The 71002-nt window shown below is 41.4% G+C and overlaps 5 protein-coding genes and 2 long non-coding RNA genes across 8 annotated transcripts; 1 reads left to right on the top strand and 6 right to left on the bottom strand.

Annotated features, from left to right (window-relative positions):
* Window positions 1-345: 345 nt before the first annotated feature.
* On the bottom strand, window positions 346-1684 carry ATGSTF13 (Glutathione S-transferase family protein). Its single transcript, XM_088980175.1, has 3 exons — window positions 1416-1684; window positions 1268-1316; window positions 346-1169 (listed from the first exon to the last, which is right to left on the bottom strand). The coding sequence occupies exons 1-3, from the start codon at window positions 1560-1562 to the stop codon at window positions 721-723; spliced, it is 645 nt and encodes a 214-aa protein (XP_088836301.1). The 5' UTR covers window positions 1563-1684; the 3' UTR covers window positions 346-720.
* Window positions 1685-11499: 9815 nt separating this feature from the next.
* Window positions 11500-23307, bottom strand: ATATG18A (Transducin/WD40 repeat-like superfamily protein). Of its 2 annotated transcripts, none has more exons than XR_016110247.1 (4): window positions 22124-23286; window positions 13726-13933; window positions 13277-13570; window positions 11500-11864 (listed from the first exon to the last, which is right to left on the bottom strand). XR_016110247.1 is itself a non-coding variant. In XM_088979427.1 (4 exons), exons 1-4 carry the CDS (start codon window positions 23075-23077, stop codon window positions 11774-11776), a joined length of 1380 nt encoding a protein of 459 aa, XP_088835553.1. In that variant the 5' UTR covers window positions 23078-23307; the 3' UTR covers window positions 11500-11773. The 2 variants fall into 2 exon arrangements, 1 of the variants encoding a protein (XP_088835553.1); XM_088979427.1 differs by having other exon boundaries at window positions 13277-13403; window positions 22124-23307.
* A 17382-nt stretch (window positions 23308-40689) lies between these two features.
* LOC148867466 (protein SRC2-like) lies at window positions 40690-41358 on the bottom strand. The gene has a single exon (XM_088976480.1). It carries the CDS (start codon window positions 41356-41358, stop codon window positions 40690-40692), a length of 669 nt encoding a protein of 222 aa, XP_088832606.1.
* A 5194-nt stretch (window positions 41359-46552) lies between these two features.
* LOC148867465 (uncharacterized) lies at window positions 46553-47693 on the bottom strand. Its single transcript, XR_016108961.1, has 2 exons — window positions 47558-47693; window positions 46553-47432 (listed from the first exon to the last, which is right to left on the bottom strand). It is a non-coding gene; the product is annotated as an uncharacterized LOC148867465 (long non-coding RNA).
* Window positions 47231-47911, top strand: LOC148867464 (uncharacterized). Its single transcript, XR_016108960.1, has 2 exons — window positions 47231-47367; window positions 47522-47911. It is a non-coding gene; the product is annotated as an uncharacterized LOC148867464 (long non-coding RNA).
* A 5829-nt stretch (window positions 47912-53740) lies between these two features.
* LOC148867463 (uncharacterized) lies at window positions 53741-56948 on the bottom strand. Its single transcript, XM_088976479.1, has 2 exons — window positions 56548-56948; window positions 53741-53801 (listed from the first exon to the last, which is right to left on the bottom strand). The coding sequence occupies exons 1-2, from the start codon at window positions 56946-56948 to the stop codon at window positions 53741-53743; spliced, it is 462 nt and encodes a 153-aa protein (XP_088832605.1).
* Window positions 56949-62517: 5569 nt separating this feature from the next.
* LOC148867462 (Tudor/PWWP/MBT superfamily protein) lies at window positions 62518-70635 on the bottom strand. Its single transcript, XM_088981559.1, has 2 exons — window positions 68988-70635; window positions 62518-65339 (listed from the first exon to the last, which is right to left on the bottom strand). Exons 1-2 carry the CDS (start codon window positions 70282-70284, stop codon window positions 62809-62811), a joined length of 3828 nt encoding a protein of 1275 aa, XP_088837685.1. The 5' UTR covers window positions 70285-70635; the 3' UTR covers window positions 62518-62808.
* Between the last annotated feature and the right edge of the window lie 367 nt (window positions 70636-71002).

Here is a 71002-nt window from a genome sequence, read left to right as displayed (position 1 = left end):
CAATTGAAAATCAAATCAGTATTTATTAGACCCAATCGAGTTTAAATATATCCTGATTCAAATCAGATCCGATCCGTTTGCATTCTTATACATTGCATCATGATTTTCAAAATCGGATTGGATCAGATGGTCAGACCAAAAAGATGAGAACTGGTCAGGTGACCGATTCGGTTCTACCCCAGAACCTTTATTTTGCCAAAAAACGTTAATTTGGTCAAGAGACCACTGACCCAAGTGGTTGAACCGTCCAACAGTTTTGGTAATTTTTTTTTTGTTAGAATGGGCCGTATCTTCAATTCAAACGGTCGGACCGTTCAACCCGTAAACCGGACCCTGACCGGTTCGGTTTTAAAAACATTGCATTGCATTCGTTTGATGCAGAAGTTCAATAGATTACATTTTTTTCTTTCTTTAAATGGACTCTTTGTAAATGCTTGGTATTGAAGTGCAAACCAATTCCTTCTTTTGCACAAGTTGTAAAAATGAAGAATGCAACAGAAAATCAAACAGATGTAAGTGTCACAGACACCTTAAAAATTATATAGAACAACTTCCCAAAACAGAACTCATTAAAAAAAAATCCCAAGAAAAAGATGGTAGAAGGATTACCATCTTTGGCAAAGTCCGCAATGCATTTAATCCTACCATGAGAGTGATAAGAAATGCAAGGAAAAGATGATGAAGAACTAAAACTGTAATCGGTGCGGCAGATTTATAGTTCTAAGCGGTCATTCCCTCTGCAGCCTTTTTAAAGGCAGGACGAGACGAAATATCCTCCCACCAAGCTTTGACATGGGGACGAGAGTTGATGAGGTTGGCCTCGGGATTCTTCATGAGGTAATACGTGTAGGAGAGGTGGTGAAGGTCCGCCAGGCTGTAGAAATCTCCGGCGAGGTATTTGCTCTTGGAAAGTCTCTCTTCATACACGTCCAGTACCTTCCCCAGCTTCTCGGCGTTGACCTCGATCACTTTCTCATCCGGTGTTCCTCCAAAGAGAGGGCTAAACATTCTCTGGTAAACCAGTGCTGAGATTGGAGGGTTGAATTGTTGCGCTTCCACCTCTAACCAGACGTTAACCAACGCTGCTTCTTTCAGATTGTCCAGCCTCAGAAGATCAGTGCCCTTGTCCTTGTGTTTTGTCGCCAAGTATTTGGTGATTGCACGAGACTCTGTCGTCCGATCGATATGAAAAAAAAAAAATAATAAAGAAATTAACAAAAACAAATGTCACATTAATCGTGACCACCATTAGATCGAGCATGCTCACCAAAGACTGTGAGATCACCGTCCTCAAGAGCCGGGATTTGACCGAATGGCTGCAAAAAAAAAAAAAGAAAAAGAAAAAGAAAAATGAATGATATGCGCAGGGGAAAAAACCCTAAAGTTTCATGCATAACAATAAGCAATTAATTTACGTTTTTGGAGATGAAAGAAGGCTGTTTGTGTTCGCCGGCGGATAGGTTGATGGGGACGATTTCGAAGTCGACTCCCTTCTCGTGAAGACAGGTCATTACGCGTGTGGTGCAGGTGGACATGGCGATTCCATAAAGCTTCACCGCCATTTCTTTACTCACACAGAAGTAGATGGAGATACAGGAAGAAGAAGATGAGTAGGGGGTTGAGAAGTTGAGATCCTTTCTGTCTTCTATTCTAAGATGTAGTTCTGTTTGTTAGATTTCGAGGTGCAGAGTGTGATTATATATAAAGATTAAAGTGAGAGAGACTCCACTCACTCTATCAGACCATCACCACCTGGCAAGTGGCAACCAACCCGGCGGGGACAAGTAACGGAGAATTCCAGAGTTCTTGACTGGTCAAATCTTGCAAATTTTTTGGTCGCAGCATTCGTTTTCCATCCACCAATGAAACGACGACACGCAACTGATGACGTTGGTTGGTTAGGAATTAAAAAATCCGAAAAGATAGACATGGGCGTGAATGAGTGAACCCCAAAATGGGCTCAACAGCAATTATAGGCTATTGACTTCCAACAGGCAACAGAAAAAGTTAACCGTTAGCAAGGGTCTGCGTTCAGAAAGCGGAGATAATAATGTCATATGGTTGATTTGGTTGAGGTGATACATTATTACTACTGTGTTCATCAAAAAAAAAAAAAATTTGAGCCAAACTGATAAAATTTAATAGAAAATGTTGATTAATCGAATTTTAAAAAGTGGAAGGTATTAGTTTGATTTTGATTAGTCAATATGAAAATTTTGGCTGTTAATTGAATCAATCGGTGTGTCTATATATAATATTATTTATAATATATATATAAAGAATGGTAGATAACAATTATCAAAAGACCCTGATTTTCTATTTATTGCCCCTCTTTAGTCATTGTACCCTAATTTTTATGTTCAAAAATCTATTGACCAAGAATCACATGTTTATTTTTCAGATTTATGTGGGGATTGGGAAAAGTTTATTTTTCTAGGTATTTACCCGGATAAGTAACTTACCGAAATGCGAACGAGGCCTTAGCTTTCCATTAGTTCTGTCTAATATTAGGTTCGAGAAGAATGAGCGAACAATACAAGAGGTGAAATTGAAACCTTTTTTGGACATTTGTAGCATGTGGTATGCCAAGTGTTTGTCTCCTTCAATTTCTTATAATGATAATTAGAGGATAGGGGATTTTCATTTACAACCCCATTTGCTTTTTGGTAAGTTATTTACTCAGGTAAATGCAATTATTTGGGTAAGTTTTTCCTGGAAAACACTTATCCAGGTAAGTGTATTTATCCATGTTCTTTTATTTCCCAAGTAAAAAAAAAAAGGAAATGACCACTTTAACTATAAGAATTCATTATTAAAAGGGGCAGTACTGACCCATTCAAGTGTTGGAAGCTTTCCCCCAAGTGAGAAAGTTATTTATCCACCTTGGTGATGGGTATCATTTACCCAGGAAAATAAACTTTCCTTGATCCCCACATTAATCTGTAAAAAGAACATGATATTCTTGATCAATGGGAACCAAAATCCCATTAACCAACTTTTCCTTCTCTCAAAATCCAAAAAAAAAACACCCCCTACCACTTATGCCTCGAGATTTCAACTTGTTTTATAGAATTTGGCCTCATGATATATTGCATTGTGATAAGTTAATGCTAAGTCACAATAATTATTGTATTGATAGGTTGTACTTTGTAGGAAATCGTTTTATCCATTTATCTCCATCATAATTAACATTGATCATATATTGCACCAAAGTTGCAAGTTATGTAATGATCTAATTATGTGATTATCTCAACAATATGGAATATGTAATTATTCTGTAAATCTTAATTTTAAATTTATAATACTACAAGGGACAAAGATGGATATGACACACCTATTGCTGGTTCTTCTCTTGATAATACTACAAGAGACAGAGAGGCACCTTTGGTTGGTTCAATTGCTGAGGCCAACAATTCACTTGGAGGGGGTGGTATGGGAAATTTGATAAAATGTTTAATATTTTTTAACTATAAATTACTAACAGGGGCTCTTCAGAAAAGTTATGGTAAGTTTAATATCTATGTTCATTAGTTAAAGTTGCTTTTGTGTCAGGTAAGGGTGTCAATGGACGGGTTTTGGATTGGAAGTCTAAAATCAGTTTGAACGAATTGGATGAACCAACAAGGCATTCCAATTCGGTCCAAAATATTTATTAAATTGGATTGGACCTGGTTTATCCATAACAAATTTATACTGGATTGGATTGGATTAAGCCAATATCTGGTCCATTGATATAAGATAATAATATATGTGTCAATGGACCGGGTTTGGGTTGAAACCGATCTAAATCAAAATGAATTTGAACAGATTGGACTGTCTAGATATTGAATTGGACCGGTCCAAATTGGTCCAAAACATTCATTGGATTGAATTGTACCTGGTTCATTTATAAAGGAATCACATTGGACTGGATCGGATTGGACCAAATTCAGTCCAATTGACACCCCTAGTTTCAGGGTCGGTTCCGCTTCTTGTTTGTTCCAAACTGGTTCAGACCTAAAACCTATTATTTTACTAAATGTATAATATTTTCTTAATGATTTTATAAATTCATCATATTTTATGCTTGAAACGATAAATTTGTTAGATAATAAATAATATAATAATAGTTAAAAATATTTAATTTATTAAGATATAAATAATTTAGTATTTTTTTTATCATTTACATTAAGGATATATCATCAAACTTTAAATTTTAAGTTATTGCTTAAATAGTTTTGAGTACTATTAACCATGATGATTCCGGGTCTATAATTTTGTTTCAATTAATAATCGATTTGGGACTTATAAGGGTGCAACTTGAACGGGTTCAACCCAAGCCTCGATTGATTTAATCCACTTTTACATGGGTTAAGTTTGAAATTTCTGTCCTCGAGGTGGGCTTTAGCTTAAAAGTGGGCTTTTTATTTTTCAAGCCAGACCTAAATTCAGTGATTAGGTAGCCCAAGCTCGATCCGATTATATCATAAAATGTATGAACCATGTGACATGCTTTCTGGACATTTTTTTATGATGGATGTTGGTTGGTTGTTCATACCTTAGAGTCGTCCTTCTCTGAAGAGAAAGGAATTAAATTAATTTATTTATTTTTGGCAAATGACGCTCCCCGTTTTCAAGTTTTCCCAGTCTGTTTTGTTGGGCAAAAATGTCAAATTGAGCTGTTATATATATAAACTACTTTAGAAAGTATGAGTGGCCTTAAGAATATTTTTGGAATTTTCTAAGGATCTTTACCCCTCTATATTTAAATTTATTGATAAAAAATTGAGGGCAAATAGGGTAACCAATTCTTGATATTAAATGAGTTGAAAAGAGGTAATTTAAAGATATTCAATGCATTTAATTCTCTCTTATTAAATCCAACATTTAAGTTATTAACTTGCATTCATGTTCATTGAATCATATATTTAAGTTATTTTTGTTTTTTCTCATCATTAAGTTCTATTAATTAAATCCATACTTAATAAATTAATAATTACAATAGCATAAAAGATTATACTTTTAAAGTCTACCTAGCAAAAATAGTGTTTTCATCTAGGTGGTGATAAGAAATTAAACCATTTTGGGTCAAATGGGTTAATCCATGTTGCCATGGTTAAATAATAAAATTAAAAATTGATAAAATAAAAAAAATTGGGAACATTTTTAACATACGTATTAAACAAAAATAAGTATATAAATGAGAAATATTTTTATTAATGATGGAAATGGAATATAAAATTTAAAACAATTGGAAATAAAAATATTCTCCTATTCTCTCTCATTAAATCCTATATTTAAGATATATTTTTCTCATCATTAAATTCTTGTAATTAAATCCACAATATTAATTTTAATAGTATAAAAATAAATATTTTGAAAAAAAAAATTGAAAACAAAACCATTTCCTTCCTTCCCAATGGTCGGTAAGCATTTCGACCATTTGGGGTCAATGGATTAATAAATAATGCCATAATTGAACAATAAAAAATTAAAATAATTAACTATGAAATGTAAAAAGTATTTTTATTGATGATGAAAATGAAATGCCAAATTCAAAATCTACTTATAAATGAAATGATGTCATAGTCAAATAATAAAATTTTTAATAATAGAAAAGACAGAATCACAAAAATAAAAGAAAATAGATAAAGAAAAATTTGGGCACGTATCTATGTTATATATTTATAAAAAATAAAATATTGGGTACATCTCTAATATTGTGCATTCATTATATTGAACAAAAATAAGTTTTATACATAAGAAATAGCTTTATCAATGATGGAAATGTAATACAAAATTTAATGTCAATTTAGAAATCCAACAATTTTTATTTTTAAAAGGTGGATTAGTGGTTTGACTCAAATTATACCATAGACAAACAAAAATTAAGTGTGATATGTAAAAACTATTTTATATAATGTAAATGAAATATATAATTTAAAGGGAAAATTATAGTCAAAGTCAGTTGTACATTTAAAATTAGGTTGTGTGTTGGTCCAGAAACCAACAAAACTCTGATAATCGGCTCTAAGTTTCAAATTATAAAAACCCCATCAGGTCATTGGAGGCTTATGTGGTTGTTGTCAACATAGAACTCTTAGTCCATGTTGAACTAATTGAATGATAAATATTTAAGTTTATTTTTAATTATATTATTACTTTTGTTAATTTTCAATTTTTATCTTAACTATGACATACCTAATATTCAAATAATTAATATGAGAATGCAATACCACACCACCTTATACCATTAAAATGAATTACATCCAAATAATAATAAAAAAATAGTTTATCTTTTTTAAAGCCAAACAAAGAGATTTGAAAACTCTTTCACCCCACGCATAAACTTGTGTCAACATAAATTCTTATATACCAAAGTCATAAATTCTTAGTTTTGGGCAAGGTTCAAAACTTTGTCACGTATTGGTCCATATATGAATCACTAGCACACAAATATATGAGTGTTTCGGGCTTTTGACCTATTTCAATTTTCAGGGGGTAGTGAGGGCTAAAACTTACTCCCTCCATTATTTAAAAAAAAAATAGGTAGATGGTTCAGAGTTCGACTTCAGTCAGGGAAAATCTCATTCGGGCAGCTTTTACTGCCTTGCATTGTGAATATCTTCGTACTTATATGCTTTATTTCATGGGATGATATTCCCAATGCAAGGTTACAAAAGGTTGTTAGAATGGTGTGGCATGGGCACATATTTGCCCTGATAGAAGCCGATCTCCATAGTTCAAAGTACCGATCCACCCCTTGCATCATATCGGGATATATTGACATTTTAAACCTTAGTTTTGATTTTTGACCCAAAGTAATTTATATATTTCAGGTGGCAAACCAAATATTGCGATTTCTGACCGATTTTATATAACTACCACTCCTTTAGACAAATAGAATACAAAATAAAAAAATAAGATGTTACTATATCAGCTAAAGTTTATCGTAAATGTTGGAATCTTTATTATAATTAAATGATGAACATATTTGTTATGCTTGTAGTTCAACTAGATGTATTAAGTACAACGTCAAACTTATTATTCATTATATTGGAGGGTTTTTATACTCTATTCTTTTATGGGCAAGGCAGGGATTAGACCTATTCACGGGCTGGGTTTTGGGTCTAATTTTTCATTATGTCAGGCTCGAGTTTTAGATTATTCTCATTTAAATTTTGACAAAAGCCAAGTCTGAACCTGACCTATGAACGTCTAGCAAGTACGTACTTTTCTTTCAAAAAAGGCAGGCACATAATTACTGTTATGATTATTTAACAGTAATGAATTACTTTGACTCTGATGTCTTTGATGATACGCTGGTAGGGGTGTATCGGACAATATCGATAGTGTTTTTTTTTTCAAAACTGGTTCAGGGGGCTGGTTTAAGGTTCCTCCACCCCTCGAAACAGTCAGAACCCCGATACACCCTTTGTAGGGATGTATAGGAGAGCTCCAGAAACTATACGTATCAGCCGATACATATCGATATTTTGAACTTTGCTTGCTAGTACATATATAGACATATATTTGCTTGTTGATCATGCGATTCATGCCCTTTCACGAAACTTTTCATGTCTAAAAGTGAACGATAGCAAGAAAACTTCCATCCTTTAGCACCGAGTCAAACTTGGTTTACTCCATTATTAGTCTCATTTTCAACTCTTGGGCTTGGATTGGATTGGACCAATAAACTTAATGGTTCAAAGTATTTATTGGATTGGATTAGACCTGGTCCGACCATAATGAATTTATATTGGGTTGGGTTGAGCCAATTTCTGATCCATTGATATAAGATAAAAATATAGGTGTTAATTGATCGGGTTTGAGTTGAAACCAATATAAATTAAAATAAATTTGAACAGATTAGATGGTTCAGATATTGAATTGGACCAGTCCAAAGTGATCCAACATTTATTGGATTCGATTGGACCTCATCCATTTATAATGGATTCATATTGAGCTGGATCGGATTGGATCCAGTCCAATTGACACCCCTGCCACTCTGCCAGCAAACACGCCAACCGAGCCACCACTCTGACTCAATTCAGTTGTCAAACTTTAGTTTGGGCTGGGCCAAGATCCAATTCAACCTTATGACTTAAGTCCAATTCTCAGGTTGAGCTTGTGTTGATGACCTTTAACCCGGGGGCCCTTGTCAGAAAGAGATGTATATAACCATTTCCAAGCAAGATCCTATATAGGGGCCTGTGATTGGGACGGATTATTGGACCCGACCTGACAAGATCCGATATAATAAAACCCATTTATTTATTAAATTGACACATTGGTACATCACAATATAATATTTTATGAGAATAGATATGTTAAATTAGACCATGGACAGGATATCTTACCTATGTTGCTATTGCAAACAGAGGTAGATATGAAAGAGATTCGACCTGGAAACGTGGAAGTATTTTATTTTGTTTGTATGCGATTAATGTTTTAAAAAACAATCCAGAAATAGAATCTTTCTCGTTATCGGTTTTTGGGTTGATGGTCCGATTGTCCGGTTCAAATGGGTGGCTTGTTCTGACAAATAAATTAAAAAATAAAAAACAGTCAAAACCCTTAAATGGTTCAACGGTTTGACCACTTAGGTCAATGGATTATTAACTTTTTTAATGGTTTTTAGTCAAATATCGGGTTTGGAGTAAAACAGAACTGATTACCTAAACAGTTTCTGGGCCAAACAGTCTGACCGTCTGAATCAATGGCGGTTCAAAACACCAGTGATTGAAATCATTAGTGTAACACTCCATCTATACGCATTCCTATTTTAGTTTTGATACATGTCTATATTTATTGTTTGCTAAGAGGATATGAGGTTACTGGATGACATTGACAGAGGTAGGCGGGTTGGAGGGGCCATTATTGCCTTATTTGGTATCTTCATGACTGTGATCATGTTGGGATACTACACATTATTTGCCAATCGGAGAACACGAGAGGCATAAGTTTATAGAGAGGAGTGTATCTTAAAAGCATATTTCGGAACGAGAAGTTGTGTATTTCACAAATTAGGATGAGAAGGGTATGCTTCGACACCCTATGTGATTTGCTCATGACACATGGCGAACTTGGACCAACTACCCATATGTCTGTAGAGGAGCAAGTGGCAATTTTCTTGTACACTATTGGACATAATATCCGAAATAGTGTTATCCATGTGCACTTTGGAGTTTGGACATTCTCAAGAGACCATAAGTCATTATTTTCATAGAGTTTTGCGTGCTGTCCTTGAGACCAAATCAGCCCCCACAACGTCCCACAGCACATCCCTACCGTGTATTGAAAACATCTCTCGATGATGTTTCTAGGCTTATCATCGGGAGATGTTCCCAATATAAAGCGGGGATGTGCTGTAGGACGTTGTGGGGGGCAATTTTGTGAGGGGCTGATTTGAACTTGCTGTCCTGAGGTTATATAGTCCTTTAGCTATCTAGGGAGCATATACCCCCTTAAATTAGTAATGACCCTCATTTCATGCCATACTTCAAAGTATATGCTCCAATTCTCCAATCAAATCTCATTACATTTAGAGTAACCAAATTTAGTAAAACTGTAGGATTGTGTAGGTGTTGTTGATGGGACTCATATCCCATGCAAGGTACCAATTGAAGAGCGAGAAAGGTTTCAGGGGAAGAAGGGGGAAATGACTCAAAGTATGATGGCCGCAGTCGCATTTGATTTAAAATTTACATATGTACTGGCTGGGTGGAAGGGGCTAGCTATTGATGCGATGATCCTATATGATTCCTTGCAGAGGGATTCTAAACTTCATGTACCTCAAGGTAAATTGCATAGTTATGTGTTCTTCCTTTCCATTTGCAACAATGAATGACCTATTGGAACTAGTGTCTTGTTAATTATATTCTATTACGTCGTAGATGCTGGATATAGAAACATGCCTGGTTTTTTTGCACAAGTACGAGATATTTAATGAAAGACATTCCTCACTAAGAAATGGCAGAACATGCTTTTGGTATTCTAAAGAAGCATTGGGCCATTCTTAGTGCAGCCCAATACTTTGGTTTCCCTACACAAGTTAAGATTGTCGTGGCGTGCTGTGTACTTCATAATCATATAATGGGAGTTGATCCATCCGACCAACTTACTCAACAAGGGATTCATGAGGCAAATCAACTCATTACAATAGATGAAATTGACGTCGTAGATGAAGACCTCATCCCAGAAACCCCAACAGAATGACTCTGAAGGAATGAGATGGCAAGGTGGTCTTCATATAGAGACCAAATCAGTTGGGAGATGTTTCAGGACTGGACTGGAGGAGATTGCGGCAAGGTTCATGAGTCCATTTTATGGCTGTCCTGCAATTGCATTATATTGGTGTTTGTTGTGTTCACCAGTAGACAATTATGTCCGTTACTTTTAGCTTCTTGACTTTGTTGCTGGTTATTATGCTGATACCTGTTGTAATTTTGGAAAATGGATGATACAGCAGCTTGCACAACAGGTAGAGTACATCATTTTGCTCTAATTAAGCTATGTTGCCATGCATGGTTTCCCTATGAAAGAGCCCACCTAGTCATGCATTTCACAGGTAATTTGCAATGACAGGTTTAAGCTCATGCACATGACTATGTTGTAATGTCAGATTTAAGTTCATGACCATGGCTATAGAATAGATCACCTAGTCATGCATTTTACTAAGGTAATTTAAAAACATTAAGCTATGTTAATGTTGTCATTGCATTTCACGCAGGTATTTTGTAATGATAAACTTCTCTATGAAAAGCAACCTACGTAGTCAGGTATTTTAGAAGCATTACAGGTTAAAGGTATAATGACAAGTTTAAGCTCATGACTGGCAATGTTGACAGGAAATGCTATGGTGACCATGTCAAGGTTGTTAGGCAGTGGCAGATATTTTTTTTCATGGTTTTAGAAGGTCTTATCCACTAATTAAAGGTCCTAGATTCGCCACTGTTGTTAGGTCTCTTTAGTTTGAATTTATATTTCAGATTGATGGGCTCAGGTTGATTCTTTGTAGGTGTCATGTTTCGTGCGAGGATGTGCTGTAGGACGTTGTGGGGGCTGATTTGAACTCAGGTCGCCAGCTTCCATTAACAAATCCTCACTGATGACTCTTCTATGAACGAACAAAATAATGAAATATAACGTTAGGTGCGGTTGCACATAGAAGCTATAGGTTTCTCCCTTCAAAATTTAAACCAAACACAGCCTTTGCACCTAGAAGCTAGAATACAAGATCAACCTAATTGCCAATATAACTTTTCCAAAAAAGAAAAAATGAAAAAGAGATTCGGGCACAGCCTGCTCACCAAGTATGCCACTTCAGTTGGACGTAGGCTATTCGAATCTTACACGAGATCTTACTCTGCTTGTAGAACAATCAAGCTAGACAAAATATCATAGCTGATCAACCCATTGCACCATTGTAATAAAACTCTTCAAAGCAATACTAAGGCCAAAAGGTAAGCAGTTGAGTTCAACTTGCTGGAGGCAAAGCTATTTATGCAAGGAATCAACTGATGGCACAACATTTGACACAGCTTTATAAATTCCTCCGAGCTAATATCGGTTAAAAACAAGGTCCAGATATACAAGCATCTCTATTATTATTTGCATATATATGCACAAGTGGTACCAACACAGCCCAGGTGTAGTTTTGCAGGCTCTAAACCCATCTCTAGAAACATGTACAACTTATTTAGTACCCCCGCCCACCCCAAAAGAAAATATCAGTATATGATCAGAACAATAGTAAAGCCAAAAAAATAGAGAAGAACCCGTCATCTTCAACTTAGAACGTTTCTTCTAGCTTCAGGAAGTTGTAGAATTCTAATTGAGTCATCTCTCCTCCTGTCACCGGATCAAATTGGCATCGATAGAAGCTGCATATGTCCATTAAAATTTCATAAGTCAGCTATATACTTCAAGTTTACTGGTTACTTGCGGTAACTTTAAAGAGAAAATTACAACCGTTGACACCAAAGTAATGCGACCCCTCGTATCACAAACAAGTTATAAACATGGGCCAAAACATAGTCTCCATACTAATTCCTTGCTTTGCTAAAACATCAGCCAAACCATTGTCTGACCTCCTAAGTCCATTTAAACTGTGCTCCAAGCTCCCTTGTTTAGGTTATCCCAATTGAGCCAGAGAAAAGGGCCAAGGACTTTGTTTTTTTAATAATTAAGGGCCAAAAACTTCCTTCCACATATCTAAAAAAAGTATATGCTACATTTTCCTAATCATCTAAAGGGTATACTCCCAACGATAAACTCAGTATTGTAGGGATGCAAATTGGCTCAGTTGGGCTGAAGCCTGAGTTAGCAGCCAAAAACCACTCGGGGGCAGGTTTGGCCTATCACGCTCCTAATATTCTTGCTCTATTAAGAGCATAATAGATCAAAAATAAAAGCATAAATGTCATTGATAAATGCATATCAACATATTTCATATATACATGCACATAGACAATTAGAAGATACTTTTGTATAGATAACATGCGTGACATGTATGTATTTGTACATGTTTGTGCATAGGTGTGATTTTAGATACTTGCCTTGATTCCTGAGCAGACCAGAAAAACTTTTACATGTGCGCTTACACTGCCTTTTCAATCGGATAACACAAACCTGGGAGGGGGATGCTCCACTACAACAAGCCAAAAGGCCCAACCAACTGACCCACCACCAGTTGGTTAGGTTAATCATATTCAGATGATTCTGACTAGCTGAACCGATGGCTGTGTAGCATGCAATGGAACCAATGAAAATGCCCCAAGCCAGTCATAAAATATATGGGGCCCACAGTGAGAGTTTAAATGGTTGTGGACCCATGTATTTTATGACTGGTGTGGAGCATTATCATTGGTTCCACAACCCGCTAAAAAGCTCTTGCATTCAGCTAATCCTATCTCTAAGTGAGATGGTCACTCAGATCACTCAGCTTCTTTGTGGTATGGCCAGTGGGCCTCATGAACACCCTAACCCTACTCTATTCCCCATCCCAAGACCCCTCTTATGTGTAGTATGTAATACCATTACATAAAGACATATTTACGGTGTATATGATGGTATTAATATGAAATATACATGTATATTATGCTATGTCAGCCAGGTTCAGATTGGCTTGGGTTGGAGTCGCATTGGGCCAAGCTGGACTCAAGCTACCAAAAGCCACAACCCAAGCCAAACCCAATTTTAGGTCAGGCCCAAGTTTTGTCCAAGGCCCAGCCCAAAGCTTGAAGCCCCCCAAGTTAGAGCCCTACTTTAATAGCATTGAGATGTGATCAACTACCTTCCATCCATGCCAAGAATCACAATAGTGTTCTTTTGATGGCCAAAAGCAACAATGTACTGAGAACCTTCATGCAAGCGAAATTGGGCCACTGACCACTCTGAGCTGAAATACTTCGGCAGCACCCCTACATAACCACAAACCCAGTTTAGAGGGCAAAAAGTCAAGATTCAAGAATGGTTCAAAACTGATAACAAGCTTGGGGAACTCGATACTCCCAGTCAATCCATTCCGCTCAATAATGGGAATATATTTGGTATATAATTTGTTTTCTCCAATCACATAGTAAAGCATCTGTTGATAAACAAGAACAATATCCATAAAATAACATTACAAGACACAACATCTTTTCTATTGTAGTTGCTCTTAAGGATCTGCTAGTCAAATTACCAAACAAGGTTAGTCATTATCATACCATACTATAGTTATATAAGAGCAAAGGTAAGAACCTTTAATGAAGGAGAGAGATGAACTTGCCGATGGAACAGCAAGATTGGGGTCAGAAGGAGTACGTGCGGTGTCGTCCCCTGGGGATCCTGAATTAAGCTTGAGGCTGAAAACGTGAACCGTGCCCTTATCACTTGAAACAGCCAGCCACTGCATCGTAGAGGAAAAAGCCAGGCTGTAAATCTCTGCTCTATCTGCACCCCTTCGTACCTACATTGAACATCCATTTGATTTCACCATATTCCTGAAGAAAAATCTATAAATAGAAATAAACTGTGAATGAAATAAGTTACCAATCCCAGGACTAACAACTGTATTTCTGGATTTAAGATCATAGCATATACAAGGTCGTCCATTTTAAAGGTCAGATTACCCAACTTAGACTCTAGGTAGAATAATTATCAGACCAATGGGTTAAAGGTCAGATTACCCAACTTGGCTTACACAAAACAAATGCGACTAACTCCACAGCCAGTCAACTGATAATCACACCACTACTGCTTTACTATACATTGCTTCCAATTTTAACCCCTTCCCTGGCAATGCATTCACCATTGAATTAGCAGATCTTGGAAACCAAAAGAAGATCAATTCAATTTTGACTATAAAATGTTGGCCTCTCCAATTTGACATAGAAGATTCCAAGGTCCAACTCATCCCACTCTCATCTATCTGATTACCACTTGGAAATATCCCTCCACTTCCAAAGATGAGCACTTCAAGGAGAGAGCAACCGACTCTAAAAATCCAATTACAAATAACTTTTTGAAGAAACCTTCATTATATAATTAGATATTCTATCAACTAAATAGAGCCCTACACCAACATATTCTTAGATAATACAATGTATATATCCATGGCTATGCGTGATATACTATTAGATATTAGAAGGTACATTGTGTGTATACATGTATTTATTACCAGATAATAGAATGCATATAAAAATCTTAATCTTTACTATTTATTAAGTAGAAAACCAGAGTTAATAAATTTCATTTTTAAGAGCAGCTAGCCTAAGTTTAACATTTTCATGTGGTTTATTTGGGTTAAACAGGCCAGCGATCCTGAAATAAGTCTTTGGTTCTCCATGCTTCTTTCTTCAAGTGGGCAGTACAAAATCCGTCAACAATGCAAAAGAAAAAGTCATCTTTCCTGTCCTCCAAAAAAAAAAGTTCAGTGTAACTCTTAAGCGGTAAATAGAGATATTTGTAGCTTATTCAGATCATCACCTACCAGTTAGAGAGAGGATCTCTCACAACAATGTTCCATGCAACAGAAAAGCATACTTTGCAGGTTTCAGAAGAAGAATATATAACTTGCATTTTCAAACATGGCGTGCAAAAATAAACCCCACAAGGCCCAAATGGCTAAATTTGATAATTGTTTGTATTTGAGACCAGATCTGCACCTCACACCGACCTCACACGCACATCCTACCATGCATTGGAAACACCTCCTGTACTTATAAGTTATTATTCACGGGAGATGTTCCCAATGCACGGTGGATGTGCCTGTGAGGCACGCAGATCCCGTTCCGTTGCATTTCACTTTTTCCTTGGTAGGAAGCTTGAACTGAACCCCACAGATCCACAAATTCATGGTATGAAAGATGCACGGGGTTATCTATCAAAAAAAGAAAAATACACGGACCCAAATTCCAAAACCCTAATAAATGGTTATAACATCAACAGACTCTTCACACTCACTAGCTGGTAGGGTCTGCCTACCTCAGGAGCTTCTTTGAGAGAGCTCTGGCCTCCTATAGAGAAAAGAAGAAGAAGAGAAAGGTTTGGTGCTCAAGAAAGGTGACCCTCTTTACTGATATTCTGTTATTTATAGGCCTTACGTCACATGGGCATACTCTCAGTTGTAACTAACTTGCTGGTGTGGTCCCCCCACACAGGTCTTTGGATAAGGCTGCATGGGTATCATGCTGGTGGGCCGATAGGTGGTGCTGGGCCTAGCTGTTTGCCTATCAACTCCCCCACAGATCCACAAATTCATGGTATGAAAGATGCACGGGGTTATCTATCAAAAAGAGAAAAATATACGGGCCCAAATTCCAAAACCCTAATAAATGGTTATAACATCAACAGACCCTCTCTTTCTAGGATCTTGAAGGGACCATAGTACTTGGGTGCCAACTTCTGCCAAGCACGTTTAGCCACCGAAGTCGGTTGATAGGGGTGCAGCTTCAAGTAAACCATGTCACCTAACTGGAATTCCAACGGCCGGTGTTTGCGATCATAGGTAGCCTTCATAACCTGTTGAGCTCTCTGTAAGTTGCTTTTAAGCTCTTGTAAGATTAAATCTCTACTGGAGAGGTATTCATCCACTGCGGCCACTGATGTAGAACCTAATTCATAGGGGAGACCGGCGGGAAGGTCCCTCCTGTACAAAGCCCTGAACGGCATCATCCCCGCGGTCACATGGTAAGTGGAGTTGTACCATAACTCAGCCCACGGTAACCATTTCAGCCATAGTTTTGGTCTCTGTCCAGCAAAGCATCTTAGGTAAGTTTCAATGCATCTATTAACGACTTGTGTTTGCCCATTGGACTAGGGGTGATAGCTGGTGGAATGTGCCCAGTGGGTTCCCTGAATTTTAAAATATTCCTGCCAAAACTTTCCCATGAATAGGGGATCCCAATCAGAGACAATAGACTTTGGCGTCACATGCAACTTGGTAATATTTCTAACAAATAAGTATGCTACTTGTGCCACTGTGAATGGGTGAGACAGAGCAACGAAATGGGCATATTTGCGTAGCCTGTCCACCACCACCATTATTACGACCTTGCCTTGTGAGGGTGGCAGTCCCGTGAATCAGTGATGAAGTTCATGGTGAGATCCTCCCCAACTTGATAGGGTATCTTGAGAGGTTGAAGAAGTCCGACAGGTTGCTGAGTGTCGTATTTCTGCTGCCGACAAGTTGGGCAGCTGGCCACAAAGTGTTGGACCTGCTTCCTAATCCCCTTCCAATAGTATTGAGTTGCACCGGTAAGTTCTCAATACTCTTGAGTTGATGGCTTCCAGGTATGAGTGAAAAAGCTGCAGTAGATCCTTCAGATGTGGGGATTCTGGTGGTAGGACAAACCTCCCCTTATAGTACAACGAGTCCTTCACCAAGTAACCGAGCATTTGGGTAGGATCCTCAACCAATTTCTTCTTGATGTTCTCCAGTTCTGGATCAACCAAAGCCTCTTGTTTAAGGACCTCCAATAATGGATAAACCGGTCTGGTTTCAATCATCACCTGTAACTAATCTTGCCTTGACAGGGCGTCTGCTACCCAGTTGGAAGCCCGAGTTTTGTATTCTATTATGTAATCAAACCCCAATAATTTTGATACCCTTTTTTGTTGTTCTTCTTTGAGGATGCACTGTTCCAACAAGTATTTAAGGGTTCACTGATCTGTTTGAATGGAGAAGCGCCGACTGAGGAGATAGTGTTGTCATTTAAGAACTGCTAAGACCACAGCCATCAGTTCCTTAACATAGGTGGACTGGTTCCTGGCTCGAGGGGAGAGAGCCTTGCTGAAATAAGCCAATTACTTGCCCCCTTGCATTAGGACAGCACTGACGCTGATGCCCAAGGTGTCGCACTCAACAACAAAGGGTTGGTCAAAATCGGGCAAAGTCAATGTGGGGGGTGATTATACTGTTTGCTTAAGAGAGTCAAATGTCTGTTGGGCTTCTGTAGTCCAATGGAAGGCATCCTCTCGCAATAGTTGGGTCAATGGGACTACCATCAGCCCATAATTTCTGAAGAATATCATCTGTAGTAACCCGTTAGGCCCAAGAAGGCTTGTAGTTGCTTGACTGTTGTGGGCCGGGCCTAGTGCACTGCTGGCTACCTTAGTAGGACCGGCCTTCATCCACCCCCTCTCTAGACCACGTGACCCAAGTATTGTATCCATCCCTGTCCAAACACACACTTGGAGAGCTTGGCGGAGTGTTGATTTTGCCTCAGCACATCCAAGGTTAGTTGCAAATGTAGGAGGTGTTGTCCCCAATTAGGACTGTAAATTAAAATATCATAAAAAAAAAAACCCAAAATGAGCTTACGGAGGTAGGGTCTGAAGATGTCGTTGATGAGCGGTTGAAAGGTCGATGATGCATTAAATAAGCCAAACAACATAACCAGGAACTCATAATGACCATCATGAGTCCTGAAAGCCGTTTTGTGTGCATCTTCACTATGAACTCAAATCTAATGGTAACCCGATTTGAGGTCCAACTTTGGAAAAAACTCAGGCTTCCTGTTGCTCGTCCAACAACTCATCAATCAAAGGGATGGGAAACCGGTCTTTGACCGTGATAGTGTTGAATGCCTGATAATGCACACAAAACCTCCAAGTATTATCCTTTTTTTAACCAATAGAACCGAGGAGGAATATGGACTGTTGTTGGGTTGAATGAAGCCCTTATGTAGAAGGTATTGCTCTAAGCTTTCAATTTCTTGGCATTGATAATGTGGTACCGGTAAGATCGGGCGTCCGCCAGTGCTGTACTAGGCAAGATGGGGATTCGATGATTGTGCGTTCTTTCTGGTTGGAGCCCCTGCGACTCCTTGGAAACTTCTTGAAACTCAGCCAGAATTTCTTGGAAATGGGGGTCTTGGTAGCCCAGGTTAGCTTCAATGGGTGTGGACTCCAGGTGTGGGCTAGGGAAGCAATGGTCCAAGAGCATTAGGGTGGGCCTATTATGGCCCCAACTAGACTTGAGTAAGGAGCTAAGGGTAGCCAACTGTAGGGTTAGCGTCCAAGACCCACTTAGGGTAATCGTTCGGTTCCCTCTCTGGAATTCCATGGTCAACTTGGACCAATCGCAAGCTACTCGACCTAAGTCACCCAATTGGCAAAACCACTACACCCCATGCACGATGCCGGCCCCACTAAAGGCCAAAGTATACAAGTATACTTAGAAAATCTCCCCTTGGATGATCAAATCAAGCCCTCTACAAATACCTTCACATGGCAACTGGTTGTCGTTGGCCACCTGGACATTAAATTTTAAGGTGGGTTTGATGGCTAACCCCAACTGAGATCATCAAAAATAAAGTTCATAGTGCTCCCGTTATCCACCAAGAGGCATACCTCTCGACCCTTTAGTCGGCCCATAATGCGCATGGTTTGAAGTGAAGTGAGCCCAATGAGGGATTGCAATGATATTTCAGGTGGGCCAAGCCCAAAAATCATGTCAAGGTTAGCTGGGTTGTCTTCATTGAGTACCCCTTCTGAATTTTCTCTCTCCTCTGGCCCATCAGTTTGCAAAAGAAAGGCTTGTTGGGCCTTACATCTATGACCTAGGTCAAACCGTTCATCACAATTGTAACACAGGTCTCTTTCCCTTCAAGCCTGCATTTCGAGCCATGCCATTCTTTTGTAGGGGACATTGGACCTGAAACCCTGGGTATCAAGTCTAGGGGAAGCAGGTGCAATTGGGTTTGGGCCAGTTTTATCATTAGTGGCTCGGCTTGTAGGGGGTGTTTTCAGTAGGGGTCCCCGGGATCAAACTAGTGGTCTTTTAAGTCGACCAAACTTTCTTTATTCAGCCTAGTCAGGCCCACAACAGCCATGACAATAGGGGGTTGCATGAATTTCACTTCCACACGGATGTCTTCTCTTAATCCCCCAATAAAGCTTCCTAACAGAGTGTTCTCCAGCCACCCTTGCACCCTAGAGGAGAGACGCTCGAACTCCACCTGATAGTCTCTTACAGATCTGGTCAGGTGCAACTTGGCCAGCTACTCATCATAATTCTCAAACCCAGTGGGTCCAAATGGCATGCATAGGGCTTTAGTGAAATCCGCCCAAGTCACTTGGGGATGTGACGATCGAAACCCTCTGATTCCCTAGTGTTTCATGGTACTCAAAGTACCTTTCAGCTTTGTAAATCCATGGAATAGGGTCCTCACTTGAGAAGTTCAAAAATGTGATCTTGGTATGGTTCATCGCCCCTATTCCCCCACTTCAATTGCTGGTTCAACTACTCCCCTCTCCTTCGGATTCATTGTTCTCACCGATGGGTGCCTTTTCTAGCTTGGTCAAGACTACTGTGAGAGTTGCCTTGATTTTAGTGATATCCCCTTCAAGCTTCTCAATATGGTCATCATTGGCAGAGGATCGAGTTCCCATTGCTCAAGACTGAGCTCTGATACCACTTGGTAGGGTCTACCTACCTCATGAGTTTCATCGAGGGAGCTCCAGCCTCCTAAGAAGAGAAAGGTTTAGTGCTCAAGAAAGGTGATCCTCTTTATGGATATTCTATTATTTATAGGCCTTTCATCACATGGGTAGGCTCTAAATTGTAACTAACTTTTTGGTGTGGTCCCCTCATATAGGTCTTCGGATGAGGTTGCATGGGTATCATGCTGGTGGGCCAATGGGTGGTATTGGGCCTAGTCGTTTGCCTATCACTAGCAAACTAGGATTAAAGCTAAAGCCTCAAGTTGCAGTCTAGAACTACAATAATATTATAATATTATATTATTCATTTAATAGAGATAAGTAATAAGTAATAGGAGTAATTATTATTTTAATAAATACAAGAACATCTCAAATGAAGTTTAAAACCTCATATTGAATGGGGAAGGGAAATAAGACCTTATATGTGATAAATAAAGATTTGGATATGCTCACTAACAATACCTAGGTGACAAGGTACCTTAGAGGGTCGTCTCGCCCAAATGCCTAAATATTTTCTAGGCTTATAATATTTTATTATTCTTATACTAATCTCTTTTATTATTTCTTATTTGTTTGGGTTCAATTGACCCAGAAGTCGGTGACATAGTCTAGAACCCTTCAAGAATTCAAAAGGGTTTAGTATAAGTAAGGAAGAACCTGAAGATTTCGCATAAATGTTGACTTTCTATGTTTTCATATGACCTTTATGCTTAATTCATAATGATCATGGTAACCATCAGTTAAAGATTACTACTAATTACTATGAGACCTAGGAAACTACCCTAGGGTTAATGCTTTTATTGTAAAAAACTTAATGCCTACAAGGTGCCCCCATCACCTAGCTTCACCTTAGTGCATTAAAAACCATACTTGCTAAATTGGGTCTTTCTTGTATGCTAAAATCATTTTGTCTTTCTTTCTTTCTTTTTTTTCCTTTTTGGAAGGGGGGGGGGGGGGGGGGGCACAAGATATTGGAGGGATATCTATCTTTCCTTTTGCATATCAGTGAACACTCTACTTAATTGTGCTTTTAAGCTAATTAATACAAACTATATTGTTAAAAGAAAAAAAAAATCCCAATGGAGTGTCTGTTATCAAACTGACATGACATAAATAAATGTCCTTCTCTTAATTAATTAGATTCAAGGATCATGATTTGCCAATTTCAATACAAAAGCTGGTTATTTTCTGAATGTTGCATTAAACATCCAAAATCTGGTGCATCTAAAGGAACATAAGAAAATCAGAAGAAAAGAAAGCAAATGCAAAAAACAGAAACAGAAACAGAAAAGTATCAAGGCCAAAACTTTCTGGACTTTGTTTTCCACACTAGTTTTGTCATATAACCCTTTCTTGAGCTACTATGACTCTATGAGATGGGTTAGTGGGATTCATCAAAAAAAAAGAATGAGATGTGTCAGTGGGGTGGAAGCCATCTGAAGATTGTCCACTAGTACTTGGATAGTTGCTTTGAAGCATCACAAATGTAACTATCATCAGTCAACCAAGACGGAGAAATGATGAGAAAAAGACATAACTATGAAAACTCTAGAGGCATATGCACAGGAAAATAAAGAGGTGAGGATGAAAGGCAACAGCTAGTGCACAAGTCTAAATCTTTTGAAGAACACTCAACCATAACAAGTAGGGGCTGTTCTTGGTTTAAAGAGCTTGAAGGTTGCAATCCAAAGATTAACGCACAACCACATCTGATGGCCAACCGACAGAAGAAATGCGTTGCTGAATGAAAGCAGAATAACCAAACGAGGTTGAGGCATAGAGATTCTCCTAATAATTTCTACATGGTACATATCCCAATCTACTGACCCTTGCCTTATCTACAGGAGAGCTAACCCCTTATCAAAAAACACTGTAATAGTAATATAGTATAACTCTTAATTGTCTTGAGTTTAATGCTTGTCTACTGCACCGCTACCCATGTTATGCAACATAAGTCCAAACTCCAAACTCTAGAATAAACCAAGTGTTCCTACGGCACTACTCAGCTAATAAATGAAACATAACTCTAAAGCAAAAACAAATACCAGAACAAAACAACACATTACTCGCAGAAAGCACTGAATGCGGGAGGCACTAGCTAGAACAATAAAGCATCTGAAGTTTCACGGTCACAATACAAGCGAGCAACTATACCGAACTTTTGATGAAAAGGAAAGGATGAAACAAAGAGACGATTGCAACAGTCACATACCTCTTGCAGCAACGTTCCATCGAACGTATTGAATATCCTAACAAGAGTTCCCTTAGTACTGGCCGTAGCAAGAAACCTTCCATCCTGTGTGAGTGCAAAACACGCAATCCTTGAATCATGAGCCATGATGAACTTCGTACGCTTCGAACCGTAATGCTCAACCCTAACTTGCCCCTTCTGTAGCCCGGGGCAAACCAGCACGAGCGACCCCGACATCTGTGAGACCGCACACAACCCCTTCGGATTGGCAATTGTCTCAATTTGATGCAACACCTTCAGGTCCGCGAAATTGTACACGAATATCTTCTGCTCCAGAACAACAATTATACGGTCTCGACGCAACCTTACCGCGCGGACCTCGGATCTGAAAGAGAGCTCACCAATGCACCGACTCTGGTGATCATCCCAAATCATGACCTTATTGATAGGGTACTGTGGATCAGGTCCGCCCCCGACAAGCGCAAGAATATTGCACCGGAACAGCATCTCAACAACGCCTATACCACCTCCGTTATCGAAATCTCGCCTGAAGATCTCGCGGAAAGGATCGCAGTTATAGATCCGGAATCCATGATCGGTGCCGGCAGCAAAGCATCCGTGGTCCTGATTGAAGGAGATGTGAAGGAGATTCGGGACTGTAGACGGCGCAGGATCCAGATTATCGTGGAGAATAGGATTTGAGTTGGGGTTTTGAACAAAAGGAGAGGCCGAAGATGGCGGATTAGAATTGGAGGCGGCTTCCTGACCTTCGTCTCCATCTTCATCATGTTCCTCAGTCTCCGCCCTTCGTTGTTCCAGAGGTGAAGAAGACTCTTCCGAAACCTGAGCTTGATCTGAGATTGTTGCGTGCTGGTACTGAGGAGTGGAGAGAATGTCCGAATTAGGCTTGGGGTTATCAGGGTTTGAGTCTGGAAGCGGCCATGAGGCAGAGGAGCAGGCGGATAGAGATGCCATGGAAGGATAGGAGTGGAATTAAGAAGAATTCAGGAGCAGTATGGAGTCATTAGAGCTTTCGCATGGATCGAAAGAGAGAGGGAAACAAATATCAAGCGATGAGGTGAGAAGGCAGAGAGAGAGAGAGAGAGAGAGAGAAGCGCTGGCTGGCTTTCAGACGTCGGGGGTGGTGATGGTTTTGTTTGAGTTGGGGGAGTGGAGTAGATAATAGATCAGCCAAATTCCTTTCCAAAAAAAGGATTACATTAGAAAATTTATTTACCAATGAGTCCTTCTCCCAGATGGCTTACGTGTCTTCTTCGTTCTCCTGTACATATCTGTGAGCGTGGCTGGCTGCCAGTGCTTGGTGGATATATTTGACATTATATACAAACAATAGGATGATATTGTCCTTCTAAGATTACATTCCCCTTGTACATTCTTGATTCTTGGATCTCACGGAAATATATTCCGGCACCTAGGTTTTTCCTAACGGAGGAAGCATCGCCGTTAGTTTTCCTAATGGACATTATTAGTCTGCTTACACGCAAAGGAAAGGAAAGGAAATCAATATTCGATCTATACTTTCACAAGTGCTGTGTCAGACTCGGATCAGAACGGACGGTTGAACCGGGTTGAATCGGTGACCCAGTGCAGTGAGTCTTCTGCTGGTTAACCATAAAACGAGCTTTCCCTTATTTTTTTTGTTATTTCTCTGAATATACACAAGGAAAACTTGGTTTCATGTCATTTACATTGAACTATTTTTTTGTGGTAAAACGAATGAGAAACAATGATTGAAAATTGAACTATTTCAAATTTTCAATTTGAATACTCATCAAAAGTTATTTTCTATTTTAAATGCTTTCGCTTTCCGTATTTCTGAAACTAGTAAATATGCACAAGTGACAAGATGATGATAGTAGTAGTAGTAATAAATTTATAATAACAATTTTAACCCGAATGATGAAGAGAGGTCATAGAAGCATATTCATATTGGTGGGTTTGTTGCCTTCTGACCCAAAGATCTAGCTTAAAATTAATCTTACTTGTAATTTAAATCAATGTTTTCAATTTACAATTGAATAAAACAGTCTTGTTATTAGGGGTGGCAACGAGTCGAGCTTTTCACGAGTTGTTTGAGCTTGGCTCGTGAAAAGCTCGGCTCCACTCGGATTCAGTCAAGTTCAAGCTCAAGCTCGAGCCTAATTCAGTGGCTCGATTAATAAATCAGCCGAGCTTGAACTTACTAGAGCTCGACTCGTGAGGCTCGCGAGCTGGCTTGAATATATAATATACATAATAATAAATATATATAATAAAATTATAGAAAATAATATATATAATGAAAATATTATAATTATTAATGGTTATAATTCTTAATTTTAAATATAAAATAAATTTTTTATATATAATTTTTTTGTTTATAAAATATTTATAAAATATATAATAAATATTTTTAGAAAATATAAAATGAGCCGAGCTCGAGCTCAAGGTTCTAGCTCGAACCGAGCTCGAGCCTGATACTATTCGGCTCGACTCGGTTCGAATCCACCCCTACTTGTCATACAAGGCCAAAAAAAAAGCGTTGACTTGGTCAACAATCAATTGACTTTATTGGTTAAAACCTTTGACTTAGTAGACAAAGTCAAGGAATTGTGGGAAAGATATTAATTCTTTTTTTCTTTTTTTTTTCAATTTTATCTATTTCCATGTATAGTAATAATAAAATTTCATTTTATGTATTTTTGTTTAATATAATATTAAAAACATGCATAATTTTTTTATTTTTTTTATTTTTCATTATTTTACTTGTGATTTCATAGGTTTACTTTTTTATTGGGAGGGAAATGTGGTTCCAATTGATTTTTAGAAGAGTGGATTTTTATCAATGTTTTTTCATCTTATGGTCAAATTGATCAATTGGTTAAGCCATCACTAACTTGGATATTTAGGGATGCAAATTGACTTGTACTAAGCTAACATTTTACATTGCTTGAGGCCTAGGGTTTTCAAGCCAAGCCAATTTAAATTTTGACAAAAACCCAACCCAAGCACTCCCAAGTTTCATCCCCAAGGGTATTAATTTGGTCCATTTACCACCAAATTGCGTGCTTGTAAAGGAAAAAAAAATGATGGCATGAAATGGTTGCCTAGTTAATTGAATCATTAAACCATTTAACTCAACCAATGGGATAATAGGTTAGATATTAATTCTATTTTTTCATTTATGTTCCATTTCCATTATTAATTAAAGTAATTTTTATTTATCACACTTATTTTTTAACATGATGAATATATAATATGATATATTTGCCCAAATATATTTTATAACTTTTTTTTGTATTCCAATCTATTTTTAATTTTTATTTAATTATGGCATTGCAGTTTGATGCATTCGACCTAAACAATTGAATAATTGACCTAATACATGGACATAAAAACTGTTGTGCTTTTGAGCCAATTTTAAATCTTGTATTCCATTTTTGACATTAACAAAAAAAAAAAAAGAATCTGTACTTTTTTGGCCAAATGGAAATGGGATAACCATTGAACTAACCACTTAGATAAGAATACAGTTTTGTTTTTGGATCAATTTCAAATTTTGTATTTCATTTATATCATTAATAAAATAATTCATATTTAAGATTAATGTATAATATTAGAGTTTGCCCACTTTTTGTATTTTTGTAATTCTTTTTATTTTATTTTAAAATTTTATTATTCAGCCATGAAAACATGGGGTGACCTATTTAACTAGAATGGTTAAACCATTGGCCCTGTACTCAAATGAGAAAACAATTTCATTTCTAAGTTGGTTTTAAATTTTGTATTTTGTCTCCTTCATTAATAAAAATATTTCTTATTTATCATAATTAATTTGTTTAATATGAAAAATATTTAATATTAGACATGAGCTAAAATTTTTTCACAAAACTTTTCTATTTTCTATAAATTTTGTATTGTTATATACTTATAAAGCTTTATTATTTAATTATGGTGTCATGGGTTAACCCATTTGACCCAAATGTGGTTGATTTGCTTATTTGTCACCTAGATAGAAATAAATGGTTTGTTTTTAGGTCAATTTTAAGAAATACATATTATTACACTATTAAAATTAATTATTATGTATGGATTTAATTGATGAAATTTATAAAGTAAAACTAACTTAGCTTAAATATAGGACTCAACAAGGAATAATGGGAATTAATGCCTTAAATATTGGACATAATGAGAGGGAATGTAATAAACCTAAAAAGTGATATGTACCTTTTATGCCTTGCAACGAAAAGGGGATAAATTCAAAATTCGGGGGTTTTAAACAAGAAAAGTCTAGAAATCTAACCCTCTTACATACAAGCAAGGTTCAAAATATCACAACGTATCGGCCATCGTTAATCCATATTTAATATTGAATCTCTCATTAATGTTGTTTATTTAAGTCTAATTTCTCTTTCATTAATTAGCCAATTACTCCAAGGCAAATTTAAATTAAAATTTTGAATTTTAGCACTTAATTCAAATTCTCTCATTGATTCCTTTAATTAATGATCCCCTATCATTAATTTCGTTTTGTTAGTGTAAAAAACTTCAAATTTTAGCTATAGCAAGATTCAAACCTTGGTCACTTAATTTCAAGGTGGTTCGAAATCTCCTCCTTTCTTCTTGATTAAGAATCCTCATTTTTAGGAGTTATCCCAATCCAAATCAGTATTTGGATAGGGGATAATCTTAATCCTTTCTGCAGATAGAGTTAACTTACTCCTGATCTTATCAGGAGGTTACCAGATTCAAATCTAATTTGAATTTGGTCTCTAAGAGTGGATAAGGCTAAAGGCCCAATCCTTTTACTAACTTTAATCTCAAATTCGCCCCATGGATGGGTGATCATATCAGCCCACCTCGAAATGGGCTTTTGACCCATTAAGTGTTCAGTGTCTAATTACATTCCAATCTGCTGCCTAGTTGGGCTTCTTTGTATGGCGTGGGACCCAAGCATTGATCTACACACCAGCCACATGGGTTCGGCCCAGCCTTTAATACAAGGCCCAGCCGAATTCACTGAAAAACTCAATGAACCCCTTGAGTCCATCATATGGACCCTATGGGCCCAACACTTACATTAAGTGGTCCTTGGGCCAAGCCATCTTATAAAAACCTAGGGACTGTGGGCAGGTGCAAGATTAGCCCATCAGGCATTATCCTCAATGGTCTTACACTTAACCTCTCAGCCCTTAATGATCAAACACTGCCCGACAAGAGAGAACCTCTCCCTCAGCTACAAGGAACAGTGCCGCACTCTCCTCTCACATGGATCCCGGGAATTAAAACCATTTGTAAACAATTCGAAACCGTACATATATATATATATAAATATTAATTTTGCAAAACAAAATTCCAACGATTGAAATCAACTGCCGGCAGTTTGGTTTCCATCAGAGAGAGTGCATTCCCGATCATTACCCTTTGTCCGACAAAGTGGCTGATTCTGTCACTATGATCACCCACTCAGATGAATTCTCAAACTGCCCCAACATACCCAGGTTTTGATCCTCGCTAAGGATCTCACTGATTGGCATATCAAAGGCAGCCTGATCCAACACCTAGTGAAATGTCATAATCGAGTCTAGGGGTCAGGTGTAACTTTCCAGTTTTGCCCATCTATCTCCAAGGTCCAGGGCAATACTGGAAATCTGGTCCGGTTCAAGGATTCAAGTAATCCCATACTGCATGTGCCTCGGGTCTTACCCTGATGGCTGAGACAGGCCATCCCAACACTTGGTGGCACACCAGTATCAGCCTTGGCAGGATAAATCTCCCCAGACTTATCCAACGGCTGTGAACATTTAAAACTAACATGAGTCTCTATAAATGTCCAGTTTTAGGGTTTTACACAGAATTAAACCAAACAACATGAATCAAACATGCACTTTATTTATTTCCACTAAATAACAAAAGCACATCAAATCAGATTGAAGCTAAGGGCATACAAAAAAACTGTCTAACAGCTCCCACTTGCACTTAGGTCCAATCTGGTACAAGCCGGAGTTCCATACTTTCCATGTGTTTCTCAAACACCTTTTGTGTCAGTGGCTTAGTCAATGGGTCTGCCACATTATCCGCTGATGCTACCTTCTGAATCAGGACGTCCCCTCTACCAACGATCTCCCGCAGTACATGGTACTTTCTCTCGATGTGTTTCGACTTCGAGTGAGCCCGAGGCTCTTTAGCCTGGGCGATCGCTTCATTGTTGTCACACAACAACGGGATAGGAGATGTGCTGGATGGAATCGCTCCCAATTCGTGTATGAACTTCTTCATCCACACGGCTTCCTTGGCAGCTTCACTTGCGGCAATGTACTCGGCCTCGGTTGTGGAGTCTGCAGTGGACCCCTGTTTGCTGCTTTTCCAGCAAACAGCACACGATCCTATCGTGAAAACATACCCAGATGTAGACTTTCTATCATCTGGATCCGACTGGAAATCGGCATCGGTATACCCTAGCACTTGCAGTGAACTACCATCGAATACCAAACAAAAATCTTTTGTCCTTCGAAGGTATTTGAGTATGTTCTTCACAGCAGTCTAATTCTCCTGCCCTGGGTTTGCCTGGAATCTACTTACCACACTCACCGCCTGAGCAATGTCAGGGCGAGTGCACAGCATGGCATACATGATGCTCCCTACGGCTGAGGCATAGGGAACGTCTCTCATGCTCTCAATCTCCTCAGAAGTCTTGGGAGACATCTTCTTGGAGAGAGTGACATCGTGCCTGAAAGGAACGTTTCCTTTCTTGGAGTTCTCCATGCTGTACCTCTTGACAATTTTGTCAATATAAGCAGCCTGGAATAATCCAATTATCCGCTTCGATCTATCTCTATAGAGTCGAAGACCCAGTATGTATGAAGCTTCTCCAAGATCTTTCATGGAGAACTGCTGTGATAGCCATACCTTGACCGAAGTCAACATTCCTACATCATTCCCAATGAGTAGGATATCGTCCACGTACAACACCAAAAAGGTGATCTTATCCCCACTGGACTTCCTGTAAACACAGGGCTCATCCGGATTCCGCTCAAAGTCAAACGTTTAGACTGCAGAATCAAAACGGATGTTCCAACTCCTAGAAGCCTGCTTAAGTCCATATATGGATCTATTAAGTTTACATACCATGTGTTCCTGACCAGCAGCAATGAAGCCTTGCGGCTGCTGCATGTAGATATCTTCACTAAGATCTCCATTCAGGAACGTGGTTTTGACATCCATTTGCCAAATCTCATAGTCATGGTACGCTGCTACAGCTAGCAGGATCCTAATGGATTTAAGCATGGCCACGGGCGAAAAGGTTTCCTCATAGTCGATGCCTTCTTTCTGAGTATACCCTTTCGCCACCAAGCGAGTTTTAAAGCTGATTTGGTTGGAACCCGATTCAGCACGTAGATAGCAGTCTCTAATGCGTATCCCCAAAAGGATGTGGGTAATTGTGAGCGTACGAGAAGTGACCGGACCATGTCTAACAAGGTCCTATTCCTCCTCTCTAAAACACCGTTGAGTTGAGGTGTACCAGGAGGAGCTAATTGTGACACTATCCCATTGGCCTTTAAGTAGTCCCTGAATTCGTCAGAGAGATACTCGCCACCTCGATCTGATCGAAGGGCCTTAATTTCTCTCCCTAACTGTTTCTCGACTTCCTGTTTGAACTCTTTGAACTTTTCAAATGATTCAGACTTATGTCTCATTAGGTACACGTAACCATATCGTGAAAAATCATCTGTAAAGGTGATGAAGTACACGTGTTGATTCCGTGTCCTGACACTTAGGGGACCACATACATCAGTATGTATTAGGTCAAGTGTGCCTTCAGATCTTTCAGGCTTACCGTCAAATGGCCGCTTAGACATCTTACCTTGAAGGCAAGGTTCACAAGTGGGAAGATTTTCTACAGTTAGAAAATCCAAAGGACCATCCTTTACCAACCTTGTGATTTGGTCAATACCGATATGGCCAAGTCGGTAATGCCAGAGGCACGTGGGACTTACTGTATCACGATTCCTTTTCTTGGGATTTTCGACCGACGTAGTTTCGGTTAAGTTAGTTTCCAGAGAAGGATGTAGAACATAGAGACTGTTCTCTTGTTCCCCGCATGCGATGAATTTATTATTCCGTTTAACAGTAATCACATTACTAAAATAAACAATATATCCATCAGCACACAGTTTTGAAACAGAAATTAAATTTCTTCTCAAGTTCTGTACATAAAGACAATCTTTAAGTACAAGTATTCCTTCTTTAAAAACTAATTCTACGGTTCCTATTGCCGCTGCTGCAACACTTGCAGTTGTTCCCAAGAATAATGTCACTTCACCTTCACTCAACCTTCTGCTAACTTTGAACCCCTGTAGTGAGTTACACGCATGAGTTGAAGCCCCGGAGTCAACACACCAGGACACAGAAGTAACTAACATGTTAGTTTCTATGGCACAAGTTTCGATGTTACCTTTCTTAGATTCCAGGTAGGCAGGACAATTCCTCTTCTAGTGGCCGGTCTGCTTGCAGAAGTGACAGACATCAGATGCCTTGTTCTTCTTCTGCTTCTTAGGATTGGCAGCCTTCTTCTGAGGCTTCTTTGCCTTTCTCTTTTTCTTGCCCGATTTGTTAGCTTCAGCAAGCATAACTACAGGCTCATCCTTCTTGAGTAGATCCTCGGCTCTCTGCAACATATTGCTGAGTTCCTGGACGCTGACATTCAGCTTATTCATATTGTAGTTCATTGTGAATGTATTGAAGGAAGAGGGCAAAGAATTGAGGATGGCGTCCACTTGTGTGCCAAGATCTAGCCCGGATCCAAGAGCTTCAAGTTCGTTAATGTAACCCATCATCTGAAGACAATGGTCATGAACTTTCTGCCCTTTGGTCATCTGCGCGGTCATGAACAATTTCAGGACCTTCTGTCGAGTAGAACGGTTCTGCTCTTCATACACTGTTCTTAGACTGTCCAATATGTCCTTGGCTAGTTCGATCTGATCGAACTGCCTCTGTATTGAGTTGTCTAATGAGGCAACGACAAAGCAGCAGGCTAGGGAGTTCTTATCCTCCCACTCTTGGTAGTCCCTCCTACGGGCCTCAGAAGCCCTATCACCCGGACGTTCCGGTGCAGGATTTTTCACCACCTTGTCTAACTTTTCGGAAGTTAGGACCAGCATAAGATTTCTGTACCAGTCGGCATAGTTTGAGCCCTTAAGCTTCTTATCGTTTAGAATCTTTGCAAATTGACCGTTTGCCATTTTCTGATAAAATAGCAAAATCATTAGTCCACAAACTTAGTTTGATTCATGTTACCTACATAGATATGGCTTTTAATCTATGTTCCATTCCCATTTGTTCATCTCTGAGATTTCCCTCCTTTCTCAGTGACGGAGGCAACGAAATGTCTCTGGAAATGTGGGAAATCACATGGGGTGCGTGAAGCCAACTGTTTCAGCTGCATAACCTCACCACCTTTCTGTGACGGATCATTTCCACTCATCAAATGAGTTTCCCTTTGGCCTCTGTCAGACAAGGTTCAGAGCCGTTTTCAGGTAAACCTTTCTGTCCAGTGAGTGCTTACCCATCATATTCAGGTTATGCCAATGTACCGTGAGAGAGTTCCCATTTTCTGGTGAAGCCCCTCCCACATCGGTCTATGACGCCCCTATCATCTTATGAAACACTCTAATAGATCCAACAGCAAATGGATAGCCCAATTTTATGGTGCGTTTCCTCATTACTGAAGGACCCATCATTGTGCTAATGACGGAAGGCCTTTAGAGAGTCCATCATATGGGTCTCCCTATCACAAGCATTCATATTTGCTAGAGGGAACAAAAACGCCCTAGTTTTAATTTAGGTCAAACCAGAGTGGCTCCCACTGACTTTCATAAAGTCAGATTTCTGGTGGGCCTTAATCGGTTAGGGGTTCCGTACGCATCCCTTTTCAGGGTTGTGGGGCCCACAAAACAAAGAGGGGTCATCCAATGACCTTGAAGGACACCATGGCAATAATATGCATTTAGCCATGGTGTGCGCAAGAGCCACTAACGAGTCTTCATGGGCCAAGTACTTATGGCCCATGGTCGCAGCACATCAAACATCCAAACATCACATGTAAAGGAGGAATTGATCCAATCAATTAACTGCTATAAAGCCCATTGAACAGCCCATTTAAAAACTAAGTCATTAACAATTAATGACTACTAGGTGTATGGGCTGAATCGCAGATAGCAGTTCGGCCCATACAGCTTATCTCACAGTAATGGGCCTTTTGCAGTTTTAACCCTTTAAAACTGGGCTTTACAGGTGGGCCGAAGTAATCCTTGTAATTGAACATCAGATTTGGAACAGCAAGTGTGAGAAATACTGACTGAAAAACAGTCCCTATCGAACCCCAGATTCGGTCCAATCTAGTCCGAGAGGATCCAAAACTGATTTTCAATTCAAGAATTAATTCATGAAAGATCTGAAATTAATAATTTTGATTTCAAACAATCACAAATCAAACTATGGATTGTTCGCACCACCTGCAAAACAGAGGTTAATCACAAGGGTTGCAGTTTCACAAACTGCAAATCGCAGAAAGCGATTTCTCCAACTGCAAATCTCTAGCGCCGTCTTCTTCTTCCTTCTTCTTTAATCAAGAAAAAATAACAGAAATCCTATTTCTATTAATTACATTCTTGATCAAATCCTATACATTCAGTCTAAAATAAAAAAAAATATTTACAAACCGAATATAAATAAATAGAAAGAAAAAGGGTGCACAGACTATCTGCGCCAAATCTGCACTGTGATCTCTAGGTTCGAACAGTCCTGTAAATCAAAATAAATAAAGAACAATTCTAAATAAATTTTGGATTTAATAAAATTAATTTCAGATCAATCGCCCTTAACAAGAAACAGTTTCTTGAAATAAAGAAAACAATCTGCGCAAATCCTGAAAGAACACCTTCTATCCATCTGCGCAGGGTCAGATCTGATTTTCTTTTGGTTCAAGATTCGAACCTGTGGCTCTGATACCACTGAAAGAATGGTAGGATCCATCTAATGGATGCCATAAAGGTTGCGGAATGGGTGGGCGAATTTCAAAAAAATTTCCTACCTTCTCCCAACTGGGAATCATATTCCCTAAATTTAGAATACAATATTCAAGGATCCTACTTGAACCATAATCAAACCAGATCTGTACCAAAAGATAAATGGGAGGAATATACCTGATCCGGAGAAGCAGTATCTCCCAAAGTTGGTGTTCACGCCCAAAGAATGCTCCAAGATCCGTTCCTGCTGAAGATGACACAGCTGTGAATGGAACAGAACCAGCAGGGTGCATCCTACACACTGGATCCTTCACAAGAATCCTCTGGAAGTACTAAACACTGAATCTTTTTCAGTCTTTCTTGCAAGACTGATGTCAAGAACAGATTTCTTGACTTTCTTTTCTGCAAAGATCTAATCTTGCAATGGCAGATGGCGGCGGCAGGAGGAGATCTCCAAAACGAAAAAGGCTGAACTGCTTTTTCTATTTTTCTGGAGAGTATGAATGAGATCCTCTCTCAATTCGCAGGAGATATCCTATATCTCTTCAAGGTGGTTCGAAATCTGATATTTCTCTTTCTTGGTTAGGGTTTCTCCTCCTTTCTTCTTGATTAAGAATCCTCCTTTTTAGGAGTTATCCCAATCCAAATCAGTATTTGGATAGGGGATAATCTTAATCCTTTCTGCAGATAGAGTTAACTTACTCCTGATCTTATCAGGAGGTTACCAGATTCAAATCTAATTTGAATTTGGTCTCTAAGAGTGGATAAGGCTAAAGGCCCAATCCTTTTACTAACTTTAATCTCAAATTTGCCCCATGGATGGGTGATCATATCAGCCCACCTCGAAATGGGCTTTTGGCCCATTAAGTGTTCAGTGTCTAATTACATTCCAATCTGTTGCCCAGTTGGGCTTCTTTGTATGGCGTGGGACCCAAGCATTGATCTACACACCAGCTACATGGGTTCGGCCCAGCCTTTAATACAAGGCCCAGCCGAATTCACTGAAAAACTCAATGAACCCCTTGAGTCCATCATATGGACCCTATGGGCCCAACACTTACATTAAGTGGTCCTTGGGCCAAGCCATCTTATAAAAACCTAGGGACTGTGGGCAGGTGCAAGATTAGCCCATCAAGCATTATCCTCAATGGTCTTACACTTAACCTCTCAGCCCTTAATGATCAAACACTGCCCGACAAGAGGGTCAGTTCGGCGAAATGTATCCCGAGCTATTACAAGGTGGTAGTTCGGCGAAGTGTATCCTGAGCTGTTACAAGGTGGTAGTTCGGCGAAGTCTATCCCGAGCTGTTACAAGGTGGCAGTTCGGCGAAGTCTATCACGAGCTATTACAAGGGTCAGTTTGGCGAAGTCTATCCCGAGCTGTTACAAGGTGGCAGTTAGGCGAAGTCTATCCCGAGCTGTTACGAGGTGGCAGTTCGGCGAAGTCTATCCCGAGCTGTTACAAGGTTGGTCAGTTCGGCGAAGTGTGTCCCCTTGTTCCCGCCTAGGCTTGGCCCCTTTTGCCGAGCTGTCGTTTCTGCCACGTGTCTCATAATATAGAGGTCGGGCCAAATCTTCCTTCATCAATTGCCCCCCACTCCTTGCGCCGAGGGTCTTGCCATGGTGCGGGGAGTTTTCGCGAGGTAGCTGGTGGATTTGTCCCGTCCTTCAAACCTTCACTGTACGAGACGCTTTTGCTAGGGTTCTTTCGGTTTTCGAGAAGGCTGGAAACGTGCTTACTCAAGAACGCTGGTGGTTGTGACCGCGCGTTTTAAATTTCAAACCAACTCGCGCCGCTGGGACGTGACAGCGGGTCATTTCAAAAAGGCACGCCACTGCTGTACGTGCGCGGTCGACTGTTAGGGAGACGTGCGGCAGGTCAGTTTCGAAAAGACGCGTGTCGAAGCGATGTCGGTTTCAAAAAGACGCGCTGACGTTTCACTTTTTTCGGAAAGACGTGCGCCAATCACGTCTCGACCTTAAGGGTTGTACGGTTGGTAAGAACGTGGGCTGTTGGATCGTCTTCGGTTTGCACGGTCGATTCTTGGTTACTGTAGCTATAAATAGTGGGGGGGAAGGAACGGAGAGAGCCGGGGCAGCCCCTACCTCGTACGAGCTCGTGTCTTTGCCTCTGAATTCCGACAAGGCGCGGGTGGCGGTTTGGCGACTTCGCCGGCGCCTTCGCCGTTGAGCGGGCCTTGTGCTGGCGCTGCTGGCCTCCGTGTTACCGAGCTCGATGGGCCCGGAGTGCTGGTAGTCTGCCGCCAGGGCGCTGAATCGGTTTTCGGTGAGCGGGAGCTCGGGCTGGGAGCGCCGGGGTGCCGACCTCGCGGGCGAGGTTCCCGACCCGCCTGCGGGTTGCGAGGCGGGGATGACATTTTTCTCTCTTCGGCCTGGGGACGAGGCCTGGCTGTTGGGGTGGTTCTGGGACCTGGAGGCCTTCGCCTGGCGGGGGCGCCCATCCTGCGGGGAGGCCTTGACCAGCCTCGGAGCGCGGTGGCGAGGTGGAAGTAGTGGTTGGTTCAGTGGCAGTTGGGGGAACTGCTGTTGATAGTGATACTGGGAGATGTTATGCAACACTTGGTGCTGGTGAAGCTGGTGTTGCTGGAACTGTTGCATTTGGACTTGCATTGCCCACATGCACTGCATCAGGTCCTCCAATCGGTTTTGGCTAGCTGCCAGGGGACGGCAGTTGGTTCAGTGAAAGTTGTCTCAATGGGGAGAGGAAAGGGGACGCTTGTGGTAGGAGGGTTTACGGGTGCCACTGTTTGTGGCGTGTTCAAGATGGGGATCCCATCCGCCGAAAGGGGGATGGTGAACTGTCCAACGCACACTACGGGGACCTGAAATTGCTCCCCGGTGGCGTTTGTCTCCGTGCCACGTCCGGTGTTGCTGGAGGAGGCCATGAGTGTTGGGTTTTTTGAAGAAAAAAGGGGGTGTCGAAGTTTGGAGGGAGGCTTTTTGAAGCGTTTCCCACAGACGGCGCCAATTGATGGAGCGCAATCCGATTGGTCTTAGCTGTCCGCTGCCTTGCTTCCAAACGGGGTAGCAGGGAACCTGAAACGGAGGAGATGGGAAAGCTCCGGGGGGGAACCCGGTGTAGAGGCTCCGAAGCTCAAGTTAGAATCCTTCAAAAGCAAGGTAATACCAGATAGCGCAAAGTTTGCATACCTCCGTTGTCGGGGGGCAGGGGGCTCTTATAGTCACTTCGTGTACTCGTCCCGAGGCCCTTGTCAGATCGAGTATGATTACCCTTGCGCTTGTCAACTCGACCGTCGTCCTTTCTACTGAGACAGAACCGTCACTGCCTAACCGTCTAACTAGAGATGGTGGCGTCAGTGGCGGTGGCAGGTGGCCGTTTAGAGTGCTGCTGCCAAACGTCAAATCCCAAGTCAGTCAGGCGTGGCGCCTTCGGGCACGGACTTCCCTGGTGTCAGGCATGGTACGACTTGTTTGGCTTTGGTGCCCAGAAGATGATGCGAAGTGCTGAGCGAGGCGGTCTTGAGTTCGGAGGTCTCCCGAACTGTTACAAGGTGGGTTAGTTCGGCGAAGTGTATCCCGAGCTGTTACAAGGTGGGTCAGTTCGGCGAAGTCTATCCCGAGCTGTTACAAGGGTCAGTTAGGTGAAGTGTATCCCGAGCTGTTACAAGGTGGGTCAGTTCGGCGAAGTCTATCCCGAGCTGTTACAAGGTGGGTCAGTTCGGCGAAGTGTATCCCGAGCTGTTACAAGGTAGTAGTTCGGCGAAGTCTATCTCGAGCTGTTACAAGGTGGCAGTTCGGCGAAGTCTATCCCGAGCTGTTACAAGGGTCAGTTTGGCGAAGTCTATCCCGAGCTGTTACAAGGTGGCAGTTAGGCGAAGTCTATCCCGAGCTGTTACGAGGTGGCAGTTCGGCGAAGTCTATCCCGAGCTGTTACAAGGTTGGTCAATTCGGCGAAGTGTGCCCCCTTGTTCCCGCCTAGGCTTGGCCCCTTTTGCTGAGCTGTCGTTTCTGCCACGTGTCTCATAATAGAGAGATCGGGCCAAATCTTCCTTCATCGAACATCATCATACAAAATACTTAAAATGTATTTAAAAGCACTTACTCAAAAATCCCATTTGAAGAGAGAAAGCGCCTAAACATGGAAAAACCAAACCGAGCTAAAAATCCTTGGACTCACGTTCTTGGACAAAGTCTTGGTAGAAGATTCCAATGAGGGCAAACTTAATTCCAATTGAATTTCAATGAGAGTAGGTTGAAATATGTAAAATATAGAGGTTAGTAACCATTGACTCATTTTAGAGTATGTTGGTTCACAGTTGGAACTGGAATTGGAATCAGAACGATGTATTCTCCTTATCTATTTAGTTCAGATTGGAATCGGAATCGGAATTAGAATTAACTGGAATGGATTCTCACCCAGGGAAGGGGGAGGGGGAGGGAATGGCCATTCCCTCATATGGGGGAATGCCAATCCACCAAGAATGGGGATAGGATTCAAATTCTGCCCAACAAAACAGTTAGAGTTGGAATGGAGCACTCTAATTCTGATTCCAGACCCCTATTCCCATAAACCAAACGGACCCTTAATAATGATATGAGATTCAAAGGTTTGGGAATGGTCTCCTTATTTCTTCAATGTCCTACTTCCCGTCTCCCAAGTTGAAGTTCTTTGCTTATTCGAGAGCTCCCAACCAAACATCACTTTGCAACTTCTTGTATTCAACAGCCCACAAACTAAGCGGGATCAAGAACAAATATGTCCAATCCAATGGGGTGCAATTGAATTGAGCTTTGATAGTATAGTTCATGTTCAAGTTTGTTTAGGTTTGATTCAAGAACCAAGTCTGAATTGAATTTGGACCTTAAATTCGGTTATTTAAATTCAAGTTTGAATTGAATTCGGTTTTATTCAAAAACCAAGTTTAAATTGAATTGAGCTTTAATAGAATAGTTCATGTTCAAGTTTGATTAGGTTTTATTCAAGAACTAAGTTTGAATTTAACTTGAACCTTAAATTCGGTTATTTAAATTCAAGTTCAACCAATAAAAAGTTTGGTTTGAAAGCTCACGATAGACGTGTAAATATTTTAAGTCAGATAAATGGGCTCAATTTACATATTAATCCTTCCAAATTAATGGGCCTTCATGGGCCCAAATCCCGTCCATGTAAATATAACCCATGGCCCAAGAATCCAAGTGTACCAAGTCCAATTAGGCCCATGTCCTATTGAAATGGGGTGATCCCATTGTCCAGGCCACTAACTCCCATATAATAGATAATGTATGGGAGTTAACCCTAATTTAACACCCACTTACATGGAGTTGATTAACAAAGTGGGTTGAGGTGGCAGTCCTAATCCTAGGCTATATAAATAGCCTTTGGCTAGGAAGAAAGGGTATCTCTATTTTGACAAGCACATTTACATAAGCTCTCATTCACTCACACTAACACTTGAAACTTATAAGCAACCACAAGCTCTTACAAACTCCAACTACTTCAAGATCAAGAGAGAAGAAAAAAGGAAAGAAGCTTCTTAGTTTTCTACTCCATCCTTGGATTCAAGGTCTCTCAAAAAGATCAATCCATTGCAAGAAAGTCGTTTTTAGATAAGTATTAGTCATAACTAATCAAGTCAATAGTTCAAAATGAAGAAATCTATATCAACTCTATAGAAGCACCAAATTAAAAAGAAAAAAAAAATCCACATCAACACTTTGAAAAGTACGAGAACCATGCCAATAGCCTGTCTTCACTAAATTTGACTGTTAATTAGAAGTTACTCACATTATTGATCAAAATCAAAGAGAGTTTTATCTCTTGTATTTTCTTTATTACAAATTCATTTTTGTAATTTGTCTCCATATTTTATGTTAATTAAATACATGAAATTTGTGTAAGCACTCATAGGCCTGATTCAATTAATCTATATTATATATTATAAAAATACATTATATAATTATAAATTATAACAATATATTAGTTTTTTAAACTTTGGAGCAGAACTTGAATTCATTAAATATTTATTTGAATCAAACTCAAACTTCAACATAAAATATAAATCAAGCTAAGGCATGCCGAATTACACCCCTCCAACCTCTGTCCTAACAACATGTGTTGGTGCGGTCTTTTCATCCATCTATGTTTGTATAGAAAGGAATTTTGTCCGAAAAGATTTGCATCAGGTGTTGTGTGCTAGGCAAATGCCAATTCCTCCCTCCGTAGCTACCTTCTCATCATTATCATCATCATTAGGGAAAATTGCATATTAGTACTCTATACTTTGGGCCTATTTTCACTTTGGTCCCCGAACTTCAAAACGTGTCTATCCAATACCTAAACTTCCAAAACGTGCTAGTTTAGTCCAAAATTGTTAACCACTGTTAAGTGGCATGTGAAAAGACACAAATACCCTCTTGAGTATCATCTAATTTTCTCTATCAACCATCCAAATGCCTAAATTTGGCAACGGATGACAATTCTCTCTTGAACGTCAAGCCTTGGAAGAGACTAATTTATTGGCTACATGAAAGCTAGTTACCCTTTTGATGCATGAATAGAAATGCACGATACGTGATTGGAAGCAAATTTATGGAACAAAAAGAAGAAATGAGTCTTTAGGCTCAATTTGGAAAGAGTACATACAAATATGTAGAGTACAAAACCATGTATTGTGTATTATTTTGTATGTATTTGCACAACACATATTTGTATTTGTACTTTTTCCAAATTGAGCCTTAAGATTTTAGCCGCCGAAACTTTCTCGATTTCTGAGTATAATATTTTTAGTTAAATTTTGAAAGTAAATTGAAAATGTGAAACAAATACAACCTTTGTAGATCATGATGGTAAATGTCAGTTCAAAATTCTTAAACAAAGGAAAAAAATTACTTCTCAACTTAATAAACTCTTAAAGCTTATTTGTTTGCGCTTTCAAAATAGATATTCCATGTCCCAAAATACCTACCAAAACTAAAGAAATACTTGAGTCTTCTCACTAAAATTTTATCTAATCATCTACCTTGCTAGTGTCCTCAACAATGAGGATCTAGACCAGCATGATCAAATTGCTGCAAATTTAGTGAAAAATGGTCCTCTTATAGTGGGTAACAATGCAGTTTTCATGGTGACTTAGATGGGATACCCAAAACGTATACCCCAGTTTCATGTTCTTAGTAAGATGATGTCTAGTGTTTTATTTAAAAGGGTAATTTTGATATTTTCAAATATTTTACGTCATACATGATGCCATGTGATATATATAACTAACAGCTAATTAATAGTAGATATTAAATTAATAATTTTAAAAGTTTAAGTACCGAATTGACACATTTTTTAAATTCAAAATGAGACTAGACTCAAAATAGAAGATATTAATCTGCAATTTTTCCTTATTATTATTATTATTATTATTATTATTAGGAATCAATGGGAAAGGTTTGGTTGAATAATAAAATGTTTCGCTCGCTCGCACGCAAAATCCGCATGCAATCGTCTCGTCTTACTGGATGAAATATAGCAATTTACAAGCGGAAGATTAAATAGAAAAAATTGACAGAATTGATAAATCTAATAAATTTTTAAATCACATCCTGCTGCAAATGGTCATCCGCGTCCTCATAATCCTCAGAGTCAGAATCCTCTCCCTCCTCTGAGTCAGCCGTACTCTGACAATGATCCGGCTCCTCTTCCCCGAGAGACTGGTCGTCGATTCCTTTTTCCGCCACATCTGCCGCAACCATCGGCGTACATGGGGACGTCTCTGATGCACCATCGGAGGGGAAGGTGCCATGCTCCGGCTGCTGCTGCCAGCCGCCTGTGCCACGAAACTTATACGAGAAATTCAGTATACCATGCAGATTTCCTAACAGATCACGGACCTGACAAGAGATTGTACGCGTCGGCGTAGAATTCCCGGTGGGCGGAGCGTTGTTGAGAAGATCTATGATGGGTACGAAGACCTCCCCTAAAAGCTTGTCGCCCCGAGTCCGGTTGCAACAGAGCTTGAAGGAAAGGAGGATCGGTTTGTTCCGGTGGACGGGCAAATCGCACTCACCAAGACTGAAGTTCATGGTGCAATTCCAGTTGGGATTTGTCCCGCCCTTTTGGTCGACGGGCGTTCTCTGGATTTTATTGGGATCGCTGCTGACGGAGATCACGGCATAGACTCTCATATGGCTCTTGAAAACCCTCCTCACGTTTCTGAGATCCCTCGCCGAGATCACAGTTATCTCTAATCTGTTTTCCATCTTCTCTTCTAAATCTTCTGTTTCACATTCAGAAGAGAAGATGGAATATTACACAAAACCAAAAACCAAAAAAAAAAACACACACACACACACGAGATGCAATTTGGCAAATGAGATGTATTTAATAGTCGTAAACAAATCGCCAAAGAGAAGGGTCAAAGTTACGGAGCAAATACGGTTCGACCAATTCTTGTGGTTAACCTTTGACTTAAGGCGGGTTAATTAGAATTTTGAGGGCCCGTTTGGGAGGGCTGCAGTTTGATGGGTTGTTTTCACTGACGCTTGAAGAAGCCCTTCTCTAACCTACCCTTCTCGGCTTCAGATCATTCCCCCCTTTTACTACATACTAGTTTGATGAATTTTTGGACACCAAACCTTTCAAATTCGAAGCTATGTGATGTATCGACCCAAATATCTCTGAAGTTGTTGGTAGAGGCTGGAATATTGAGGTTAATGGGTCCAAGGCTATCAGATTTGTAAGGGAAAAAAAAAAAAAAGAGAAGCAACCTTGCAAAAGAGCTAAAAGAAGTAGAGCAAAAAACATTTCGGCAATACCTTGGAAAAAAAATCTAGTTAATAGATTGAATCAAGTTCAAAAAGATATTTTTAAAGATCCAAATATTATCACCCTCTTAAATCTTGAAAATGCTCTTCAAAAACAACTTGATAAATTGTTGGAAAGGGATGAGGCTTATTGCACTCAAAGAGCAAGAAATGACCGAATCAATTTGGGAGATAGAAACAATAAGTTCTTTCATACAATGGCTACTATAATATTGAAATAGGATTATTAAAGTCAAAAATGATGAAGGCAATTGGATCAATGACCAATAAGGAATTTTTCACTTCATAGAAAAATATAGGCAAAGGTTCAAATCAGAGGGTACTTAGATTTTATAAATGAAATTGACCAATGTGTTACTGAGTAGCATGATGCTCAAATATCTAGAGATGTTACAAATGTTGAGATTGTGAGGCTCTTGAGTCTATGAAGGATCTTAAGGCTCCAGGTCCAAATGGCTTAAATGTTTCATTTTTCAAAAAATTCTGGAATATTATAGGAGATTCAATGTGTGTTGTAGTTAAAGCTTTCTTCCATAGTGGAAAATTATCTAGGATTTTGAACTAGACTTTTATCACTCATAAAAAAAAAAAGAACCCTAAAACTGTGAATGATTACAGGCCTATCAGTCTTTGTAATGTCATTTATAAAATCATTACTAAAATCCTTGTCAATAGGATTAAACATCTCCTAGACAAAATTATAACCTCTTATCAGAGTGTCGTTGTGCCAAACAGACAAATAAATGAAAATATTCTTATTGTGCATGAGATGATACATACTATGAAAAAGAAGAAAAGAAGCTCAGGGATCACGACCAGTAAAATTGATATGGAGAAGACCTATGACAAATTGGAATGGGAGTTTATTGAGAAAGTTCTAAAGAAATTTGGCTTTCATGAAAAATGGATTGCATGGGTTACGGAGTCTATAAAAATGGTCTCCTATAAGATTTTAATTAATGGAACTCCAGCAAATGAATTTAAACCTAGTAGAGGTATTAGGCAAGGAGACCTTCTATCTCTATACATCTTTGTTCTATGTGTTGAAGCACTCTCAAAGAAATTGGAAAAAGAAGCAAGGAATAATGAAAAGCATATTGGTTGTAAAATTTCGAGAGGGGGTCCAAAGATTCTTATCATGCAATTTGCAGATAAATGCTCCATTTTTGCAAATACTACCATTCCTACGTGCATGCAAATTAAAGAAATCATTACAAATTATGCAAAGGCCTCAGGCCAATGTCCAAATTTTAACAAATCTGCAGTTTGTTTCTCAAAGAATACTCCTCATAGATTCCAGAAGATGCTCTCTAAAATGTTCAAAATCCCTTTGGAGGATAAATCTAATTCTTATTTAGGGGACCCCATTCTCACAGGAAGAGTTACAAAGAACACATTTACTCATATCAAAGAGAAAATGATGAATAAATTGGTTAATTGGAAAAAACATTCTCTATCAACTACAGGTAGATTAACCCTTATCAATTCAACAACAAACATGATACCTCAATATATAATGAGTTCCTTTAAAATCCCTAAAAATTCTATAGATGAATCGGATAAAATTCAAAGAGATTTTCTTTGGGACAATATTAATGGTAAGAAAGCTCTCTACTTGATAAATTGGGAAAAATCCTGTACTCCCAAAAGGTGGGTAGGTATGGGAATAAGAAGACTTCATTGGATCAAAGAGGCCAAGTTGGTTAAGTTAGGGTGGAGGATATGGAATGAGGAAAATAATTCATGGGTAAAAGTTATTAAGAATAAATATTTGAGAAGGGAAAACTTTTTGAACACCAAAATTAAAAAGAGAATCTCTTGGGCATGGAAAGGCATCATCCTTGCTAGAGATCTCATTAAAATGAAATCCCGTTGGCAAGTGGGTGATGGAAGTACTATAAATTTCTAACTAGATAATTGGGTATATGACAAACCTCTAACCGAAACTTTGAACCATGAAAATATCACAAATATTAATATTAAAGTAGCAGAAATGATAGATTTTGAGAAGGGTTGTTGGAGGAAGGACACAATTAAAGTTGAGGTCTCTGAAAATGTTTGGAAAGACATTAAGACTATTCATACTGCCCCTAATTAAATGGAGGACAAAAAGGTCTAGGGGTGTAATCCTAAGGGGACCTTCTCAATAAAAACAACTTGTTTGCTTAAATGTTCCTCTATTTCAAACCCAATTGGCTAAATAACATTTAAAACTTGAAATGCCTTCCAAACATTAAATTATTTCAATTTTTTCAGTTTAATAATAGGCTGCCTATTAAAAGCAATTTGAGAAAAAGATGACTCAATATTGATGGCTCTTGCAGTTTTTATGGGTTTGAGAAAGATACTGAACATATTTATGATCACACAAAGCAAGTTAGGCTTACGTTAAACACACCTTTGGAGGGCCCAAATGAAAATGAAAATCTATGCTTGGTGGACAAGAATGTGCATTAAAAAAAGAAAACAAGATTCTATTCATAAAGGAAAAACTAGCTTTTGTTCTCTAGGTTGTTTGGAAAAATAGGAACTCCAAAACCTTTAACGAGGTTACTACTCCCATTCCAATAATTTTAGATAAAGCTCTTAATATGTTTATGGAAATTTTTTATGAGAGTAAATTTAGTATCTCTATCACATTTCGCAAGATTTGGAAACAAATTAGTTGGAATTCTCTAAAATATGGCTATATTAAAATAAATTTTGATGCCTCTCGCAGTAGCAACGAAAAATGTTCAGTGGCATGTATTATAGTTTGGAACCATCTTGGTAAGCTACTTGTGGTCAAAGCTTATAAACTTGGTACATGCTCTATCAAACAGGTTGAAGAATGGGCCACATGGGAAGCCCACATCCAAGCCACAAACTATAGGGAATTTCCTATCATCATTGAGGGTGATTCGTCTCTTGTCATCTCCTACCTCAAAAGGAATGTGGATATTCCTTGGAAGCTAAAAGGTATTCTCAAGTTGCTTGTGGAAGAGAGATCTGATCAAAGGAGGTTGTCAATATCAACATGTTTTCAGAGAAGCAAATCAGGCGACTAACTGACTTGCTCATGAGGTTCTTTCTTCTTCTTCTTCTTTAGATTTTAGCACCTCATTTCTTCCCATTTCTCTTTTTCTTATTTGTTCTACTAACTTTTGGGGGCATACTACCCCTCGTTGTGTGTAGTGCATTTCTAATCTTTAAAAAGAAAAAGAAGCTACAAAGGTCCCATTTTGCTTCTTTTGGAGGGTTAAAGCTTAGTTGAGCTGTTTTAGAAAAACATAAAATACCTGTTTGGAAAGGCTTTTGAAACATAATGGTGTTTTGAGTTGGGCCCTATACAAAAACTTTAGAAATTGTATTTGATGAAAATCCAGAAAGTCGATCATTATGTTTCGAATGCCAAAAACGTGGCTGAAATAGAGGAGCTTCTTTGGAACACGATGCCAAAAGGAAGCTTTAATGAGGAAGCCTTTTTTTTGTTGCTTTAAAATAGTTATTTTGGACTTTTTGGGGTTTCCATCAATCATGGCTTACGGTCCATTTGTTTTGCAATCCTCTAGAATCGGAATAAAAAAGGTTCATTCCCATGGTATATTTAGTTAAGACAGGAATAGGAATAGAATTTGGAATTAGCATCAATAGGATTTCATTCCCAAGGGAGGGGCAAGGAATGGCCATTCCCTCAAATGGGGGAATGCCATTCAGCAAGAATGGGAATGGAATTCCAATTCCACCCAATCAAACAATTGGAATCGGAATAGTTCGATTCCAACTCTAGACCCCTATTCCCGTGAATCAAACGGAACCTTAATTATTTAGATGGGCCCACCTTATAAAGCCAAGGCCTGTTGTTCGTTGCATTGCATGAAACGATAGGGAACTGCTACCAATACAACGGTCCCAACATTATCTCAACACTATTATATTTCCTACAACTAATGTCGAGTTGGGATCCCCTGCCAACAAAACAAATTCCAACACCTTACCAACTTGATTTGATAGTACACATCTCATTATGAAATTGGGGCTTATCATAAAAGTAAAACTTGTTATGCATGAGATGTGTGGTGGCGGATCAAGTTGGTAGGGTGTTGAAACTTGCTTTGTTGGTAGGAGATCCCAACTCACTAATGCCATATTACAAAGGGTTTCTAGCATATAAGGGCAACTTTTGGGATTTAATATCAATAAAAGTAATATATTTAAAATTTTTTCAAAAATAGGTTAACTTTTTAAAAATAATATCAATAAAGGGCAAAAATACTATTCATCTTCTTCTTCTTGCCATTTGTTCACTAGAGCTGCTGTCCGCCACCGTCATCTGCTACCGTCCGCTGCTGCATCCGCCCACCTCCACCTCCGCCTCTGACAACGTTGCCAGAGATGGCTAGAGGCAGAGATGGCAGCGGTGGCGCTGGTGGTCATTTCATTGCCCGCCACTACCGCCACCGCCACCTCTGTCTTCACCCATCTCCGGCAACGTTGCCAGAGGTGATAGCGGCAGCGATGGTAGTCATTCCTCTATCTGCCGCCACCGCCACCTCTGTCTCTACCCATCTCCGGCAATGTTGCCAAAGGTAGAGGTGGAGGTGGGCGAAGGCGGCGGCAGGTGATGGCTCTGATGAACAAATGGCAAGAATAAGAAGATGAATAGTGTTTTGACCTTTATTGATATTGTTTTTACAAAGTTAATAAAAAACAAAAGACCCCGCAAGTACTAACAAAATGAGTACTAAGACAAGTTACACACTTGCTCCAATTACCGTAATCAGTATAGGTAAATTAGACGAGTATTCTATAAACACCTCTCTCTCTCTCTCTCTCTCTCCTGATAATCCCCCTTAGAAGTCATAAGCATCGAATTTCAACAATGGGGTCGCCGACCTTGGATATTCGCCTAATCTCTGCGCAAGGAGTCAAGAATGTGAGAAAATTGCAGGTGAGAAGCTTGTTCAAGATGAAGGTGTATGCGGTGGGTTTCATCGACGGCGATCCAGATTCTAAGCAGCAAACGCCCGCTGACAACGACGGCGGCACAAACCCCTTCTGGGATTTCCAGATGAAATTCAAAATCCATGAATCTGCCATCCGAGACGACCAAGCCCACCTCGTTCTCGAGCTCTATTGCGACCGCAGGCTTGCCGATCCCAAGTACGTTGGAGAGGTCCGAGTCCCGATTAAGGAGCTCTTTGACAGAGCCGGCGAGAGGACTTCTGAGCTCGCCGTAAGCTATCCCGTCACTCAACCCTCACAAGACCCAGAAGGGAAATTGAACTTCTGGTATAAGTTTGTCGGAGTTTCCTTGCCAAACGAAATTCCGTCTCCGCCACAGAAGCCACCTTCCAACATCCGAAAGGGTTTGTCGATTTAGATTTCGCGTTCACTGGCCTTGAACGACTGAAAGCCATTCTCATTGCAGTTGGCTTCAGACTCGGGCTATCGCGCAATTGTAATGTAAGTGGATTACTTTCTCTTTCTCTGTCGGTGCAGTCTTGCAGAGTTCACGCTTTAGCCATTAACTGTTTATTTGGAGACAGTGCAAAGATATGATTATATGTATCGGTAGGGCTGATCAATAGAAATACCAATATATTCTCTAAATTTGCAGATGTATAGTATTTGCCTCCTCTATTTTTAGTCTTGCCTGTCAAGAAAACAAGAGAGATACACACTCCGGCGATTTCTCGGACCCCTGCAACTCTCCCACCGATTGATTCGACGACTATGAAGAACAACTACTCCATCTCGTTCTAGATTTACAGAAACCCCAGAAGGTTGTGAGGGTCGCAGGTGATCCCCGTCGCCGGCTCGTCGGAACTCGGAACACGACGCCTCGCTTGACACAAATTAATGGGGTCGAAGACTTATACAGTTAGCACGTCACATGCTACACCACAAAATTAATTAATTAGCGAGGTTTTTTCTTATTTAACCATGTGGTTGTATGAACACTTTACTAAAAACCTTGTTGAAAGTTAAAAGCTAGATTCACCAATCACCACCTCGTGCTGGTCAAATTTCATCTGACTGCGCAAATTATCTATATAGGGATAAGAGCCATCTAGGTCTAGTAGTGCACAATTCCATAATTCAACGACAGGAGAGGAGACTGTCAAGTGTCAATGAATGGGTTATGCAAGCATTGAGTTTTTATTGGACCAAGTGGTTTTGAAAACCGGACCGAACCGGTTGATAAGGGAATTGGTCAGGCAACCGGTTCTGTTTCATCCTAAAATCGTTTTTAGACAAAAAAAAAAAAAACTGTTGATTTGGTTAGTGATCCGTTGATCTGAATGGCTGAACTGTCAATTCATCAACCTTGATAATGGTTTTTGGCTATATTTTTATTTTTATCTTTATTTTTTTAATAAGAACAAATCGTTTATTGAACTGGACAGTCTAACTGTTTGACCAGGAATCAGTCTCCAAAATGGTTTGATGTCCGGTTCAATTTGTAAAACCTTATGTCCTAGCACTTGAATTGAATGTGTTTCAGCCTAATGGTTATCGATTACATATATCATTGACACAATCCCTTTTTTGGCATTTAAGTGATTCCTCCTATTGATCAGTAATTGCCATAAGAGATTCTCAATCATTTGCAATGAAATCATGATCCAATGCGATTGATGGAATCATCAACGGGCCTACATTTGGCTCGCCCGGAATTTGCTTGATTTTCTTTCGCTTCACAATCTAATCTCGTAGCCTATCCATTTGAATAGCCTATCAAGCGAGCAAGCCAGACCAAATTGTCGATCACAAAGACAGGTGACCCAAATTCTATCCAAAATAAACCAAATTATCGAGAAAATTAAAGTTGAGTAAGAAATCATATGATTGTTACACTCACAAATGCATTGAATTGAAGAATGATCCCTTAACCCCACAAATGCATTGTGGGGCGCCCTTTGTATGGCGCAGATGTGATCCCGCCAGTACATTTTACTAAATTGTTTTTTATTTCAAAAAAAAAAAAATCCCTTAACCCCACACCCCAAAAAAGATTTGAACCAATAAGCCTTAAACCCAAAAAACCCCAAAATGCTGAATTCATATGAGAACATCTCTTGATGATGTTTCACCATTTCTCGTACTTGAAATCGGGAGATATTCCTAATATACAGTTAGGATATGATGTGGGACATTGTGGGGGCACTCATGTGAACTCCAAAATGCTCTTACTTAAACATGCCAGCATATCAAAACACCCCTAAAACCTCTTCTCTATTCACAAAATCATTGAACTTGTAAATGGATATCCAATAGAGACAAATAAGGTGTTGATGTTTGGTTTGGTCGAGGGCAACAAAGTAATTTCACTCCCAAGCTTCAAAGAAGGGCTGAAGGCTTTGAGGGTCCGGGGGAGATAAGCCGAGGCTGAGGACTGGAGGCCGAGGCTGAGGACTGGATGTCGAGGTGAGTCATTCCTTCGAATGCCATAGAAGTCGAGGGTTGGTACTGAGAAGGGCGTCTGAGGGAGGACGAGATGTTGTTCCCACTATAGTGAATGTGCGAGGGAGAAAGTGTCAGAGGCCTCGGGTGACTACTCCAGGCGATGACTCCGACGATCAAGTCAATATGTGCACTAGGTAAGTGATGAGTTTGGAATTGAAGGGTCCAGACAAGGTCTCAAGTAGCGCTACGTCCTTAGAGGAGAGAGCACTAGAGATCCAAAAGTTTCGAATCCTTTACCTTGTAGGTCGTGCCTTGCATTTATAGTCAGAGCTGCCAGGGGATAGTTGGGCTTGGATGGTCTAGATGCGAGTCGTACGAGGGCCTGGCGAGATGTTCTGCCAGTGCCACATGGCACCCTACGACTGGGGCCACCTGGTCCGCGTTAGGTAACCCTGAGCATCCTCATGGTAAGCCTATGCGGACATCCTCCATTTAACACGCGTCAACCTTGTACAAGCCAGCCAAATGCGCCTACATCACTTGCCCCCCACTCTCGAGGCCGAGGTGGGGGCTCGAAAGGGGCCTCGGCTTTGGCCAAAGGGAGTGTCGATATTGGTAGGTGCCATCGGGCTTGTTCAGCAGAGTGTACCCTATAGTGGCATCGCCTTCGTCTTGCTTTTGCTTTGACCTGATTTCAATTCGTGGAAGAGGAGTGAAGCCGTGGATGCCTCAGCTTCGACTGGGAAGCCCGAAGTGGAGGGGGGCTCGGCTGAGTCAAGCCTATGCCTTATACTCACGCAGTGATGGTCTGGGGGTCGTGTGCGGTACGGGATTTAGTAGCTAGCGCACCAGGATTGTGCCCGATATGGGTCTAGCGCGAGGAGAGCCTTCCATAGGGGGGATGAGCGCTTTGGGCGAACCGGTCTATGCATTAATCGAGCTTGTGCATCCAAACCGGTGGGTTGCGATAAACGGGCCCGTCAGTTTTCCCGGCGTCATTTCGTTTTCCCGACGCTAAGCGTCGGTTCACTAGGCATCGTTTTGGTTCCCCAAGGCTAGGCACATGTTGGTTTACTAGGTGTCGTTTCGTTTCCCCGAGGCTGGATGCCGAGTGTCATATCGCGGATGGTCAGCGAAGGCGAAGGCTTCACGACTGTTGGATCTGACGAGATCTAAGTCGTTCATTTTTCTATAAATAAGAGCCTTAGTGGCATTTTTTCTTCGTCATTTGTCTCTAGGCGCCCTTGCTATCGAGTGAACACCGCTCCCAGACCATCAACTTTTCGACACACCTCATCTTCACTCTTCTTTCCTTCGTCCTTTCTAGGTAACTATTTTTGTTTTCATTCCAGTCATGTCTTTCTCAGATTCTGGCCCTGAGTGCTATGAACTTCCAAATGCTTTGAAAGGGAGCTATCCTCAGACTCCTTTCCCCCTTTCTCCCTTAGGTCAGTTGGTCGTCGTTCCCTTTCAGCGAGAGGTGATGGTGTTGAGGGATAGGGTAGCCTCCAAGGGTGCCGAGGGCAGCCGCTGAGGCGATAACCTCCCTGTGAGAGCACTGCATCCATGACACCAAGGGAGGTCGAGGGGTCCCCCCAAGCCGAGGGGGAGCAGATCTCGGAGCCCATCCCGGGGATGATGGTCGAAAGCGCTACCCGAAGGTTGGTGATGGATGATCTTCCGCGTTCAGAGTTTGATAGTACTCTGGACATGGACCAAGTCAAGGCCCTAGCTAGGATTTTTCACATACCTCGGTCTTACTAGCTTAGGGTTCTTGACCTTGGTGGTCGGTCGTGGACCCCTAAAGAGGGTGAAATTTGTATATACCAACATTTTTTAGAGTTCGTCCTTAGGTTCCCTCTCCATCCTTTGATTTCTGAGCTACTGGAATGGTATGACATAACTATCAGTCAACTCATCCCTAACTCCATTAGGACCCTTGTAGCTATGCTAGTGTGGGCTCAGCTTCGGGATGTAGAGTTGACCCCAAAGATGTTAAGTGCCATGTTTGTGCCGAGAAAGCATGCCTTTCGAGGCCATCATGTACTACCTGCAGCCACGGAGTGGGAGGCCAGTTGATACCCCATAACTGTCCATAACTAGAAGGGCAAATTTTTCTTCATCTCCTGCTTTGAAGGTTGGTCATTCAGGTCGAAGTGGGGAGAGGCCTGTACAATAGTGGAGAAATGTCCCGCTCCGCTTTGAGACGTGGAGGCCACTGTTGTGGCACACCTGATCGTGTTAGGGATGGTCAAGGCCAAGCCCTTGGTGGAGGAGGAGCTCCCCTTGGTATTAGCGGGGCTCAGCCTTGCCCCCCTCGGTAGGAGAGGTTCCTTAGCTTTTCTACACGTTCCCCTCGTCCTCATCTTGTATACTAATTCATATTCTTTCTTTTGCAGAGGTACCAATGGATGCCAAGAAGCTCCTGCTCGAAAGTGCCCGTGCCAAGTAGAGAACCCAGGAGGAGAAGAAGGCAGGAGGGCAGACGTCGAGGAGGCCTGCCAAGAATGAGCCTATGAGGGGCAAGCGGGCATCAGTCCCGCCCAAGGAGGTTACTTAGCAATAAGTCCCCACCAAGGGGGCAACTCAATAAGTCCCTGCCAAGGGGAAGAGGCCGACCGAGGGGGCCTAGAAGTCGGTTGAGACATCCAAGAAGCCCGCAGAGGGGGCTGAGGCAGGTAAGAAGAGGCTTGCTGAAGGGGACTTGAGAGAGCAGTCATCGAAGAAGGTGTCCCATGTCGAGTGTCTGGTTGGGGATGCCACGAAGAAGCCTCCCCTTAAGGGGATTCAATAACCGAGGAAGGGGTCAACCAAGCCCTGGTGAGTGGGGCAATCCTCTCGAGGGATCGCTTCAGCATGATGCAAAGCGAATCGTACCACTTGGCCGAGGTAATTTCTGTTCTCATGCTTCATCTTGTGGTTGTTTCTTTGTTGTAGTCTTTACTGATAACTTTTGTTGCAGGCATGTCTTTACTTCGTCAGTCTGGGACACAGAATAAGCCTGACTTTGTCATGCCTGGACAAGCTCGAGAAGGAGAAGAAAAGCTCCAGGCTGCTATCGCCACTGCCAAGGACAAGTAGGACACCTTTAGGAAGGCCCACAAGGACAAACAAATGCTTCGAATGAAGATGGAGAATGACATGAAGGAAATGCGGGCCCACCTCATCAAAGAGCAAGAGGAGAGGATTCGCCTCAAGAGCATTATCAAATAGGCAGAGTGGCGGGTGACCCAGGCCGAGGAGCATGCTACCAAGGCCAAGAAGAGAGCAGTCGAGACGGAGAAGAGAGCTGCGAAGGCTGTGGCAGGGATGGAGGAGCAGGTGGCTAAGGCAGCGGCCAAGGCGGTGGAGGCTTTCAAGAAGTCCACCAAGTACTAGCGGGCCTTTGTGGAGTATGCGTCCACATCCTACTTGGATGGAATTGAGGACACCAAGAAGGCCCTCTTGCAAGTGATGCCCGACTTCGATGCCGAGGGGCTATAGATGATTCCTGACTCCCCTGACGAGGCTCAGGCTGCTGATAGCGTTGATGACTCTGCCCTTCCCCCGGCAAGCGGCGAGGCTTGATGTGATTCTTCCTGTGTTTTTCTTTCTCTTTTTTGAGATGGAAATGGACTCAGTCGTCGAGGTCGTAAAATTTTTTTGTAAATGCTTGATACTGAAGTGAAATGAAAAATACAAGCATTTTTTGGACAATGTGTTCTCCTATTTTCATTCTTTTGCTCTCTCTCTCTCTCTCTCTCTTTTCCGAGAGGTCTCTACCCCTCCCAACGAAGAGATCACAATTCAAAGATTGCCTCATAGTGGCTCACTTTAGGTACATGCTTGCTTTAGATTGTCAAGGGGCTAAGGCCGATGCAAAGGTATGCGACCAAGATGCAACTTGCTTAGCTCGTTTTTAACCTAAGTGTATACTTAGGCTAGGCTGAGGTGGTTTTTCCGAAGTATGGGAGGGGAGCCAAGGCCGAGATGCAGCTCGCCTGGTTAGTCTCTTTCCCAAATGGTTACTTTGGCGAGGCCGAGGTGGCGCTCCAAGGAGGTCGGGTCTCGGGCCGAGGCAAACCACCGAGTTGGTCGGGGTTTCCGTTTACTTAATCGCGCTAAGTGTATACGACTAGGAGGCCATCCACTACTGAGGCGGGTGGATGCCTCGACTGTCCTGATGTGTTTTAGTTTGGAGAGGCATTAAGATAGGGTGTTCGCCACTAGCTATGTAGCTCGACGAAAGTCCAGCTCGAGCGCATGGTCCTCGAAAGAGGCTGCACACTTTGGCTAGTCATGAAGCCAAGGGGTTCTGGGGATTTAATGAGAATACACGCTAATCATTGAGTCGACAAGGAACTTTCCACTTAAGTTATCAAAATTTGCATTTACTAGTAATACATCCGGAGGTTCTCTAAGTTCCATGTCTGAGGGACGGGTATTCCATCTAAATGTTCCAAATGAAAGGTGTCAGGGACACCTTAGCCTTGAACCGAACGAATTCATATCTGCAAAACAGAGAAACAAAAAAGAATTAAATCTAAAAGATTGCAGAAATAAAAATAACAGAAACGAAAATAAAGAAAAGAAAAGAATGGTTGATCAGATCGAGTGGCGGTAGTTGCAGATTGATTGAACAGCTTGCAGGAACCCCTCCTGACATGAACTGGGTGTCCTCCCCTTCTACAACCCTTAAACTCCTCAAGAAACTTTAGCCTTGTTAACTAGGTGAATTTACCAACCCCTTCTCCAAGGCCCCTGGGGTCCTTTTTATAGAGAAGGGTGGATATAACTGAAATTAGAGAGAAAATGGGGGCAGCAGGTGGGTTTTAGCAAAAATACGGGTGCTCTAGGGTTTCTAATGAATGGATAAGATGGTTTTGGGGTGATCCTATGGCTGAAAATAAAAGGAGAAGGCACCCAATATTATGTAGGGCTGAGATTTGGGCACTCAGAAATGGAAGGTGTAGATTAGAACATCTAGGGATGAAGGGTTAAGATTAAAAGAATAGGCGGTGCCCTAGATTGAATGGTTAGGATATAAGATGGAGGGAATGGATGAGATTTAATGGTGGGGAGATGAATGATGAGGATTAGAAGTTAGGTGGATCCTAGGGTTAGAATGCTAAAAAGAGAGTGCCCTAGAATTGATGGTGGAGATTATAAGGGATGGAAGGTGAGGATTTAGCAGTTAGGGGTGGCTAGGGTTTGTTAAGAGTGAAAAGAATGAGTTATAAGGTGCCCTAGGGTTTGCTAAGGCGTGGGGAGCATGCTAATACAGTAGGAGGGGCGCCAAACTGGGTTTAGTAGCTAGGAGGCACCCTCCTTGTTTTCAGTTTTTCACAAAAACACCCCCTCTCTCAACTGGACTTCACACCAGCTTCCCAAAATCTGCATTTTAGCCATGAAAACTTCCCAGTTTTGCACATAATTTGCACAGAGACCCTCAGAGGTCACAACATTGAAATTAACTGGGAAAATGACATAATTTGACTAATCTAAGGTAAAAAAATACCCCTGAATTGATGCCCTTAAGGCATTAAAATGCAGAGTTATCAGCGACTCTAATATGTGCCTACTCCCAGGCTTCTTCTAGTAGGTCTAAGTTTGCTCTAAGTGTTTCACTATTCTCGGCTTCGTTGTATGCTTTGGTTCCAAGCATTGGCTGGCCGATCTCTGATGGGATAACTGCATACGTATTGTAGGTCAGGACGAACGAGGTCTCTCCCATGACCATCCAAGGTGTGGTTTGGTATGCCTAGAGGACACTACTTAGCTAATCAGCCCATAGGCCTTTGGCTCGGTCTAGTCTAGTCTTCAGTCTATCTAAGATGGTTATGTAGGTGACCTTGGCTAGGCCATTTGTCTGGGGTAGCCCACCAAGTTGTACTGCTACTTAATGCCGAAGGACGCACACTACTCCCAAAACTTGGCGTCGTCAAATTTCTTCCTGTTGTCGGTAACTAGCATGTGGGGAAGGCCGAAGCAGCAAATAATGTTCTTCCAAAAAAAGCATTGAACTGCTCGAGCTATGGTGGTAGCCAGGGATTCTGCTTCTACCCACTTGGTGAAATAGTCCACAGTGACGACGAGGTATTTCCTACCCCCCGTTGCTTGAGGAAAGGGGCCGAGGAGGTCCATCCTCCATTCGGCAAAGGCCTAGGGGCTGCTGAGAGCCGAGAGGGTGGTGGCTCGATGATGGCATAAGTTGGCATATCTCTGGCATTGGTCACACTTCCATACCAGCTCGGCTACGTCTTTGTGAAGGGTCGGCCAAAAGTACCATAGCCTTAGTGTTTTTTGGGATAAGGCTTGGCCACCGAGGTGGTTATAGCAGATGCCTTCGTGAATTTCTTGAAACACATACTCGCCATCCTCCTAACGGAGGCATCAAAGGTAAGGAATGGCGAAGGATTTTCTATACAACTTTCCCTCTAGCAAGGTGTAGTGGGCTACCTGGCGTCGGAGTCGCTAGCTTCGTTCCTGTCTTCGGGCAGTCATTCTGTCAACAGGAAGCCGATGATGGGATTCATCCATGATGGTTCGGCCTCTACTAGAAGTACTTGGACTTCTTCTACAAAGGGCCGAAGTAGCTTCTCCACGCGGACGGTGCAACTGAGGGCTGCATCAAAGGTGCTTGCCAACTTAGAAAGGGCGTCGGCTCTTGCGTTCTCAACTTGCAGGACCTGCTACAAGGAGAAGTGCTAGAAGTGGTGGGCTAATTCTTGAACTTTGGCATGGTACTTGGACATGCTTTTCTCTCTGGCCTCGTACTCGCCATTGACTTGATTCACCACCAATTGCGAATCGCTGAAGGCTTCGACATATAAGGAGCCGAGGTCCCTAGCAAGCTGCATACCAGTGAGGAGGGCCTTGTACTCGACTTTGTTATTGGATGCGGGAAAGTCGAACCTTAGCGCATACTCTATGACTGCGTTGTCTAGGGTGAGGAGGATGAGGCATGCTCCGCTTCCTTTGGCGTTGGATGAACCGTCAACAAAGAGTGTCCAATTGGGATGAGTCACCTCGGTCAAGCGGTCCCCTTTGGCATCTTTGGGGGCTTGACTGAAAGTGCATTCTTCTATGAAGTTTGCTAGGGCTTATGCTTTGATAGCGGGCCTCGATTGGTACTGTATGTCAAATTCAGATAGCTCGATGGTCTATTTGGTTAAGCGCCCTGAGGTCTTGGGTTTGGTGAGGACAGCCCTAAGGGGTTGGTTTGTCAGGACCATTATAGTGTGAACTTGAAAGTACGGCCTGATCTTTCTAGCTGAGAGCACAAAGGCAAAGGCCAATTTCTCCACTTTGGGATATCTGGTTTCAACGTCGTAGAGGACCTTGTTGATGTAGTATATCAGCTTCTGTGTTTCATCTTCTTTTATCAATACTGAGATGATTGCCTCATCCTCGGTCGATAGGTTTAGATATAAGGTCTCTTCTGGGGCTGGCCAAGCGAGGAGGGGAGGTGAGGTGAGGTAAATCTTTAGCTCGTCAAAGGTGCACTGGCATTCTTCCGTCCACTGAAATTCCTTCAACTTTTTGATGGCGTGGAAGAAAGGAAGGTAGTGGTCAGTTGACTTCAACATGAAGCGGTTGAGAGCAGCTATCCGGCCAGTGAGTCTTCGAGTCTCCTTCACCGACCGAGGGGATGCCATGTCTAGTATGGTTTGTATCTTGTCAGGGCTGGCCTCAATGCCTCTTTAAGTAACAACGAAGCCTAAGAATTTGCCTAAGGTGACGCCGAAGGCACACTTGCTGGGATTAAGCTTCATGTTGAACTTCCGCAAAGTGTCAAAGGTCTCAGCCAGGTCTGAGGTGTGCATCTCAGTTTTCAGACTCTTCACCACCATATCATCCATGTAGGGTTCGACGCTCCTCCCCATCTAATTTTTAAACACCTTGTTGACGAGGCGCTAGTAAGTGGCCTTTGCATTCTTGAGGCCGAAGGGCATCACTTTGTAGCAGTAAGTGTCGTGCTCAGTGATGAATGAGGTCTTCTCCTCGTCCTCTGGATGCACCATTATTTAGTTGTACCCGGATAAGGCATCCATGAAGCTGAGTAGCCCGTACCCTGCAGTGGCACCGACGAGGTGGTCTATTCTTGGCAAAGGAAAAATGTTCTTAGGATAGGCTCAGTTAAGGTCTGTGAAGTCAATACAGATCTGCCATTTCCCATTAGCTTTCTTTACCAAAACCACATTTGACAACTATTTAGGGTAGTATACCTCTCGGATGAAGTCGACATCAAGTAGCTTACCAAATTCCTCTCCTATGGCCTTCCAATGCTTCGGTGCAAAGTTCATCTTTTTTTGTCGAATTGTCCTAGAGCTTAGGTCCACGCTCAGCCTATGAGTAATGGCCGAGGAGTCAATTCTGGGCATGTTAGTGACGGACCAAGAAAAAACGTTGATATTAATTTTGAGGAAACTTACCAGTTCGGATAGGCTCTCTGGGGGAAGGTTGGACCTAGCACAAATTGTCTTCTTGGGCTCGGCCTTGTCTAGGGGAACCGAGATGATATCCTCGACTGGTTGGTTAGGCTCACTAGTTCCTCTCTGAGGTCGAAGCCCTTTAGTGGCAATGCTTCCTTGTTCTTGCCCTTCAATGCTACAACATAGCACTAGCGGGCTGCTTGCTGGTCCCCACGAACAACTCTGACGCCGTGCTTGGTGGGGAATTTGAGAGCAAGGTGATTCGATGAGGTGGCGGCCCTGAGTGCGTGAAGGGTCGATCTCCCCATGATTGCATTGTAGGGCAAGCCTATCCTCACGACCAAGAACTCGTTTATCCTCATCACCTACCAAGGCTCGGTCTCTACTGTAACAAGTAGGGTAATTTTCCCTCCGGTCTGACCGCGTTACCGAAGAAGCCGACCAATGGAACATCGGCTGGCTGGAGGCGGTCTGGCACTATCTTCATTTTTTGAAAAGCTTCGTAGAAGAGGATGTCAGTTGAGGAGCCAGTATTGACGAGGATCCTCTTAACTACAAATTTTGCAATGATAGCCGAGATCACCAAAGCATCATCATGGGGGACTGTTACCCCCTTCAAGTCATCATCCGTGAAGGAGAGGGTTTCTTGCTGCTTCAATTTTTTGGAGGCAGGCCCGTGGATGTTCAAATGCCTAGCATAGGTCTTGCGGGCCGAGGCTGAGGCACCACCTGAGGTCATGCCCCCGGCGATGACGTCGATGACGCCAGCTATCTATTGGTGTTGTTGCTGCTGCTGAGAGGATGAGGCACTAGGCTCGCCACCCACGAACTACTTAAGGTGCCCTCGTTGGATGAGGGACTCTATCTCATTCTTCAAATCATAACAGTCCTCTGTGTCATGGTCAGTGCCATAGTGGTACTTGCAATATTTTTTGGGATTTCTCCTTTTGGGGTTCCTCTTCATCTTCTCATGCCACTTCATGAACTTCCCCTCTCCGATCTGCATCAGTATCTACATCTGGGTGGAGTTGAGTGGCATATATTGGCTGTAAGCCTGGGCCGAGGCTGGTGGCTTCTTGTGGTCCTTGCTGCTGTTGTTGTTGTGGTGGCTGCCTCCACCCTTCCTCTTCTTCTTAGGGGGCCCGTTGGGGCACTCGACCTCTCTTTCTTGGTGGTCCCCAGCTGAAGCCTCTTCGGCCACAATGTATTTTTGGGCCTTCTTGAGGAATTCTAGCTTCGTCTTCAACGGGGTCTTGGCGACCAAGCACTTCAGGGCCAAATCAGGGTAGAGGCCGTTGATGGCAGCATGCATGGAGACCATGGGGTCGAGGTCACGGACCTTGAGCTCTTCCTTTTTGAAGCGATCGATGTAGGACCGCAAACTCTCTCCCTGCTTCTGCTTGATAGACGTTAGCGAGATGACGCTCTTCTAGCATCGTTTGTTGCTGATGAAGCGAGCGAGGAATAGGTTGAAGAATTGCTCCCATGAGCGAATCGACCGAGGCAGGGGGTTGGAGAACCAATGACGGGCGGCTCCCCTGAAGGTGGCTTGGAAAGTTCCACACGTCAAGACGTCGGAATACCCATAAAGTATCATGAGCGCTCTAAAACTCTCCAGGTGGTCGTCGGGGTCCGAGGTCCCATCGTACATTTCCAGTGTGGGAGCCTTGAAGTGATGGGGGAGAGGCTCAAAGATGATACTTGGGGTGAAAGCATCCATCCTCCCCGTCGAATATCTCTAGTCGGCCAAGGTGTCAGCTCATCTCTCTTGAACTTGGTGGAGCTCGTCTTTGATGGCCCCGAGCTCAATCGTAGTTCTGCAGTCTGAGGGTTGGCTAGGGCTAGGGTTGGCACAAACTCTGAAATGCTCCGAGGCAGAACCGTGCACCTCCTATTTGGCGCAGCGGGCACCTCGGCCCTTGAATGGGCGCTGCGACAGCCGAGGTGCCCGCCCTCATCCCAGGGGTTCTTCCTCCAATGGTGGTGTTGCTCAGAAGGTTGGTTGTCTTTGAACCGCGTCAGCTCTTCCTTCCTTCGACTGGGAGGTCTCTCGTTGCTACGTGGTGGGCTGGCGGGTCAGTTGCTGCCAGACTTGATGTGCTCACGTCAGCCCTAGTGATTTGACACCCTGGCGGGGTGGTTGCCTTGGTGTTGTGTTGCATGAGGTATTCCAGATGGTCAAGGACTACCTGAAACTATTCATTCGTGACCAAGTTCTGGAGGTTCCTGGCTCTTCGTACCATGGTGTTTGAAGCTTTAGGAGATCTTGAGTGTGTAGTGTTTCGGGGAATCATCTTAGCGAACCTACCCACAGACAACGTCAATTGTTGATGCTCAGTTTGGTCGAGGGCAACAAAATAATTTCACTCCCAAGCTTCGAAGGAGAGCCAAAGGCTTTGAGGGTCCGGGGAGATGAGCCGAGGTCGAGGTGAGTCATTACTTCGGATGCCATAGAGGCCAAGGACTGGTACTGAGAAGGGTGTTCGAGGGAAGACGAGATGTTGTTCCTACTGTAGTGAATCTATGAGGGAGTAAGTGTCAGAGGCCTCGGGTGACTACTCGAGGCAAGGACTCCAACGATCAAGTCAATATGTGCACTGGGTAAGTGATGAGTCTGGAACCGAAGGGTCCAAACGAGGTCTCAAGTAGCACTAGGTCCTTAGAGGGGAGAGCACTAGAGATCCAAAAGTTTTGAATCCTTTACCTTGTGGGGAGTGCCTTGCATTTATAGCCAGAGCTGCTAGGGGGTAGTTGGACTTGGATGGTCCAGATGCGAGCCATACAAGGGCCTGACAAGATGTTCTGCCAATGCCACGCGGCGCCCTATGACTGGGGCCGCCTGGTCCGCGTCAGGTAACCCTGGGCATCCTCATGGTAAGCCTATGCAAGCGTCCTCCATTTGACACGCGTCAACCTTGTACAAGCCAGCCGAATGCACCTACATCATAAGGATAGCCCCAAATCTTGATTACCCCAACCCAAAATGGTGGTGATGATATACCAAAACGTAATGGGTGTTCTAAAACCTCCAAAAGGACCAAAACATATGTGAATTCACATCTAGACCTGTTCATGGGCTGGGCTGGGCTTTTGCTCTTCATTAACAGAAAAATTTCAAGCCCAAGCCCGAGCCCAAGCCTGGTCCAACCAATGGGCCTACAACTTGGGCCCAAGCCCGACCCTCATAAAAAGCCCGAAGCCCAGGCCCGAGCCCAAAGTCCAACCTAACGATGAAGATGATTAAAGGTAAACTTAACAAGAGTGAGGACTCACCGCCAGAGAGAAAAATGACCTAGTTCACTAGTGGCACTGGTGCCTAAGTTCACCCCTGAGAGTGAGAATGGGCCCATAGTTCGTCGGTTCCTAGGAGTCTAAGAGTGAGAATGAAAACCAAGAAAGTGAGAAGATAAAAGATGAAAACGATGTCAGCCGGAGAGAGAGAAAGAGAGAGACCGGAGAGAGAGAAAGAGAGAGACCAGAGAGAGAGAGAGAGAGAGAGAGAGAGAGAGATGACATAGTTCTTGTGGCGCCGGTCGCCAGTGCTTGAGTTCACAGAGTGAAAATGGTGTGTTTGGGTTCACTGGTTCTGAGAGTTTGAGAGTGAGAAATTGAGAATGAGAAAAAAAAGTGAAGATAGAACACTACTGAAAAAAAGGAAATGGGAAAGGGTTAGGTGGTTTAGGAATTTAGGGTTTAAACTATATAATAGTCAGACTAGGTCGGGCCCAGGCCAGGCTTTTTTGACAAATCCCGAGCCTGGCCCAAAAAAAATTTGAGTTGGGCTTTTAGGCCCAAGGTCAAACCCACGGGCTAAAACTCATGTTCAAGCCCAACCGGCCCATGAACAAGTCTATTATAAACCAATGCTTTAAAAAATGACCTGGAACCGTTTTGACCACCGGTTTCTAGGTTGATTATTCAACCGTTTGGTTCGAATGAATGACCTATTCTGACAAAAAAAAATAAAAAACAATAATTAAAATAAAAAACGGTCAAAAAACATTAAACAGATCGATGATTTGACTGCCCAAATCAATGGTGATCAATTCAATGGTTTTTAGTAAAAGACTTTGAGGTAAATGGAGTTAATTGACTAAATAATTCCCGGGTCAACCGCGGTTCGAAAGCATTGTTCTAACAACGCAATTAATGAAGCAGCCATTCATAATAGGTTGGGGAAGATGCTGGGGGGCCGTCGATTTCAACTTGTCCATCCAAAATGTGAGCCGGGGTTGGGACGGGGTCTCTTGATCTTGTTAATTTGTTATGCAGTCTTAGTGAGGTTGGGACGGGGTCTCGGATTGTGGTACTTGTAGCCACCACCAGGCCACTTGATCTTTATTAATTACCTTGAAAGTAGGGTGTATGGTTACCGCAAACGTCCATCTCTATTTGCCTATTCCCCATTAAAATGTTGTTAAATCGCCTGTAATCATAGTTAAAAGGCATGGAAGGCTTGGTTGGAATTTGGAACTTGGAAGTAAGGTTCAAAATATTGATATGGGCGTATCGGGCAAATCAATATTGTTCTTTTTTTATTTTTATTTCTAAAATTGGTTCAGGAGGCAGTTTAGGTCTCCTCCACCTGCTGAACCGGTCAGACCCCCGATACACTCATTATAAGGGCATATCAAAGGAGTCCCGAAACGATACGTATCAGCCGATACGGGCTGATATATGTCGATACTTTGAACCTATATATATATTGAAAATACAAGAAAAGAGATATAGTAGCCAATGGCAAGTGCCTGCCTGCCAATCGGGGCAGACGATCCCCAGAGCACAAGCAAAAGGGAGAAGAAATAATTCATTAGCAACAATCCGAGAGAGAATAATATCCATACAGATGATCTTTCTGTTGAGTATGAAATTTAGATTACACATGTGGCTCTTCATGACCAAACCCCACAACCGTACACTCCTCCCCACACTATTACTCGGTCCACCGGGGTCTTGACCATAGAGTTTTTACCAACTCTCTCTCTCTCTCGCCAAGCACATGCAGCCAACAAATAGTGAGTTCTCGCATTTGTTTGATTCAATCAAATCTTGGCCCTCGTTGGATTCTGAAAATTGCCAGTGGTCAGAGAGGGTGGTAAGGCACATATCCTAACGTGCTCTCCACATCAGTAACTATATCGCTGCACCTCATCAAAAGGCTCAGCATCTGATGAGAAATATCTATGGTGGTGGTGGTGATGGGAATATAATTCTGGTTGTTGTTGTTGTAGTTGTTCCTTGTCTCCACTTCGCTAAAATGCAAATGGTGTGATTTGGGTAAATGACCAACAACTCCACGACTCTCATGCACATCAGGAATACGAGGGGGAAGGGGAATAAATGGAGGCAGCGAAGGAATGACCTTTTGAAAGTTCTTAGTATTAACATCCATTGCAAGAGAAGATGATGCACCACCACCATCGGCATTACTACCATTGTTGTTGTTGTTGTTGCTACTACTAACCACCACCTGCTCCCCCCTACCACTCTCCTCACCTCCCAACATGAATTTTACACGGGGGCTCTCCCTTGTAACACCACCCATGCCATGCCCTGACTCATCTCCTGACGGCTTCTTTAGACATGACTTCAGCTGGACGGATGGTTGTGTTGGCTGCTGCTTCAGGGCTGCTTTCGGTCTTGGCTCATTTACAGTGTCACTGGCAACCACGGTCCTTGATTGCACTTCATCGGAAGTGACTTCTGCCCGCCACTTCCCAGAGTCAGGCATCTCTGGTGTTGGTGCTTCCAACTCCCGCAGGTGATAGTTTACCTTCACATTCCCAAACAGCGAGCTGTTTCTAACAGCATAACTATGTGCTACCTGGGCATGTGACTTGTGCTTGAACACAACCCGACATGTAGAGGACTTCCAAAATACTCGGGTAGCAGAGTGATCAAGAGGTCCAAATCGTGCGAATCGTGCCTTGAGCTCTGGCACTGATGGCAGCGATGTTCGGGGAGGGAATTTCATCACGAGCATTGTGGGTTCTGCTATCCTTGCAGGTGGTTCTGGCTTCTTTTCATAATCCGGCCTCATCTGCTTGGCCAGAATAGTCGTGCCAGCATCCTTGCCATCTTTGCGTTCTCCTCGTTGCATTTCTTGGGTCTTCTGGCTGCCAGCCTTCTTTTCAGTCATCAACTTCAACTTGTTCAATTTCTTCATCCTCTTTACAGCTATTTCTTCCTGGCGATCAGATAAACTTCGCTTCCGACCAGCTTTTGCTGGATCATCAACTTTAGAAAGGTGTTTTGGCGGTCTAGCAGAAGGCAAGTCCTTCACATCCTCATTAGGAACGGTGCCAGAAGCACCACCACTGGAAGATCTGTTTGTACGAAAATCAGATGTTTCAGCAGACTCAGTAAGAGGAACAAGAATCAAGCTTTTCTGATAAACGAGGGACCGGAACCGAAGGAGAACATGCCGTACAATGGCAGGACCATTCCGTTCAACACCATAAAAGGGATCAAGAGCAAGAGCTAATAGATCACCCACTAACTGTGGAAGTTCAACATCAATGTCCCCAATGTCAACCACTGGTGGTGCCATTGTAGCATCCAAGGGAAAAGGACTACTGACCCCATCAACTTTATCCTCTTGGGGAACCAAACCAATCCCAATGGATTTTCCTGCCGATTTTCTTAATGATTCCGCATCTTTGGAAGTCTTCAAACGCTTAGGTGGATGATCTGTACCAGTTTCCAAACCTAATTCCTTCTTTTTCTTCTTCTTCTTCTCCCTTACAGTGGATTTCTCAGAAACAGGATATCCACTTGGGCATTTCAGAACATTTACCCTATTAGATGCACCATCACTACCCACCCCACCAGCCCTATCAAGAGGATTGGGACCAAGAGATAATGGAGGTGTAACATTGCAACCTACCTGCACTTCCATTGGTTGATGATGATCTTCAAGTGTTGTTGGCATTCTCTGTTTGGGTCGTTCAAGTACTTCAAAAGTGCTGGATAGTTTTGTGTTCTTGTGTTCTGCACTGACCAAACTGGATGGTTCAGAATCACCAATCATGGTACTGGAACAATTGTCTGATCTAATTTTTCCCTTCTCCCGCAAGGCAGATACCTCCTTGTCTTGATACAACTTCTTATCTTCTGGACCCACTTGCATTTCAGGAGTATGGCCATAAGCAGTAGGCTGAGTTGTAGGAAGACCAGCAGCTAAACTGGTTTGCAAATCAACCTGACTAGTGTTAACTTTCACATCAACTGAACTCAGTTTAGCAACCATTGGTTTCTTATCCAAATTCTCTTCCTGCCCAGATACACCCTGATTCAGAACTGCACCTTCCCCACCTACAATTCCACTTTGGTCCTGTCTTCCAGGGGCTTGGGTCTTTGTTGAGACAACTGGAGCTCTCCTTTGTAATACATATTCTCCAGCTCCTAATGTTGATGTTCCGTCCTTGAAAGCTGAAGGCACTAAGAAACTTGCTTGCCCTTGATTTATATGGTAGGCCCTTGCATCATTTGGTTCATCTCTCCGTTTTAGAACATACTTGTCTTTCTTTAATTGATCCTTGACTTTGATGGTCTTTGCAGTGCCCTTTTTTTCACCAAGAGATTCAGCAATCACAAGAGGACCACTCAAAGGAGCTGGAAACAGAAACAAACACACTCGATGAGACATGCATAATACGCAAATATAGAGTGACATTCATGGTACAAATAGGAATATAGAAATTAAATGTTCTAAACCTACAAAGCTGCCACTCGATACAAGCCAAAATTGGATAACAGAAACCATATTAAAGCCGGTTTATCAACTTTTGATTAATTCCCTCTTGAGCATTGGAAAACAGCAATAAAAGGAATAAAATTCTTTTGAGTTGCTCACTTGGATCTGACCATCACAAGCTGGAACCAAACAAACCAGAAGAGGCAACTAAGATAAACACCTACTGAATTTTCTGATGAACTAAAAAACAATACCAATAGCCATTACATAAAAGGAAACCATTGAATGTTTGGGTATCCAAAGAGAACATTGTAATACAATGCAAGTCTCTGTTATAAGAAAGACTCTTGTTCATTTGAAATTTCCCGTGTTAGGAAAATAATAAATTGCAAAAGAGTATCCACCTCCTTCAACAAAACCAATATCTGTGGTAATATTTTTCCAGGATGTGCATGATGTGCAGTAAGTCAGCAACAAGCTACCTCACTATAGAGGTCCATAATAGTGACTCGATTCCAGGGGCATTCTGTCACTTGCAAAACCACATCTCTAGGTAATTTTGGTATTGGTGACAAGAGTACATTTCTGACTTCAATTGTCATTGCAACTTCTGGGTTGTCAGCTTTTTCTCACATGCAAAGCTTCAACATTTAAGTTGTAGTAGAAAGCCACAATGAATGCAGCTGATATTAAGAGAAGCAAATATCGTTAGCAGTGCAAATGGGAATGGGACTTAACTCGATTCAGATCTACAAACTGTTTGGCCAATGCATTAGCTAAACAAAGAGTGCAATATATTGGGGATACATGTAAGGTAAATGGATCAAAGAGCATAGGTGACTGGAGCTAATGGACCAGCCTAAAATTCTCACAAGGGGTGCTTAGCGCCACTGGTATTTATTAAAAGTTAGGCCTTAAAATTAATAAAACTTGATTGTTACAAACCACAGAAAGAGAAAACAAAAATCCTTGGTTTACAGAACAGTAAGTATAAAACAGCATTCCAACTACAGGGCTAAATTATCCAACTAATAAAATGAACACAAAACTGGTCCATAGATAGCATCCATGGATCAAGTTCCAATCAATCCAATGTTAGGCTCTTTTCCATGCAGTGTTTTAAAAGCGCAAGAGCCAATTTGCACCTGAGGCACACGCCTATTAAGCAAGGCGCAAATTACAAAAGAAAAGGTAAAAAATAAAAAAAAAATCAGAAATTTCATAAAAAAAATGTAAAATGCAAAAATTTCAAAAAATATTAAACATAATGTTAATAAAAAATATAAACTTTTAAAATAAATGTTTTAAAAAACCTATTATCTAAAATTAAAATACATAAACATAACATGTAAAGCGTATCCAAATGAAAATTTAAAAATAAAAGCAAACATATAAAGCATTGTCAACCATGTAAAACCCACAATCTCTTTTTTCCTTAATTGCATTGCTTCAAATAGCTAATGTGATGTAAAACATATTGCATTCTTGATTCTATGAGTCGCCTTTGTACCACACCCCTCGAGGCAAGCCCGAACAAGTCTATGTTAGGGTCTGAAATTTTTATTTCTCACATAAAAAATAATGATTTTATAACTTTCATTGCCTTTTAAGAAGATACTTCTATTGCAATGAATGAATGAACAACATTAGCAAATAGGGGGTTCTCACCTGTGCGCCTAGGCGCACCTGAGGTGTGCCATTTAAATCACTGTTCCCACACAATTTAAAATACAAAAATATAAGCGTGTGATCCCAATTGCTACACCTAACCTGCTATCTGATACAGTTCCAGCATTAAAATCTTGAGGTAGTCGTTGTCTTTTATCATATCATTAATCTAAGAAAAAAAAAACAGCCCTGTCTACTAAAGTCCAGTCCTTTCATCAACATAGGGAACACTAGATTCTTTTTTTTTATCAATCACTAGATTCTTTTTTTACATATGGGAAAAACACCTAAAGGAGCTAACGAAAAGAGACCATACCACACATGTCCATAAAACAAATTTAAGTTAAGGCCCAAGGAAAATCCCTAACTAAACTAAGAGGAGATAGACAACCCATGTTAGCTAACCAGGCAGCAGCTTGATTTCCTTCTCTCCAAATGTGAGAATAGGCAATGTGCTTGATTTCCTTCCCTTGTATATTTTTATATAAAGCCTTAAAACCATATATGTCAACCTTCCAAAAATTCATAATTATTGGAAGAACCCAAACTTAGAATATTTTTTAGAACAATGTAATCACTATAAAATAAGAAATTACATGATAAGCTCCTTCTACTTTCTTTGTATAGACACGTGATTCATAAATTAAAAGAATCCCTAAGTTGCATGTCAAAATTTTCAATCCCTCACTCTGTTAAAGACCATTTATAAGTCAACAAAAATATCCAATGAAGTGTAAACCTCGAAGATACCATCATTCTTTCATCATTTAAGCCTCCACCCCTAAAACCTACAACCACATCCTTTTTGTTACAGTGAGTGCGTCTTACTTTTCTTAAGAAACCCAAAATCCAACAATATCACATGGCCCTTGGATCTCCACTCGAAAGAACAGTGAGAATCGAAAACAAAACACCAATGAACTAACCAAAATATAAGTATTCAAATAGAGCCTCAAAATATAGGTAACACTTGTATACGAAGAATCAGGAAATTTTATCATAAAATGGTAAACCCAATGAACTAACCAGACGACCAATATTCACAATATTAGATTCTAACATCAAAATCAAAATAAAACCACCAAGTTTGTGTGCATTGAGCAGGAAAACTAAACAATGTAGTAGTTTTCATACTCTTTGGAACTTGGAAGTTCAAACTGCATCTACCACTAAAATAACAATCTCAAGACTGCTAAACTATCAAATTTAGAATCCAGATAGGATCTTTCAGTTCAAAACAAATAGCATGTCATTCCTGAGTCCATCAAGTTAAAATAAATAAATAATAGCATGATAGTTTGAAAAAGGCCATCACTTAAGAGAAACTATTCAATTCAAAGGAACCTTAACACCCAATTAGAGGAATCAATGCCCCATGAAGACAGTCCAAAAGTTAAAATAGAAGAATAATAAGCGACTAATCTAAAGGATAATCCAGTTAAAAATGAAATATGTTGATCACACAATGGGTGAATGATGCACGTGATGTTCAGCAATCAGCACAACAGCCTCACTCCGATATCACAGTGCAACATAAAGAGGCAAAATCCAGCATATCTTACAGAAAAAAGCAGCTCCACTATATTATTACCCCACTACTGCGGCTATTACTTAATGTACAAAACAGAAATAGCATTTATCTCTAAAAAATGAGTGAAATATTGGCATCTCAGACATGTACTAGAGTAGGAAGCACATAAATGACACCATTAGTCAAGTATGTCTCAAAAAAATTAAGGGCACTGTTTTAGAATGTTAAAGATTGTTGCATTGATCTGCATGAAAACAAAGACATCCTACAGTAACTTTTCATATGCATTCACATCAAGGTTGAAAAATAATTGTAAAGAAAGAAATGTCAGAATAACAAGCAGGAAATATAAGACACTAATTTATACCTCGAGATGGTACTTTGGCAGGCTGATCCAAAAACCCCATCAGATCTCGAGATGGACGTACAGGTTGCATTCCAAATGCCTCAGCATAAGTCGCATCAAACTCCTCAAACACTGCTTTACGGTATGCAAGAACAGTAGCCATGCTCTTAATCCAATCAATACTCCTTTGGTCGGTACTCTGAGGCATCAACGCCAACTGCTGTACAAAAGAAAGTGTGTCCACTGGCTGAAAGCTATCTCTTGCCTTCTTAACTTGCTCCAGTGAATAAACTCCCCCAGGTTCATACCCACCCACGTCAACTACAAAGTACCCTGGCAAACTTGCAGGCCGGAAATTGAATGGGTTCCGACAAAAACAAGTCAACCCAAGAGCACGTCTCCTGCTTGCCTCATCAATTGCCTCTTCCACAGCCTTGATGAAGTTACGAGAGTTTGTCTGGCGTGATTTCTCAGCATAATGAGGATCAAAATGAATGAGCTCTGCTGGGTCAAACCATCCATAACTGCTATCACCAAAGAAAGCAACCAGAACATAACCCTCTCTCTTTGACCGCCGCACTGAAGATGATGCAAATGCTTCATTATAGATGTGTCCCGGCCACCATGGATGGGATTTAACCTTACCCCATACCATATCTCCGATTTCAAACCCATAAGGCAATACCTTCGCTGCTTCTGCTCCCAATGACCCAGGCATCTCAGTTGCAGCGCATCCACTGAGACTAGGATATGAAGAATCAAAATCTGAAACAGGTTTTCCCTCCATGGTTTCTATATCTCCTTTTGTTTCTATAGAAGAAACCCTAGCTCCTTCACCATTCCCAGTCGTTAAATGCTCCATTCCGGTGCCATGAACAGAGAAATAATCATTGCCACCACTAGGTGGTAGATCCTCCGTCTTAACTTCAAAAGGCCCATCGTCAATTACTCTACCGCCTACTCCATAATTGATGTCCGAAGAAATCTTAGCTTCCTCGGATGCTGTCTCTGTCACTTCAGGAATTCCAACATCAGAAACATCAGTCCTGCCACTCGCTACCTCCCTACCCGAAGCCCTAACTTCAGATTTGCTCTTCGATTCCCCAAAATCGGCATTCGGAGAAACCCTAGTTTCCCCGGAAACCCTTCCACCATCCCCACTAATAGAATCCCCATTCGAGACATCGATTCGCTGTCGGCTAAGCGTATCGCCTGAAACCCTAGTTTTTTCGGGTGGTTCAACCCCGAAAAAATGCATATCAGCCGCGACATCAGGTTTTCTATCTAATTCGCAGTCGGTGTTCATCACAGATATCATGGCGCAAGATAAATCGAAAACCTATGAAACAAGCGTTTGTATCTTCGAAGCGAAAACCCTTGAGATTCGATACCAGAAGCCATACCTCTTAAACCTAGCTTTCAGACCAGACCTAACCAACAACAGCCATGCATTTCTTGCTTCTCGGGCCGAATAACGCTATTCCAAACCACAAAAACGCTAACAGATTGGTGAGTTTCAACGATTATAGTGTGTTTTCCCCTTTCCCGACCTCCTGTCTCCCTCTCCCTCTCTCTCTCTCTCTCTCTCTCTCTCTCTCTCTCTCTCTCTCTCTCCAATCTCGATCGATCGATCCGCAGGGGTCTGAATCTGATAGAACCGGAACGAACAAATACCCACCCGGGCGAGACAGATCGTGTTTTATAGCCTTCTAGGGTTTAACCTCGAATGCCGGTGCGGCGCTTCACAACATAAACGTGTCTTATTGTGTCCGGCCAGTCCGTTGAACCGGGAACGTCGATCTGGTTGATCCGGGTTCGTCGAATTTGGTCTGGGGTCATCAATACAATAAAATCCTTAAATTCATCTCATTATCTCAAGCAAATTCGGCGGATGACCATGGCACTGGTTCGACCAGTAGTTTTGATCCCGGACCATGATGAACAGTCGAACACGATGCAACTGCAAACAGACCGGACCTGCTCAAAACCAAGGATGTAAGTGGGTCGGGTTAAGTGTAAGCCCGATGACCCGACCG

This window comes from Nelumbo lutea, chromosome 3, assembly GCF_056320005.1.
Source record: "Nelumbo lutea isolate HS-2025 chromosome 3, American lotus-T2T, whole genome shotgun sequence".
NCBI lineage: Eukaryota > Viridiplantae > Streptophyta > Magnoliopsida > Proteales > Nelumbonaceae > Nelumbo > Nelumbo lutea.
Note: the sequence above shows the minus strand (reverse complement) of the source record. Positions and strands in the feature narration are given on the sequence as shown.

Bases quoted from the DNA above. Each gene is read 5' to 3' on its own strand.
- ATGSTF13 (XM_088980175.1), bottom strand. From the start codon at position 1,562: ATGGCGGTGAAGCTTTATGGAATCGCCATGTCCACCTGCACCACACGC. The intron at 1,317-1,415 runs GTAAATTAATTG...TTTTTTTTGCAG, and splicing joins CTTCTTTCATCTCCAAAAAC to CCATTCGGTCAAATCCCGGC. The intron at 1,170-1,267 runs GTGAGCATGCTC...ATCGGACGACAG, and splicing joins CGGTGATCTCACAGTCTTTG to AGTCTCGTGCAATCACCAAA.
- ATATG18A (XM_088979427.1), bottom strand. From the start codon at position 23,077: ATGGCATCTCTATCCGCCTGCTCCTCTGCCTCATGGCCGCTTCCAGAC. The intron at 13,404-13,725 runs GTTCTTACCTTT...GTGGTTATGTAG, and splicing joins ATCTCTCTCCTTCATTAAAG to GGGTGCTGCCGAAGTATTTC. The intron at 11,865-13,276 runs GTAGTTGATCAC...GGACATATGCAG, and splicing joins ATTCTTGGCATGGATGGAAG to CTTCTATCGATGCCAATTTG.
- LOC148867466 (XM_088976480.1), bottom strand. From the start codon at position 41,358: ATGGAAAACAGATTAGAGATAACTGTGATCTCGGCGAGGGATCTCAGA.
- LOC148867463 (XM_088976479.1), bottom strand. From the start codon at position 56,948: ATGGCATCCCCTCGGTCGGTGAAGGAGACTCGAAGACTCACTGGCCGG. The intron at 53,802-56,547 runs GTACTTTCAAGT...TCTGTTTTGCAG, and splicing joins TCAGCTAGAAAGATCAGGCC to ATATGAATTCGTTCGGTTCA.
- LOC148867462 (XM_088981559.1), bottom strand. From the start codon at position 70,284: ATGATATCTGTGATGAACACCGACTGCGAATTAGATAGAAAACCTGAT. The intron at 65,340-68,987 runs GTATAAATTAGT...TTCTGTTTCCAG, and splicing joins TGCCAAAGTACCATCTCGAG to CTCCTTTGAGTGGTCCTCTT.